Below are 70464 nucleotides of genomic sequence, written 5' to 3' on the forward strand. Positions count from 1 at the left end.
TTTAATAAAGTCACTTTTTAAAAAAAATGTTTATTTTTGAGAGGGAGAGAGAGCACCAGTGGGGACCAGGGCAGAGAAAGAGACAGAATCCAAAGCAGGCTCCAGGCTCTGAGCTGCCAGCACAGAGCCTGCTGTTGTTGCATCCACACGACTCCTGAAACAGAATGCTATGGGCACCAGTGACAGTCACAGCAAAGTTTATTGCAACGAGAGGCAAGGCCAACCGATCGGGACCAACACTCCTGATCAGAGTGCGACCTCAAACAGCCAGCGTATAGAGTTTTTATAGCCCCAACCACATTGTCTTAGCATATGGGAACAACATAAAGGAACAAGTTCCAGGATGTGGGTGTTTATTCTAGACATTCTGTCGTTAAGGCCCCTTTGTCTTGTTAATGAATCAATCCCTTGATTCATTATTAGGGACTAAGGGGACATAATTGGATCTAATCATCATAATTTTTACTTCACCAACTCGTCTGTTGACATACTGTACTACCCAATTGATAATGCACTGGCCGATAGTTAACCCAAGAAGTAACAATAGCAGCGGCCCAGCTATGGCGGTGAGCAACAATATGAGCCAGGGGGACCAAGAGAACAAGCTTTGGTACCAATTATTCTTGGCCTGTCTGTCCTGTTCTCTAGCTCTAAGGTTATCTCTGACCAGGCTGAGAGTGTCTCGGATTACTCCAGAATTATTGGCATAAAAACAGCATGTTTCCCCGAGGGCCATGCAAAGGCCTCCCTCCTTCATAAAGAGTAAATCAAGTCCTCTTCTGTTCTGCAATACAACCTCGGCTAAAGAATCTACCTGTTGTTCTAGCCGAGAGATTGAAGTTTCCAAGTAGCCTAGGTCTAGGTCTACTTGCTTGCTCAAGGTTTTGAAATTTTGGTCTCCTACGATGAGTCCAGAAGTTCTAACAGCTGTGGATCCCGCAATTCCTAGTCCCACCAGAAGTGGAATAAGGATTGGGGCTGCCCTTTTTGTCCTGGATTGTCCTTCTAATAGAAGTAAATGTTCTCTCCCTGCCTCTCCGCTCTATAGGTATATTTGCAGGAGAATATGAACTAGGATACAAATCTCTCGGGTGCCGACTCCAAAGTACGCAGCTGCAATGCAGGGGATAATTCCTGATGAGCAAGCAAACCAGGCTCCAGTAGGGGCTCAGTATGCTATATCTTGGGCGCTATCGGTATCTGAACTACTTGGAATGTACACTTCTGCACAAGAGTTTTTGTAAGGGGAGGTCTGCCAATTATATTCTTGGGACACTATGCACCAACCCTGCCTTTGGAGGTCTCCTAGCGTTAAAATTGGTCGCGAACCCCAAGGGCACAATGACATGCTTGGATTTTGCAATTTTATGACATGTTTTTCTATGTCTTGTCCACTGCTAGCATTTGTAGCCACTCCCACATAATATGAGGGTTTAGGGTTTAAACACAGCCAACAATCTTGTACAATCTCGGTGTGAGATGAATTCAGCCAGGCATACATAGAATTTACTACATCTAACCAATGTGTCTCAGGGGAGAATGGGTTTTGGAGATGACTTGTACTCGGTAATTCTGACTTTGTGGGGGCACCCGATTGCAGGGTAGGTTGGGAAGGGACAGTCAGAAGGAGCGGGGGGATAAAATCATGTCCTTGTTTGGCCTTATTGGATTGGGTGGAATTCTTCTCTTAACCATCTGTATAGTAAAGGAAGTGCCCTTATCAACTCCTGAAGTGTACATCTGGAGACCCCAAGTGTGTCCAGTGTCCCAAAAGGAGGGGAAAGTACTGGAACTAGAAACCTTTTTTACACATACTTTTTGTTGGGTTACAGGTTCCTGGGATCTCATATTGGGGTTTCGGGATTCTAAGGAGAGTAATTAGGGGGTCAAGGCCCTGTCCTGCTAGCCAGGGGGCTAGCGTCTCACAACCCCACTTGGCTCAGTGGTACTTGACCCTCTCCTTCACATTCATCTTTTTTACCTGCTGGGCAGCTGTACATCCCTGTTAAACCTGCCAATTTTTGTTCTTGATCCCTGTGTCCACATCCATAAGTAGTCATATAGGGGTTTTCTGGGACTGGAGGAACAAAACCCATTGGCTGTTTATAATTAGTAATTAAAGTTCCCTATGATTCACCCACTAGGTCACATAAGTCAAACAAAAAACAGGGCATAGTGGAGGAGGTATTAGACGCTACTACCTTTCCCGTGACTGTGTCCCTGAGTTGCCATCAGTATGGCCAAAAAGATAGGGGGTGCAATCCCATACAGTTTCCCAAGCTTATCATTAAACAAACCCAGGCAATTATTATTATGCCCGCATTAGTCTTATCTTTAAAGGATCCTCTGGGTGCCTTTGGACCTTCCATTGCTGTTCGTTCTCTGGTTCCATATCAGCCTGGGGTGTTTCTGCCCTCACGCAGTTTTCTTAACCTGAGAGTGAAGAATCCAGGTTCTGACACCGTCTATCTTCATGGCCGTGGGTGTAGTCAGGATCACGGTGTGCGGTCCTTTCCAGCGGGGCTCCAGGGTTTTAAGCTCATGCCTCTTGACCCAGACTAAGTCTCCTGGTTGAAAGGGGTGGGGAAGAACAGGAGGATGAGCGAAGGCTTCTTTTAAGTCCCCGGTTATTTCCTTTTGTACATGTTGCAGGGCCATGAATGAAGCCAGCAAGTGGTCCTGTTCCAGCTGTTCCTTTACGTCGTCTCCTAGCCTCAGTAGGATAGGTGGAGGTCTGCCAAATAAAATTTTGTAAGGGGAAAATCCCTTGACAAATGGAGTACAACACGCTCGCAAAAGGGCAAAAGGCAGAACATCAACCCAATTTTCCCGCCATCTCAAGGCACAATTTGGTTAAGTTACAATTTGTAAGGTAACTTCAGGATCCTGAACCCACTTTTGTCCCGGTATCATACGTCCCCCTTTTCTTGAAACCCACTCTAAATCTTTACGAGTGTAACTGGGCTCTGGCAGAAGCAAGGGCTCTATTAAGATCGGTAGGACCAAAGAACCTTTACTTTTTAGTTAGGGCAGCTTCTCGGGCTGCCACCTCAAGGCGGTTTCTGACTGCCTCTAGGGAGTCGCCTTTTTGATGTCCTGGGCAGTGAATGATCCTGAGTCTCGCAGGCTCCCTGATGGCTGCTAGAAGGTCTAGAATTTCAGCTTTATTTATTTTTTCAATATATGAAGTTTATTGTCAAATTGGTTTCCATACAACACCCAGTGCTCATCCCAAAAGGTGCCCTCCTCTCCCACCCTCCCCTCCCTCCCACCCTCCCATCCCCTCCTCCCCACCCTCCCCTCCCTCCCACCCCCCATCAACCCTCAGTTCTCAGTTTTTAAGAGTCTCTTATGCTTTGGCTCTCTCCCACTCTAACCTCTTTTTTTTTTCCTTCCTCTCCTCCATGGGTTTCTGTTAAGTTTCTCAGGATCCACATAAGAGTGAAAACATATGGTATCTGTCTTTCTCTGTATGGCTTATTTCACTTAGCATCACACTCTCCAGTTCCATCCACATTGCTACAAAGGGCCATATTTCATTCTTTCTCATTGCCACGTAGTACTCCATTGTGTATATAAACCACAATTTCTTTATCCATTCATCAGTTGATGGACATTTAGGCTCTTTCCATAATTTGGCTATTGTTGAGAGTGCTGCTATAAACATTGGGGTACAAGTGCCCCTACGCATCAGTACTCTTGTATCCCTTGGGTAAATTCCTAGCAGTGCTACGGCTGGGTCATAAGGTAGGTCTATTTTTAATTTTGGAGGGAACCTCTACACTGCTTTCCAGAGCGGCTGTATCAGTTTGCCTTCCCAACAGTGCAAGAGGGTTCCCGTTTCTCCACATCCCCTCCAGCATCTATAGTCTCCTGATTTGTTCATTTTGGCCACTCTGACTGGCATGAGGTGATACCTGAGTGTGGTTTTGATTTGTATTTCCCTGATGAGGAGCAACGTTGAGCATCTTTTCATATGCCTGTTGGCCATCTGGATGTCTTCTTTAGAGAAGTGTCTATTCATGTTTTCTGCCCATTTCTTCACTGGGTTATTTGGTTTTTTGGGTGTGCGGTTTGGTGAGCTCCTTATAGATTTTCGATACTAGCCCTTTGTCCAATATGTCATTTGCAAATATCTTTTCCCATTCCGTTGGTTGCCTTTTAGTTTTGTTGATTGTTTCCTTTGCTGTGCAGAAAGCTTTTTTATCTTCATAAGGTCCCAGTAGTTCATTTTTTGCTTTTAAGTCCCTTGCCTTTGGGGATGTATCAAGTAAGAAATTACTATGGCTGAGGTCAGAGAGGTCTTTTCCTGCTTTCTCCTCTAAGGTTTTGATGGTTTCCTGTCTCACATTCAGGTCCTTTATCCATTTTGAGTTTATTTTTGTGAATGGTGTGAGAAAGTGGTCTAGTTTCAATCTTCTGCATGTTGCTGTCCAGTTCTCCCAGCACCATTTGTTAAAGAGACTGTCTTTTTTCCATTGGATGTTCTTTCCTGCTTTGTCAAAGATTAGTTGGCCTTACGTTTGTGGGTCTAGTTCTGGGGTTTCTATTCTATTCCATTGGTCTATGTGTCTGTTTTTGTGCCAATACCATGCTGTCTTGATGATTATAGCTTTGTAGTAGAGGCTAAAGTCTGGGATTGTGATGCCTCCTGCTTTGGTCTTCTTTTTCAAAATTACTTTGGCTATTCGAGGCCTTTGGTTCTATATGAATTTTAGGATTGTTTGTTCTAGCTTCGAGAAGAATGCAATTTTGATTGGGATTGCATTGAATTTGTAGATAGCTTTGGATAGTATTGACATTTTGACAATATTTATTCTTCCAATCCATGAGCACGGAATGTTTTTCCATTTCTTTATATCTTCTTCAATTTCCTTCATAAGCTTTCTATACTTTTCAGCATACAGATCTTTTACATCTTTGGTTAGATTTATTCCTAGGTATTTTATGCTTCTTGGTGCAATTGTGAATGGGATCAGTTTCTTTATTTGTCTTTCTGTTGCTTCATTATTAGTGTATAAGAATGCAAGTGATTTCTATACATTGATTTTGTACCCTGCAACTTTGCTAAATTCATGTTATCAGTTCTAGCAGACTTCTGGTGGAGTCTATCGGATTTTCGATGTATAATATCATGTCATCTGAAAAAAGTGAAAGCTTAACTTCATCTTTGCCAATTTTGATGCCTTTGATTTCCTTTTGTTGTCTGATTGCTGATGCTAGAACTTCCAACACTATGTTAAACACCAGCGGTGAGAGTGGGCATCCCTGTCGTGTTCCTGATCTCAGGGAAAAAGCTCTCAGTTTTTCCCCATTGAGGATGATGTTAGCTGTGGGCTTTTCATAAATGGCTTTTATGATGTTTAAGTATGTTCCTTCTATCCCTACTTTCTCGAGGGTTTTTATTAAGAAAGTTGCTGAATTTTGTCAAAGGCCTTTTCTGCATCGATTGACAGGATCATATGGTTCTTATCTTTTCTTTTATTAATGTGATGTATCACGTTGATTGATTTGCGAATGTTGAACCAGCCCTGCATCCCGGGAATGAATCCCACTTGATCATGGTGAATAATTCTTTTTATATGCTGTTGAATTCGATTTGCTAGTATCTTATTGAGAATTTTTGCATCTATATTCATCAGGGATATTGGCCTGTAGTTCTGTTTTTTTACTGGGTCTCTGTCTGGTTTAGGAATCAAAGTAATACTGGCTTCATAGAATGAGTCTGGAAGTTTTCCTTCCCTTTCTGTTTTTTGGAATAGCTTGAGAACGATAGTATTATCTCTGCTTTAAACGTCTAGTAGAACTCCCCTGGGAAGCCATCTGGTCCTGGACTCTTATTTGTTGGGAGATTTTTGATGACTGATTCAATTTCTTCACTGGTTATGGGTCTGTTCAAGCTTTCTATTTCCTCCTGATTGAGTTTTGGAAGTGTGTGGGTATTTAGGAATTTGTCCATTTCTTCCTGGTTTTCCAGTTTGTTGGCATATAATTTTTCATAGTATTCCCTGATAATTGCTTGTATTTCTGAGGGATTGGTTGTAATAATTCCATTTTCATTCATGATTTTATCTATTTGGGTCATCTCCCTTTTCTTTTTGAGAAGCCTGGCTAGAGGTTTGTCAATTTTGTTTATTTTTTCAAATAACCAACTCTTGGTTTCATTGATCTGCTCTACAGTTTTTTTAGATTCTATATTGTTTATTTATGCTCTGATCTTTATTATTTCTCTTCTTCTGCTGGGTTTAGGCTGTCTTTGCTGTTCTGCTTCTATTTCCTTTAGGTGTGCTATTAGATTTTGTATTTGGGATTTTTCTTGTTTCTTGAGATAGGCCTGGATTGCAATGTATTTTCCTCTCAGGACTGCCTTCGCTGCATCCCAAAGTGTTTGGATTGTTGTATTTTCATTTTCGTTTGTTTCCAGGTATTTTTTAATTTCTTCTCTACTTGCCTGGTTGGCCCATTCATTCTTTAGTAGGGTGTTCTTTAACCTCCATGCTTTTGGAGGTTTTCCAGACTTTTTTCTGTGGTTGATTTCAAGCTTCATAGCATTGTGGTCTGAAAGTATGCATGGTATGATCTCAATTCTTGTATACTTATGAAGGGCTGTTTTGTGACCCAGTATGTGATCTATCTTGGAGAATGTTCCATGTGTACTCGAGAAGAAAGTATATTCTGTTTCTTTGGGATGCAGAGTTCTAAATGTATCTGTCAAGTCCATCTGATCCAATGTATCATTCAGGGCCCTTGTTTCTTTATTGACCGTGTGTATAGATGATCTATCCATTGTTGTAAGTGGGGTATTAAAGTCCCCTGCAACTACTACATTCTTATCAATAAGGCTGCTTATGTTTGTGAATAATTGTTTTATATATTTGGGGGCTCCTGTATTCGGCGCATAGACATTTATAATTATTAGCTCTTCCTGATGGATAGACCCTGTGATTATTATATAATGCCCTTCTTCATCTCTTGTTACAGCCTTTAATTTAAAGTCTAGTTTGTCGGATATAAGTATGGCTACTCCAGCTTTCTTTTGACTTCCAGTGGCATGATAAATAGTTCTCCATCTCCTCACTCTCAATCTGAAGGTGTCTTCAGGTCTAAAATGAGTCTCTTGTAGACAGCAAATAGATGGGTCTTGGTTTTTTTTATCCATTCTGATACCCTATGTCTTTTGGTTGGTGCATTTAGTCCATTTACATTCAGTGTTATTATAGAAAGATATGGGTTTAGAGTCATTGTGATGTCCATAGGTTTCATGCTTGTAGCGATGTCTCTGGTACTTTGTCTCACAGGATCCCCGTTAGGATCTCTTGTAGGGCTGGTTTAGTGGTGACGAATTCCAGTTTTTGTTTGGGAAGACCTTTATCTCTCCTTCTATTCTAAATGACAGATTTGCTGGATAAAGGATTCTCGGCTGCATATTTTTTCTCTTCATCACATTGAAGATTTCCTGCCATTCCTTTCTGGCCTGTCAAGTTTCAGTACAGAGATCCGTCACGAGTCTTATCAGTCTCCCTTTATATGTTAGAGCACATTTAATCCCTAGCTGCTTTCAGAATTTTCTCTTTATCCTGTATTTTACCAGTTTCACTATGATATGTTGTGCAGACGATTGATTCAAGTTACCTCTGAAGGGAGTTCTCTGTGCCTCTTGGATTTCAATGCCTTTTTCCTTCCCCAGATCCGGGAAGTTCTCAGCTATTATTTCTTCAAGTACCCCTTCAGCACCTTTCCCTCTCTCTTCCTCCTCTGGAATACCAACTATACGTAGATTATTTCTCTTTAGTGCATCACTTAGTTCTCTAATTTTCCCCTCATACTCCTGGATTTTTTTATCTCTCTTTTTCTCAGTTTCTTCTTTTTCCATAATTTTATCTTCTAGTTCACCTATTCTCTCCTCTGCCTCTTCAATGTGAGACGTAGTTGTCTCCATTTTATTTTGCAGCTCATTGATAGCATTTTTTAGCTCCTCCTGGCTGTTCCTTAGTCCCCTGATCTCTGTAGCAATAGATTCTCTGCTGTCCTTTATACTGTTTTCAAGCCCAGCGACTAATTTTATGACTATTATCCTAAATTCACTTTCTGTTATATTGTTTAAATCATTTTTGATCAGTTCGTTAGCTGTCGCTATTTCCTGGAGATTCTTTTGAGGGGAATTCTTCTGTTTCGTCATTTTGGATAGTCCCTGGAGTGGTGTGGGACTTCAGGGCACTTCCCCTGTGCTGTCTTGAATAACTTACGTTGGTGGGCGGGGCGGCAGTCAGACCTGATGTCTGCCCCCACCCCACCGCTGGGGCCACAGTCAGACTGGTGTATGCCTTTTCTTCCCCTCTCCTGGGGCGGGATTCACTGTGGGGTGGCATAGCCCGTCTGGGCTACTTGCACACTGCCAGGCTTGTGGTGCTGGGGATCTGGCGTATTAGCTGGGGTGGATCGGCAAGATGCACAGGCGTAGGAGGGGCAGGCTCAGCTCACTTTTCCTTCGGAGATCCGCTTTGGGAGGGGCCCTGCGGCACTGGGAGGGAGTCAGACCCACCTCTGGAGGGATGGATCCGCAGAAGCACGGCATTGGGTGTTTGTGTGGTGCAAGGAAGTTTCCTGACAGGAACTGGTTCCCTTTGGGATTTGGGCTGGGGGATGGGCGAGGGAGATGGCACTGGCGAGCGCCTTTGTTCCCCGACAAGCTGAGCTCTGTCATCAGGGGCTCAACAACTCTCCCTCCCACTGTCGTTGTCCTCCAGCCCTCCCACTCTCCGAGCAGAGCTGTTAACTTATAACCTTCCAGATGTTAAGTCCTGCTTGCTGTCAGAACACACTCCATCCAGCCCCTCCGCTTTTGCAGGCTGCCCCTCCGCCCCAGCTCCCTCCCACCAGTCCGTGTAGTGTGCACCGCCTCTCCGCCCCTCCTACCCTCTTCCGTGGGCCTCTCGTCCTCGCTTGGCTCCAGAGAATCCGTTCTGCTAGTCTTCTGGTGGTTTTCTGGGTTATTTAGGCAGGTGTTGGTGGAATCTAAGTGATCAGCAGGACACAGTGAGCCCAGCGTCCTCCTATGCTGCCATCTTCCTCTCTCAAGATTTGTGCTTTTTTGGCTGACACTCGGTACCCCAGTTTTTGTAGAAGATTTAAGAGTCCCTTGGTGGTGCTCAGGCATTCTGAACGAGAGGGGGGGCCGTCAGCAAGATATCATCAACATACTGCAACAGAGTTACCTGCAGTTTGGAGATTCGAAATGGTTCTAAATTCTGGTGCAAGGCTTCATTAAAAAGAGTAGGAGAATTTTTGAATCCCTAGGGGAGTCGCGTCCAGGTGAGCTGTCTGGCTTTTCCCTCTTCAGGATCCGTCCATTCAAATGCAAACAGTGGCTGGCTTTGTGGGGTCAGTGGGATGGCAAAGAAGGCATCTTTTAAGTCCAGAACTGTATAATACACCTGAGAAGGGGGAAGCAAACTAAGGAGAATATAAGGGTTGGGTACAGTGGGATGAATGTCCATTACCCTGGCGTTTACTGCTCTCAGGTCCTGAACTGGCCGGAAATCGGATGAGTTAGGCTTCCGGACAGGAAGAATCGGAGTGTTCCACGGCGATTTGCATGGGATCAAAATGCCCGAGTCGCACAAACTCTTGATGTGAACGGCGATTCCCCCGCCTAGCCTCCCGGGACATAGGATATTGTTTCAGTCTTACTGGAAGTACGGACGCCTTAATTTCCACTATTATCGGAGCTTGATGAATCACCAGCCCAGGTGGATTGGTCTCAGCCCATACCTGGGGGAAGTCTGCCTGGAGGCTTTTAAGGAGGGGATCGACTGTATGGACACTTTCATTGGGCACTGGAGTGAGCAGGCCCTCTTCCCCAAGTGGCACAGTCACCATGACTGTTGTTGGGCCATCCTGGCCGACTTTAACATGTATACCCCCTTTAGTGAATCTCAAAGAAGCCGTTAGTTTATGCAGTAGGTCCCTACCTAGTAATCCAGGGTAGGGGCATTCAGGCATGATTAAGAAAGAATGCTTAACAGTCTTACAGCCCATAATGGACCACTTTTTGTTCAGTGGTCCATTTACAAGTTGGAGACCCAGTCGCTCCCTGTACCAAGGTTGCTCCTCACCAGGTGGGGCCAGGATCTTGTTTTAGAACGGAAAAGGTTGCTCCAGTATCTGCCAAGAAAGTCTTAGGCTGGCCCCCTATATTAACAGTAACCAACGGCTCAGAAGGGACCACCGAGCTGCGGCCCTGTCAGTGGGAATCAACTTCCATGATAGATGCCTGGGGTGACTGAGTTTTGCACTGGGCTAAGTTGGGCAATCTTTTTTCCAATGTCCCTCTTGCTTGCAATACACACATTGGTTTTTTCCTCGTGGTGCTCTAACCTTTTGTCTTTTTTTTCTTGTCCAGACCGAAATTCTCCAGTCGCTTTGGGTCCCCTTCCCTTGCAGGCATCCAGGACAGCTGCTACCACCCTCGTCATCTTTTTTGTTTGTCTTTCTTTCTGAGAGTCCCTGTTGATAAAGACTTTTGGGGCAATTTCAACTAGTTTAGATAAATTTTTTCCTTCAACCCCATCTAATCTTTTGTAATTTCTTTCGAATGTCTGAGGCTGCCTATGAGACAAAGGCCAGGTTTAATGCCCGTCTAGTTTTAGGTGCCTCAGGGTCTACAGGGGTAAAGGTACGGTACGCCTCCATGAGCCTCTCTAAGAAGGCTGAGGGGCTCTCCTCAATTCCTTGAACTACTTTAGTTACCTTAGACATGTTTGTGGCCTGGTGGGAGGCCGCTTGGAGACCTCCCGGTAGAGTCTGGCGAAATAGGGTCAATGATCGCCTACCGTGAGGAGTGTTTGGGTCCCAATCTTCAGGGCGTGAGGAAGGAAAGACTTCCTTGAGTAAGGCGGGATCCTCAGTGGGTTGCCTGTTTGGCCCCATCACCAGTTTCCGGGCCTCGTGACGGATCTTATCCCATTCCTCAGTAGTGAAGAGAACCTGCAAGAGCTGCTGGCAGTCATCCCAAGTTGGCTGATGGGTCACAAATATAGTTTCAAGGAGAGAAGTTAATGCTTGGGGTTCTTCTGAGAACGGGGGCTTTTGAAGCTTCCAATTATAAAGGTCACTAGTGGAAAAGGGTACATAAGTCATAAAGGGTCGGACATCACCCTGCAGGGGTGGCCCTGGGCCGAAGGGGTAGGGCAGCGGGAGGGGGATGGAAGGAGGTTCCTGACCCGGTGTGAGACGGGCTCAGGGGAGTATCTCAACTTAGGCTTGCCTCCTGGTCTGAAGCATCCTGACCCGTATTCTCCGGGCGAGAACTATAGGGCAGCAGGGGGTAAGTTTCTTCTTCCTCCTCCAGTGCAGACTGTAGAGGGGACAGTCGCTTAGTCCCATCAAGACTCGGACTTTGAGCTTCAAGTGGATGGCCAGTGAGCGGCAAAGCCTGTACCTTAGGGAGGCGAGAGGGAAGGAATGGTTTTAGCCAATCTGGAGGGTTTTCGATGAGGGTTCTCCATGCCTCAATATATGGGACTTGGTCTTCGTGCCTGGAATAGACAATAGCATGAACCTTATATATCAAAGTCAGGTCAAAGGACCTCTGCGGAGGCCATTCGACCTGAAAGCTGGTCCATTCTACCTCACAGAGAATTCAAAGGACCAGCTTCTTGGCGTGGAAGCTGAAAACGGAGGCAGCTCTCCTATAGTCCTGGAAATGGGTTAGTATGAGACTCAGAGGGGTGGGGGTACTCTGATTTTGACCCATGACAAAGATAGGCAAAACTGACAAGGACGCACAGTCAACAGGAAGAAAACAAGACACAAAGAGAACACAAGTTCGAGATCTCTAGGCCAGTAGGCCATGGCAGCCACCTGAAAATATGATCGTTTTTGACAAAAAAAAAATCAACCCAAATGGGGTCCACCGGCATCCTGGTAGGAGCCCTGACTCTGCGTCTATAGCTGGTCCGGCAGACCCTCTTGAGTCATTCAAATGGCACACCCCAAGAATTCCTTACCTCTCCCAATCCCAAGCCTCCTCCCAGGGGTCAGCGGAGCAATCCGAGGAAAGGGCCCTGTTTCAGACCTTTAACTTTCCTGGCCAATGCACCAAATGTTGCATCCACACGACTCTTGGAACAGAATGCTATGGGCACCAGGGACAGTCACAGCAAAGTTTATTGCAACGAGAGGCAAGGCCAACCGATCGGGACCAACAGTCTTGATCAGAGTGCGGTCCCGAACAGCCAGCGTATAGTTTTTATAGCCCCAACCACATTGTCTTAGCATATGGGAACAACATAAAGGAACAAGTTCTAGGATGTGGGTGTTTATTCTAGACATTCTGTCATTAAGGCGTAACCGGTTGACCTTCTCGACCCTGCATCTGGCGCCACTTCTTCCCGTATCTCTTAATCCCTGGAGCAATCAAGTGTTACAGAAGCAGAAAAAAGTGGTTAAGCTACAGTCGAACCCTAAACTACAATTTAACCCTTACAACGTGGGGCTTGAACTCACACACCACAGACCACGAGATCATGCCCTGAGCCAAAGTCTGACCCTTAACTAAGCCACCCCGGTGCCTCCTAAAATCACCTCTTTGTTGGGGCGCCTGGGTGGTGCAGTCGGTTAAGCGTCCGACTTCAGCCAGGTCACGATCTTGCGGTCCGTGAGTTCGAGCCCCGCGTCAGGCTCTGGGCTGATGGCTCGGAGCCTGGAGCCTGTTTCCGATTCTGTGTCTCCCTCTCTCTCTGCCCCTCCCCCGTTCATGCTCTGTCTCTCTCTGTCCCAAAAAAAAAAAAAAAAAAAAAAAAAAAAAAGTTGGAAAAGGAAAAAAAAAAATCACCTCTTTGCACCAAAGAGGTTCTCAAGAATCCGACCACCATTCCAAAACCTCACCAGGATTTCTGTTTCTCTCTCTTGAGATTCATTAAATTTTTGTCATTCCATTATGCAGTTAAATCCATCCAGTGATTGTTTTTTGAGAACTTTTTCCAATTTCAGAGTTTACATTTGGTCCTTCATTTACTATTTCTATTTCCTGGTAATATTTTCTAACTTTTTATTTATTAAGATTATATTTTCCTTTACAATCTTGAGATAGTTATTTATAATTGTGACTTACTATTTCTTGCCTCCTGTTTTCAACATTTGGGTGATCTCTAGGTCAGTCTCCTATGATTGTCTTTTCTTGAGTATGGGTAGAGTAGTAACAGTGTCATTCATTAGAGTATTTGGGGTTGTATTGTGGATATCATGAATGGTACACTAGAGATTCTAGATTGTTACGTATTAGAAAAGCACTGAATTTATATAAAAGCAGGCCTGGTTCATATCAAACTGTAGATTCTCTCCCTTGCAATGGATGACAGATGAAATTTCAGTCGTCACTTTAGTTGAACTACTTGGAGTCTGCCTGACATACATTATGCAGGAGTCAGCCAGAAACGTGGGCAGAATTTTTTACACACAACTTAGAACTTCTCTTCAGTGGCTTCCCCCCTCCCCCCCCGCCCCCCCCCCCACCCTGGGATTCCACCCCACCTCTTGATTTTTCAAGTGCTATGCTTACCCAAACATTGTCCTCTGCTCCTTTAATCCAGTAAGACAGTTTGGTTTTGTGCTGGAATTTAGCTGATCCAAGTAGGGCAGACCAAGGTGTGCTCTTGGCCAAAACTTTGCAAAATGGAAAAGTCACCATGTACAGTTCTTTGTGTCTACCCGCTTTTGTTCAGTCTCCCCAGCACCTTCAGATAATCTTTTAGAAACATACTTTGTCCCCAGTTTACAGATACTATCTGCAAGAGTTACTCTGAAAAAAGTAAGCAGCCATTACCAGAAGCTTAACTCATTCTGTCAGAAATGGCAGCTTAGCATATTGGGTTTGAATCTCTGCATGGCTGTCTAAGCTTGGGCAAGCTGCTTAAATGACCTCTAAAGTCACTCCTGCCCCAAGTGTGCAAAGGAGATATGACAAAAACCAGGGTGTATAGAGGAAGATAAATTAGGGGGCACATGTAAGAGGAGCTGAGTGGGTACAGTCACACCTTTGGGAAGGGACCAGAGTAGACCACCACGATTTTTCTTCCTTCATCATTCAATTTCAGAGACACCAGATCCTTCTGGCATTTCAGCTTTGTGGTAAGCCACCACACACCTTTGCACCCAAAGAATGGTCTTGTGTGTGGAGGCTTTTGATGAAAACACATTCCCTGACCGGGAATCGAACCCGGACCGTGGTGGTGAAAGCGCCAAATCCTAACCACTAGACCACCAGGGAATTGGTTGCTGACCTCTTTTTCCTGCCCTCTGATGATAGCTCTATTGGAATGCTACTCTACTTGTTTTCAGTCTCCCTATCCTTCCTTCCTTCCAGGGATGGACCTTTTAGGTCCTACCCTCCAAATTTTCCTAAAAGGCAAGCCCACAGGCTACGCATGGGGTGCCCTGTCCCCCAAGTAATGGCCGCCTAGGCAGCCAGGTGACCAAGTCACAGGGAATTTGTGCCTCTAAGACTACAAGTTCAGAACTGACCTGGAGATGCGCCTTTTCCTAGAGACATTCGTGAGAGATCAGATTGCTGTGAGGGGGCTGCATGGGAGGCTCCCAAGGTGAGGAGGGGCTAAGCACTGAGACCTGGGATCAATGACAACAGGATGGTGAGGTTTTAGGGTGTTGGGGGGGTCCAGAGCTGAAGACCAAAAAAGAATTCTTGAAGACGTCTTTGGTGCAAAAAGTGATTTTATTAAAGCATGGGACAACCCGTGGGCAGAAAGAGCTGTGCTGCGTTGATTGGTTTTATACTATGAGAATGATTGGTTTTATACTATGGAGTTAGGGAAGGTAGAGTCAAAAGGGAGGCCTCCAGAGGGATTTTGCTGTGTGATAAAGAGGACTCCGGAGATACCTGATACCCGAGGCCTTGCTATTGTCCAGCTAAGGTGGTTTTTCCCTCTAGCAAAGTATTAGCATTAAGACAGTGGGGAGTTCCTGGGAAACATTTTACTCTGCTGGCCTCAAGTATCAGTCAATGGGCTGCAGGTTATAAGGAGACTTAGTTTCCTGCCATTTCCTTCTGCCTTTGTTCCCCATATCACTGTGGAGAGGCGATGTTGGGGCTCCAGGAAACCGAGTCTCTAGGTTTCTAGACATTAGGCTATTGATAAGACCGCCTTTTTCTTGTAATTTACTGAGATATTTGTAAATGGATGGAGACCCAAGTCCTGTATGACTGTGATCTCTATCAGCTGGCCATTTGTTTTCTTTCCTTTCCTTTGTCCTGGGGCAGCCAGGAGTGCCTGAGGAATGTCACACACATCCCATGGGATGTGCTAGCGTGCTAGCTTATATTTTGCCCTCAGACTGCCTGAGGCTCCCTTGTCAGAGATCTCTTTTAAGCAAGGCCCTGATCAGAACTCGGATTGTCACCCCCCTCCCCCCAAAACATTTTGAGACTTACATTGTTTCCATCTCAGTTGGAATCCTTTGTTTCCAGGCTTCCAATGCTCAGAACAAAAAACCTTAAGAGAGTTCTTTTTGACTCCAACGTAGTGCTCAACCCCCACATCTAGTTAGTCAGGAATTTGTGTTTTCCACATCTAATTAATTAGTCAGGAATTAATTCATCAAGTATGGATGTTGATCTACACGTTCCTCCTCTTTCTTGATTTCTGAATAGGTCAAACAATGCTCTTGATAAAAGTGGGGAGATCGATTTAAACAAGCGATCCTTGGCTCACTCAAGGTCTTAGGTTCCAGACAGTCTCAGGATGGTTGGGTGATGTGATCTGATGCTTGGGTCGAGAGCGAACAGTCAAGAAAGAATTCTTCAGACATTGTCAGTGCAAAAAGGTGGTTTTATTAAAACATGGGGACAGGACCTATGGGCAGAAAGAGCTGCATTGAGATTGTGAGGAGTGACTGATTATATAGAGTTTTCTATCCTATGGAGATGAAGGTGATATTAGAGCTCCAGGAAATTGAGTGTATAAGGTTCCTGGAGGTCTGGCGATTATTAACGTTGTGCTTTTCTTGTAAACCATTAAGATGATGGGAAAAAAAAAACCCTGACCTTGACAGGGAAAAATTATGTTATAAGACGGCCAACTGTAAAGGGCAAATGTAGCTAGCCTCCTGTAGCCCAAGAGTAAACTCTGACCTATGTAAGCTTAGAAGGACCCCAGCGTATGAGATGCTGAACCAGTGTTTGTTTTGGGCTTTCATAGAAGTGCTGCTCCTGTTCCCTAAATATTAGTTCTGCTTAAAACCACATTTGCTAAGTTAATGGGAGATAAAACTCCCTCTTAACTGCTTGTTTGAGCTTCTGTAAACCTGCTTGGCGTAACCACCCTTCCCCATTCTCGGGCACCGCATTCTGTTCGAACTAGATAGAAAACTAATATTATAAACAATATGATTCAGCATTCAACTAGCTAGAGTCAACAAGTTATATTGTAAGGGTTAAATTGTAGTGTAGGGCTAATGCTTAGCTTGAAAAATAACAGCTTTGTGTTGACACTGAAGGTTAAGAGATAACAGCCTTGCTTTGCTCTGGTAAACTACGCCTCATACCCTTGTAAATTAGGCTTCACCAGTTAAGGAAACAAAAGTTCAAAGAAAAGAGCATCAGAGGCAGGGTCAAGGAGATCCACTGGTTGCAACTTAGAGGCAGAAAGTCTAAAGTAAACACCTCATTAGGCAACTGTTTCTAACTCATCTGGAACCTGTTTCTTTGTTCTGTTCCCAGGTGATGATAAAACGATGTGATCGGTTATAAAAACTCTGTACCCCGGCTGTTCGGGGCAGCACTCTTATCAAGAGTGTTGGTCCTGATCGGTCGGCCTTGCCTCTCATTGTAATAAACTTTGTTGTGACTGTCACTGGTGCCCGTAGCATTCTGTTTCAGGAGTCGTGTGGATGCAATATTTTAAAATTCTTCAGGACTGTGTGATTGGTGCCCGCCTTATATTTTAAAGACCTACAACATTGTGTGATTGGTGCCCGCCCTTTCAAACTGCCACCCTTTGCAACCCGACTGGTCAATACAGCCTTTATAAGACATTCCCAAAGCTTGTTTGGGGCCAGACTTTTGGGACCTGTTGTATTTCCCTGTCTGGCCCGGCCACAATAAACTTGTTTTGATCCTGTTTTCGCTGTCCAGAGTTCATAAGCGATCGCGACCTACAACACTGACAGGACTGATAGGGAATTCCAGTCCCTGCCCCGAAGACTCTCCTTCCGGGATCTTCTTCCTGCCCCACTTGCCGCATGCCAAATTGCCACCAACGCGGAAGTAGCAGGCTATAGATTGCCCCCATGCTTATGCTCGGGGCTCAGATCTTTGGAGAGACCGTCTCCCCTGAGCCCACTGATGTAAATAAATCTCCAATCCTCCAAGATCTCCTGGCTCTGTAACAAAGACAGTGACACACTGATGGAGTTTCATATCCTGCATGACTGCGATCTTTTGATCTTTAGGGGTTGACCATTGTCTTTTCTTTGTTCCTGGGCAGATATTAGTGCTTGAGGAATGGGGGTGGGGTATGTAGGGTGTCACTTTGCCTTTCCCCTCAGCTTGCCTTTTGTTATCTCATCGGTGGAGGTGATGAGATTTTGGGTGATAGTGGGATTCGTGGGGTCCGGAGCTGATGGCCAAGAAAGAATTCTTGAAGCCGTCTTTGATGCAACAAGGTGAATTTATTGAAGCACGGGGACAACAGCCATGGGCAGAAAGAGCTGCCCAGGGACCATGAGGCCAAGAGGAGAGACTGGTTATATACTATGGGGTTGGAGGAGGTAAAGTCCAGGGGAAGTTTCCAGTGAGATTTTCATAAGCTAAAGACTCACAGGATAGTGGAGGCCTGGCTATTGTCAAGCTAGGGTTGTTTTCCCTCTAGCAAAGTATTAGCATTAAGACAGCAGGGGGTTCCTAGAGAAACTTACTCTGTTGGCCTCAAGTATTTGTCAATGGGCTGCAGGGTTTAAGGAAACAGTTCTATCTGCCATTTCCTTCTGCCTTTGTTTCCCCCCATCTCTATGCAGCGGTGATGGAGACCTAGGTCCTGCCGGACTATGATCTCTATCAGTTAACCATTGGATTTCCCCCTTTCCTTTGTTCTTGGGCAGCCAGGAGTGCCCAAGAGTATCACACATGTCCTACATGGGGGGAAGGAGGAGGAGATGTTTTCAGGCTGTCAGTTTGCCTTTTGCTCCCTCATCAGGGGTGGCTTGTCTTTGGCTCTGCCCCCAACTTCACCCTCTTACTGGCCTGTGTCCTGTGTGCACCTCCTCTCCTGTAGCAGAGTCAGGAGCCCCACACGTTCCTGTTCAACCTGCAGGGAAGCGAGAGGTTCCTTGGCGGAGTTTGGAAGGACCCGGAGAGGTGCGAGTGTGCATGGAGTGGGCTTGTGGTTTCCTCACTGACTGCAGCCATTCACACTCCTGTAGAGGAAATGGCACCCGCTCCCTCTCTTCTGTCTTGATGGGGCCCCCCAATCCCACAAAACAGAAAAATGATGAATCTTCTCTAACTGGGCGGAGAAAGAGGAAGATAGATCAAGGAGGGAAAGAAAGGGAATAATGGCATTAAATTTCCTGATCTAAAGCTACCATAAATTCTGCCTCCTCTAGGAGCTGGCCATCCAGTCACTGATGAGAATGATATGGTCCATTCCTGTTCTGGTCTCCAGTTTGGGCCAAAGTTGAAAAAGGCCAACCACCTCGGTGGGGTGTCTAATAAAGCCATTAGATCAAATTACTCAGTAGAATTTTTGTTCTTTAACAGAAGCAAACCTGAAAACGTTTCAGACATTACTTTTCTCCGAAAACTATCCCTGCCTCTGCTGAAATTCACACTGTAAGACCTGGTCAGTACGAAACTAAAGACGCAAAAAAAAAAAAAAAAAAAGGTTGGGGTGTTGCAAAAGTTGAAATAAAACTAGCCCTAAAAAAGAATCTAAGACCTATGAGGAGAAATCCTGTGATCACAAAATATGCACGGAGCGTCCCTGGGTCCTCCACCTTCTGGCAAATCCTGAAACTCTTGTGGTTTATATTTGGCCTGGTCGCCTAAGTGTATTTACTACAGGCCAGAAAACATGATTTGGTCTATATTGGATATTTGACATTTTCAAACAGACAAATGCCCTAAGATGTCAACCTATGTTACCGAACCTGCTAAAAGACGAAAGTGTGATTTAAATATTGAACTAAATGAGCCGGGTAGAATAAGCGACGGCGGCAGGAATCGGAAGGACCCCACTGCCAGGAGGGTCCCCGCGCGTCGCAGAGCCAAAGTGTTGGCGGAGGAAGAGCGCGCACCCGACTTCTGCCCTGGGGCCCCTCGTACTGCAGGAGGACACTGCGTTCGTTGCGGTTCCCAAGGCCAGGCTGCTGAGGGCGCCAGGGTCCCGTCCTGGGGGGAGGCGGGAGTGGGGAGGCACGGGGTCCTTTGCCAGGGCCGCTTGCGGGGCGCGGGCTCCTCGCTCGCAGGGTCGTGGCTGTTTCCAGGGCCTTGGCCGGTTCAAGCGAAGTCGGCGAGCCCGATAGTTGGGGCCGAAATGCCGCTTTTGGGGGTTAGAGCCGGAGACCAGGCCGCCTGCCTCGTTTCCGTAGTGTAGTGGTTATCACGTTCGCCTCACACGCAAAAGGTCCCCGGTTCGAAACCGGGCGGAAACAGCTTCCTTTTACCACTACCCCCCCCCCCAACCCCCCCATCAATTGTCCTTTAAAACGCAAAAAGAACGAGGGCCGGAGTCCCACCGCCACCTGAAAGCCTTCTCAGCACTCGACCACCAGGCCTGGCCGCTGTGTGTCTGCTCCCAGTCACCTTGGAGAGCGGGCCACACCCACTTAGTCACTCCAACAAGGGCACGCAGGACGAGGCCCACTTCAGGTTACTTCTACTTCCACGCATCCGCTGGCCTGCTCATCTGGCGCCTCCGTCTGCCCCACGGGCTCACAGCGACCGTGGCTCTGAAAAGCAGCACGTTCTTCCCTGGGCGGCACGCTTGCGCAACAGGTGTATTTATTTGCCTGACAGAACGCAAAGAACACAAACCAGCTGCACCTGGGACCCGAGCCAAAGACGCGTAGGTGAGGAGTTTCAGGCTCCACCTAATGAGCCCATGGGGACACCAAAGGAGCCCGTCCCCGTGCCCTCATCAGGACAGCTCTGGAGCTACTTCGGAAGTCGCCAAGTAGAGGGACTCCGCCCCCCCCCCCCCCCCCCCCCCCCGCTGAGAGTCCGCACCTTACCCATCAGCAAACGAGGCTCAGAAAGAGAGCACGGCCTTGGCTCTGCAACACACACGGCTCCAGCTGGACTAGAGTGTGGCACAGGCCAGTCACCTTGTGGTCAGGGCCCAAGGGGTCGCTGAGGCTGGAAGAGGTGGTGAGCAGCAGGGCAAGGGCTGGGAGCCTTGTGCGGCTGCGCCGCTGGGAATCGCCTCCGCTTGTGCTCTGTCCGCCTGGGAAATGTCACCTTGACTTTCAGGGTTTTCACCTGCAGGGGCCGAAGCAGGGATCCTGTGTGGGTGGATTCCCCCGGGATCGGATCGGTGGGATGGGATTTGGATTTTTCACCGCTACTGCTCAGGGTCGATTCCAATCCAGGAGACTTTGTGGCGCTGTCTCCATACTTAGGATTTGCCTTTTCATCCCCCAAAGTCTGGTGTGCACCCAGGGACGCTTGCAGAAGTGGCTGTGCACTGAGCCCCTAAAATACGGGAGGTCAGGAGTCCGGGTCCTTGTAATGGCCAGGCTGGGAGAGGAGAGCTGGGATGAGAAGCCAGGCCAGCGGCTCCCTTCCATTCACCTCAGAAACCCAAGGTCTCACTTCAAGCGTTTTCCTCTAAAGAGAACCTGGGACTTGACTTTGTCACTCCTTTCAAACAAACAAACTTTGAAACATACCAAAACACTTGCCAGAATGGTCACATCCTATATCCCTCACCCAGGTGCACCAGTTAACATTTCCCCACATTTGCTTTCCCATTCTCGCTCCACATTTACAGACAGGACTTGTGCAGTCATCTCCAGATGATTGTTTGGTCCGCGGTTGCTCCTTTGCCTTGGGCAGTGTCGCGCAGAACCAGCCTCTGCAGGACCTTTCCTCCAGGGCCAGGGGAGGGCTTTGTCCTCTGGAGGAGAGCCCTCCTGTTCCTTCAGGAAGCAGACACCTGTTCCCTTCAGGCTGTAGAGAAGCTTCAGGCAGGCAGGCGGTTCTTCGGCTCTCCTGGAGAGGGCAGGCCAGGCGTGCCCTGTGCTTGTAGGAACACGTCCAGGTTGTCGTGCCCCCAGCACCGGCTGCCCTCCGGACTCCTCCTGGTGGCTTTGGTGGGCAGTGGATCTAGGGTGAGCCTGAGCTCTAGAACCCGCCACCCGGGGAGAGACCCTTCAGGGAAGTGCAGCTGCTGCCCCCTGGATCCTCCTGCCCTCCAGGCTCTCCTGCCCTGCAGGGATCTTCAAGGGTCCTGGCCCAACAGAAGGTGGGAGGATGAGGGGGAGCGGGTGGGAAAATCTTCAAGGGGAAGGGGAAGTTTTCAAGAGCTTTCCAGGATTGTCTGCCTTGGCACTGTCAGGTAGGTGGCTGCCCTGTGATAATGGTGCTTGGTCTCATCTCGTCCTGTCCTTGAGCTTGTCCTGGCTCCACTCTGAGTCCAAGCAGACACAGGCAACCTGATTTGTGGTGTGTCTTCAGTTGAGCCCCTTCCCCAAGTGGGGTAGTGACTGAGCTTCTATTTCCAGGACCCAAGGGGGGCGTGCAAGGACGCTATTGATGGGGTTTTGTCCCCCTCACCCTTTTCTTTCTCTGCCTCCGCCCTTCCTTCCTTCTCTTTCTTTTCTTTCTTTTTTTTTAAACATCAAGAGTCCCGTGCTCTACGGATTGAGCCAGCCAGGCACCCCTCCTACTTCCTTTCTTGCTGAATCTGTAACCCGGGAAAACAGACAAACAAAAAGCCCTGTTTAGATGTAGATAAATTGCTCTCCGTGCACTCAGGTACAAGGGGAAAACATCAAGTGGATAGCAAGGATGAATCTCGAATACGTTTAAACACTTTAAAGGATTTTAATAATTTACATATAATGGCATAGAACATGTTTCTATCATGTCATATTTCTAAAGAGGACTTTTTGTGTGCATCCGACTGGTTTAATAGTTGTGGCCTAAAAACTGTTTTATGTTGTCTTCCAGGTTTTCTAATAATATAGAAAATATTGGTAGATATATTCTAGTTTATACAGGTCTTGGATTTATTTTCTCTTCAAATTCCTGGTGACACTTAGCCACCTAAATTTCCTATATTGGTTTTACTGGCCCAATAAGCGCACTTCAATTCCAATAGTATTTAAGGAGTTTATACAATATGAAATTATGTGTTTCAGTACATTAAAGAGATCCTATAAGATTTGTAAATGGAGAGTAAGTCTTAGAAGTCTGGAACTCATAGTGACTTAATTATTCTTACAATATTTTGGGGTAGGGGCGCCTGGGTGGCGCAGTCGGTTAAGCATCCGACTTCAGCCAGGTCACGATCTCGCAGTCCGTGAGTTCGAGCCCCACGTCAGGCTCTGGGCTGATGGCTCAGAGACTGGAGCCTGTTTCCGATTCTGTGTCTCCCTCTCTCTCTGCCCCTCCCCCGTTTATGCTCTGTCTCAAAAATAAATAAACGTTGAAAAAAAATTAAAAAACAAAACAAAACAATATTTTGGGGTAAAAGTTTTTAGGTATTTTATATTTTTATATTCCACATGCATTTCTCCATTATGTGTCGAGTCAATTTGCAATTTTAAGACCTACTGTTATCTTTACTTTCTTCCAATGATATTAAATTGAGTTAATTAATGTATCATTTTAGCCTAGAGCATTTCTAATTAAGAGCAAAAGAAAAAAACACTTTTTTAAAATAAAATTCCTTTAATATTTATTCATTTTTGAGAGAGAGACACAGTGCTTGTAGGTGAGGGGCAGAGAGAAAGGGAGACACAGATCTGGAGCAGGCTCCTGGCTCTGAGCTGTCATCACAGAGCCTGACGCTGGGCTCACTCAGAACCGCAAGATCATGACCCGAATGAAGACAGACACTTAACTGACTGAGCCACCCAGGCACCCCAAGAACAAAACACTTTTAATATAATGCTGCTGCACAGCTGCACATACTTAGACATCATATAGCGTAGCCGTGGGCAAGAGGTTAGGAGGAGGTGTGGGGATCTTGAGGGGATATTGGTAGGCACAGTCAACCATTGAATCCTTTCAACAGGCCCACTTCATATCACTGTCCTCATTTTCCATGTAAGAAAACTGAGATCCGGAAAGATTAAGCAACCTGTCCAGTCACTCAGCCAGTGAGTGGGATTGGAAAGCAGGAATTTGGACTGAAGACATCCTGGCTCCAGAAGATAGGCTGAGAACCACAATGTTTATACTCCTCCTCCTTTTAAAAACCGCTAAAAATGCTGGACAAGAAATTTAAGTCTATATAAATTCTTTTGAAAAAACACCTAGGAGGAACCATGCAACACGCATCAAACTATCCGAACATCCTTATGACCCCACTGCCTCCCGCAAACCCTTCTTATGCCCACAAGTGCTCCCTCAAACTCTCCAACTTAAACACACTTCCTGCCAGAACCAGGTTTTCCCTCCCTCCCCTTTATGTTTTCCTCTCACCTACCCCACACCTCTTTCATATCTATTCTGTTCTTTCACTTCCAGGACACTCATTTTTTAAGTTTAAAACTATGAAAAATAGGGGCGCCTGGCTGGCTTAGTCCATAGAGCATGCGACTCTTGGTCTCAGGGTCTTGAGATCAAGCCCCACCTCGGGCATCAAACAAACAAACAAACAGAAGAAGATAAGCATTTATCCTTATGCCACCACCTGGAATTAACTACTTCTAACATCTTTACATGTTTTTCTTCAAATCTATTTTTAAGTTGTTCTACATTTTTTGCAAAAGCTATACATGGTAAAATTACACAAATGGTAAAATGCAAATGATGTACAAAATACGTATATGTAAAATTTTGAAACAGCTTAAAATAAAAAATAATTTTGTATGCATTAGGTAATTACTAATGGAGTCATATTTGATAAATCTATAGGGAGGATATATTTACAAATATTCTTGTGTAAAAAACTGAGCTCTTATACAGCCTATTTTTATTTGAAAGTATTGAGTTTAATAGGGCATGAATTTCACAGAAGAAAAAGATACAAAACAAATATGGAGGGATTGTTCACTACATGAGTGATAGTTTTCTAAGAGAACTTTCCAAGGCTAATACTAATTAATTGCACTTGAGACACTAAAATTGGAATGATTTGTTTTTAAAACCAAAAGTCTTAAGGTGTAATTTGTAAATAATACAATGGATCCATTTCAAGTTTGATGAGTTTTGACAAGTTGGATGCACCCAGGCAACCACTACCCTGTTCAAGAGCAAAGAACATTTCTATTGCTCCAAAATGTCTTCTTGTGCCCGTTTGCAGCCAATCCCCCACACCACCTCCTGTCCCAGGCAACCAATGATCTAGTTTTGTCACTATGGCTTAGCTTTGCCTGTTCTAGACACTGACATGGATGGAACCACAGAGTATGTGTGGGAGGCTGGGCCCCGGTGCCAGGCTGAGACCGGGTCGAGCAACGGTTCCCTGTTGACTCAGCCAACCCGGTGGTTCCCCCTCCCATTCCCCCACTTTCAAGGGCATACGAAAGCCTTGTCAAGGCTGAGAAAGTTAATTCCTGAAGCCTGTGGTCTGCGGGTGTTGGCAGTAATGTTACCTCCCCTTTTTCTACCCCGAGTCAAATAGAAACAAACATGGGAACTGTGTTTTGCTAGCAATCTATCAACAAGGTCTTGTGACCCGTTCAGAAAGTTCACAAGGTACACAGAACTAAATGTTTTGGCTGGCAGTGATCATGTGAAACCTGTTTATTCTTAGAATGACCTGATCCATAAGAGTCTTATAAAAGATTGTGTACAGCAACAATAAAGCCGTCACTTGGGCCATCAGCCCATGGGACCCTCCTGTTCCCAAACTGTCTTCTCTTCTCTCCTTTTTTCTTACATTCCCCTACCCTCAGGACCCTGATCTCGGTGTTTGTTGCGCCGGTCGCAACAAGTATGTATTCTTTTTATCACTCAGCATGCTGTTTTTGAGGTTCATCTTCTACTTTCAGTGTCCTCAATACTCGAGACGCATTCCAGTGTACTTTTTTAGTCTTCTTTGGACCTGCCCTTGTTTGTATACAACCCCTTCCCCAACTCTACTCCCTACCTCCAACTCAACTCCTGCTCCTAGTCTCTCCAGTGGTCTCAGCAGCTTCTGAATGCTGTTCCTGAGGTAGCCACCAGGGAGGCTTGATGGTTCTTCCCGCCATGGCCCTGCCGTTTGTTTTTGGTCAAGTAGTTTCTATTTGCCAGGACAACTGTGGATCAGAAGTGAGCAAGTTAAGAAGACATCCTGGGAATTGGCAAAATGTGCACGACCGTCAACACTGGACCTGGTTGGTTTTCTTATAAACCGGAGTTGGATATACCACCACAACTGCATTTTCAGACAGGGAACATCTAAAATTACTTGAGAGCTAAAAAAAAAAAAAAAAGTTACTTACAATTCTTGCTGCCCTCTTATTAAGGAAGCTTCCTAATTTGCCACACTACTGAAGAGTGTCAGGTGCAAACTGGAGGCTGAGAGAGAGCTCGTGTTTTCGTGTCTATAAAAGGTATCAAGAAAGAGCCTGAGAGAAGAGATGGAAGGAAGGGAAAACCAAAGCCAGGAATAGAAAAAGCTGCTTTGGGGTGGGAAGGATGAGTGGGTGGTGTCTTTGGAACTGGCTAGTAACGGCTTTAAGGCGTAAAAAAGCAAGACAGACACCAAACAGGCAAACTAACGCTTAAAAAATGAAGTCTTAGGCAAGGTTAGGTATTTAAAGAGTAGGACGCAGCAAGGCCGCCTAGTTGCAGCCTCTCACAAGAGGAGAAAGTGGTCACCTTTGACTCCCAAGACTCTCTAGTGTAGGTTTCTGGTTGGATCACAATGCTTCCGGCCAAGATTCAGGTCTGACTGCGGTTCAGATTTGCAGGGAATATAACACGTGTAAACTTCAGAGCTGCTTCCTCGCGTAGCCTAAACATGTTACGAACGGAAACGAATCTGGACCACGGTACAGGCAGTTTCTCCCTAGCTTTCAGAAGTGTGTGCACCATGGCCTTGGCCTACCCAGCACGAACCACCCACAAAGAGTTCCTTTAAGCCTGTACACTAAAGAAAGCACCTACGGGGGCGCCTGGGTGGCGCAGTCGGTTAAGCGTCCGACTTCAGCCAGGTCACGATCTCGCTGTCCGTGAGTTCGAGCCCCGCGTCGGGCTCTGGGCTGATGGCTCAGAGCCTGGAGCCTGTTTCCGATTCTGTGTCTCCCTCTCTCCCTCTGCCCCTCCCCCGTTCATGCACTGTCTCTCTCTGTCCCAAAAATAAATAAACGTTGAAAAAAAAAATTAAAAAAAAAAAAAAAAGAAAGCACCTACGAAAAAACACACCCGTTCATGCAAACTGCATGCACTACGGTGCCCTCACACGTGTTATATAGTCATAACAACCACACCTTTGGCCTAAATATACACGCAGGAGCATAGAACTTCCAAGCCCCAAAACACCAATACAGAACCCACCAATACCGAAACCCACAAGATGAAACGAAGGCAAAACTCAGAAAGGTAAAAAGCTCTCAAAGGACCGGAACGATGCATAGAAACCGAATAAAACAAAACCTGGTTAGCTAAACCAAGACACCACCACGCAGAACAGCACGTTCTCTTTCTGTCTTTGCTACCACGAAAAACCAGGGGAAAGCGCGAACGCAGTCCCCCACTACCACAAATTATGCAGTCGAGTTTCCCACATTTGGGGAAATCGCAGGGGTCAGCACATCCCGAGTGCAATGGATAAGCCTCACCCTGGGAAAACCACCTGCCTGATCATGGTATCTCCCCTGCCAGGTAAGTATGACTTCCGCCCCCTCCGCCCCACTACACCCGCTCACGCCTGACACTCTCTACACACGGTCACTTCCGTCCACACAACCCCGAGCCTCCCTAAGACTTTGCCACACGCAGCACACGCACTTGCAACCAACAGTCCTGGAATGGCTCCCACAGCACGCGAGATCATACGCTATTTAAGCCGTAGTTACCCAAACAGCAGCCCCTGCGCTCCCCTATTTACATAGCACACGCCCCATCCGTGACGTCACGGGAACGCGCCTTCCCTCCAGCCCATGCCTCGCCCTTGCCCCCTCCTCAATATAGCCAGCCAACCCTCAGGAGGGTGAAATTGGCTTGTCCCTCTTTTCCTCCAAGTGCCCGCCTGCTGGGGCAGAGGGTGTGAGTTTTGAACCTCCAGCCGGCGGGGAACCTGTCTGGGAGGCTGCTGGCGCCTGTGTACCTTTCTTTAAATAAGGCCTTTTGCAGCGCCTGAGTGGCTCAGTCCCCTTAGGGTCTGACTCTTGGTTTGGGTTCTCTCGCTTCGTCTCTCTCTGCCCCTCCCCTACTCACAAGCGCACATGTGTGCGCGCGCGCGCTCTCTCGCGCGCGCTCTCTCTCTCTCTCTCTCTCTCTCTCTAAGTAAATAAACGTTAAAAAAAATTACCTTTCAATGTGTAGAGCGCAACATTTAGGACTACAAAGGAAAGGGTTCCTTTCAAGTTCGGTGAGTTACCTCTGCGATGCATTTCAAAAAATTTTTGAAGCTATCCGGTATCGAAAGAAACTGAATTTATGAAACTAGACACAACAGCCAGGTGACTGCAAACCAACCCTTCTGTTTTTACCCCTATTGGTGTTCCAGGCTGGAAACCCAGCTTCAAGGCTATGTGAACATTAAAAGTAGATTCTATTCTGTTGCTCAAATCACAGAACATTTACTGAAAAGTTCTCCTCTGGAAACGGTAAAGCAAGGGCTCTGTGGCCACTGAGGCCACTGAAGGACATGGCAACAGGGATTAGGTGACAGTGTCGCAACTGAATGTGAATCAAGTTTGACCCAGACCCCATTCCCTGAATCCTGGCAGCCAGACGCACTGTCCAGGTGCGAGTGAAGAAATACTTTCCGGAGAATCTGACCAGCCTTGTAACAGAAACACCATGTCCGACTCCATATTGCTTCTATTTCCCTTGCTGCTGCATCTCACAGCTTAGAATGATCTGCTTGCTTAGCTCTACACTGGGCATGTGACAGCTAAGATTTGCAAAATCTGCTTTGCACCTGAAATCTACCTCACCTGAGGAGACGAGGAAGTAGGTACAGAAAGGACTATGCTCTGTTTAAGATGTACAGGATCGACATGACCAGATTCCTGTACACAGAGATCAACTGACCAAGGACAAAAAACCTACACGGCCTCCCTCAGATGTCTGCAGATGTCAGCCACCTTTTGACTCCAGCCCCCTCCCACTTCCCCCTTTTGCCAACATAAAAGAAACTTGGATTTCATGCCAAGAGGAGATGGTTCTTTGGGAGAATAGTCCACCATTTCCTCGGTTTGCTGGATTTCTGAATAAAGTCGCTTTCTTTGTCCCCACGTCTTGCCTCTCCATTTGCCTGTCACACAGGGAGCAGGAGGAGCTTGGACTCGCTAACAGCCTGAGAGGAAAGACGTGGCATCAGCCTGTAAGGGATTGCCTGGAGAGATTTGGCTTTAGATACTGCAGTCGGGGAAACAAACTTCAGTATAAAACCGAGGGCAACTCCCAAAGACGGCAAGGAGAACTGTGGATTTACAGCCAAAGGAAAGAGTGAGGGAGTCAGTGACTGGAAAATTGCCACAAGGAACTTGTTTAGATATCAAGGATGGGGGGATTCTTGCTGGGACTGGGCTTGGAAGGCTGAGGACTAGGACTAACTGAGGGCCCCAGGAGCCTGACTTAAGTTAGTCAACAAGGGAGTCCTTGCCAACCCTGCAGTGACGCTCCTGTTAAAAAGCAAAAGCCAAGCAAGAAGAGCAAAGGCTTATTTATTCAGGGCTTGCGTTTTTGCAGAGACTGAACTGAAAGGAAGGCAGAGGAGCGGGAGAACTTTACAGGAGAAAAATGGGAAGGCTTCAGGTGTGCCCTGATTGGAGGCCGTTGGCATGGGTAAGCTGTAGGCAGGTATTAACCTTAAAAAGAAAAGTTATTTTCCCAGCAAAAATGGGCTTATTTGGGAACAGCAGAGAAATGCAATCCAGGACATTCATGCTATGGCAGAGCCACAGGCAAGCTGAATAAACAAAGGAGGGGAATATCACTAGATGGAGGAGAAGGAGGCAGTTGAGAGAGGCTGTTTTGAAGTAAAGTCCATCGGAGAAAAGCAAGAGTTCAGGGTGATGACTGTTTCTCATTGGCTCCCTCCACTGGGGGGGGGGGGGAAGGGGGGGGAGGGGGGTGGTCGTCAATTTCTTGTAGGAGATGCAGTATACATTCTTCTTCCTATTGGGGCCTGTCATTGATGACTCTTTCCCGTTGAGAATTCTTCTGTTGGGGTCTACAATTGGCAATTCTTCCTGTAATTCATGTTGAGTGGTATAGCTCCCCCTTCTGGCCTCCCAACTCCATTCTAGTGAGGTTTCCCTTTCTTAATTTTCACACTGGCTGACTAGAATTTAGAGGTATCCTGTGAGGTTGGTGGGGGTGCATACCTGGCTTTCTCTGGCCGGTCCTAAGTTGGAAGCAGGAACAAACACGAGGGAAATTATCAATTACCAAGTCCTGGCATTGTGGATGGGTATACTGGCATGCTCAGACTGTTCTAACAGAACACCACAGACTGCCTTAAACAACAGCAATTTATTTCTCACAGTTCTGGAGGGTGGGAAGTCCAAGATCCAGGTGCCATTAGGGTAGGTTTCGAATCCGGCCAAATATGCTACCCCCAAATAGGCCACTTGGGCTTAAGGATTATTTTCAACGAAGGGCATGCTTGAAAAACAGATGCAAGAGTGCTCTGACCTCCTTTCCTCTTCCTAAGAGCAGAAGATAAAATTGCCATGGGAAAGATGCCCTCCCTATACCAGGAGGAGAGAAAGGTTCTTGTCACCAGATTTAGGAAGTCGAGGCTGAGAGAAATCTATACAAACAGACCTGGTTAAAAAAACCCTCATCTGTGTCTTTTGCCTCCTCGTATATTTTGGTTCCTTTTCGTAATTACTACTCTTTGCCGCACCTAGTACATGACCACTTAGGTCTAAGTACTTTTTGGATCTTTCTTCTTCCTTGAAAGCTCCCATGTGCATGGGAAGGATTTCTATGTTCTTCTCCTGCTAATCTGTTTTATGTCAACTTAATGCTGAGGTCCAGCCTGAGACCTTAAGAGGGTAGGGCAAAGAGTTTAGCCTCCCCTACAGCTTCCTTCTGAGGCCTCTTGTCATGGCTTATAGGCAGCCCCCTCTTGCCATGTGCTCACAGGACCTCTGCTAAGAAGAGGGGGAGGGGAGGGTGTTGAGGAAAACATATCTTGAGTTTTCACTGTCCCAGAGGTGTTAATCCAGGTGTAGCAGGTGGTGCTGGCCACAGCACAGACACCTCTTTGCTCCGCTAAAAAATAATCAAGAGCTATTTTATTATCAAGAACGATTTTGGGGGTGGCTGGGTGGCTCAGTGCCTCAGTCGGTTGAGCCTCCCACTTCGGCTCAGGTCATGACCTTGTGGTCCGTGGGTTCGAGCCCCGCGTCTGGCTCTGTGCTGACAGCTCGGAGCCTGGAGCCTGCTTCAGATTCTGGCTCTCTCCCTCTCTCTGTCCCTCCCCCACTCACGCTCTGTCTCTCTCAAAAATAAATAAACATTAATTTTTTTTTTTTTTTTTAAAGAACAACTTTGGCCAGAGAGTCTAAGGATCTTTGCTGGGCAATTACTGCTTTAGCAGATTCTGCAATAACTTTAAGAATTAAGAAGTTCCTGATCATAGATAGCCTAATTTATTTTTATCCCTTGTCAGGGAGCAGGGATCTGCCAGTAAGAGTGAATCCTGACTCATGAAAGCCTCCTGGTAGGTCCTCTGTAACTCACAATGTAAACAGGGATTCGGCCAATGAGATGGCTCGTTTTGCTTGTGACAAGCTAGGGGCAGAATGAGATTTTGTCCTAGACTTAAATAAAAGGTTGTTCTAAGTTCCAGAGGTTCCCTCCCCCCCCACCCCCCCCCCCCCCGTTAGCAATGGTCTGGGGGATAAAGATGAAGGTGTTATCTTTCCAGGCCAATGCCAGAGTAAAGGAAAGGAAAGGAGAAAGGGTTTCACGTTTAATTCAAGTATGAAATCTTGATCTGTTGTCTTGGGTGGGAGCAGTCTACCTCAAAGGCAACTGCTTCTTTTCATCACTTTGATTTAAAAGTCTCTAGCATCTATCTACACAGGCCCAGGTATCAGGTGGAACGTTTTTTAGCTGTGTGATGTGTACCCAAGGGTCCATGCTTCCCAGTTTTGTGGCAGTATTTGTGGTCAGGAGCACTTGGTTAGATCCCTCCGAATGAGGCTCACGGGCTGTCTTCCTCTGATGACATTTCCAGAATACCCAGTCACCGGGCTACACAGACTGTGACCAACAGAATCTTTTAAATTGGGATCTGGGAAGTCTTCTTTAACCTACTGATGATAGATGTGTCTGAGCAGAAGACACTACAGACTTACAGCAGCTGGTAATCCTAGCATGAGGTGACAAGGGAACAACATAAGGTTACACACTGACAGAACTCTGAGAAGTCTGCAAGGTTTTTGTTAAGGTGTGTATTTTTCCAGTGATATGGAGATTGTGGGGGGTGCACGGCAAGTGGAAAACACACTTTCTTTCTTCCTTTCTTTTTTAAATTTTTTAAGTTTATTTATTTATTTGGAGAGAGAGAGTGAGCAAGCATGAGCGGGGGAGGGGCAGAGGGCGAGGGGGAGAGAGAATCCCAAGCAGGCTCCACACTGTCAGTGCAGAGCCCCATGCAGGGCTCGAACTCACCAACCGTGAGATCATGACCTAAGCCTAAATCAAGAGTCTAGACGCTTAATCCACTGAGCCGCCCAGGCCCCCCGGAAACACACTTTGTAACAGCCTTTTTTCTTACTGTGGGGGCATCAGCCCATCTGGAGAACGGAACATACCAGGGCGAGAATATACTGATGACCTGTACTAGGTGGCAACTGGAGGAAGTCCAGCTGCAGGTGTTCAGAGGGTCCAGAGGGAGGTGTGAGGCCTTTAGAACAAAAATAGCTTTTCCAGGATTACAGACCTGACTGGTCAGACATTGCTGGTAGACTAATTTTGCAATTTTATCCAAGTCTCCCCACACTATGGTAGGTGAAGGAATACAAAAACCAAAATACAGGATTTGTCAGAGAGCCCGGAAGAACAAATTGGCCGTCTTGGTTTTCCACTGGCCCCAAATGTTCTCGTACTTCACAGCCCTTGTTCACTCAACCTTACTTTTCCTGATTCAGGAGCAGATTGCCTGGCATGGGATGGGACGTTAGGATGACAAAATCCTGGCAACGTGGGGCCATTCTTTGCGGAAGCAGAATGGGATTTCACCACCTGTGTCATCATCTTTATAGAGTCTGTTGCTATTGTCTTGCATTTTAGAAAGGCTCCATTTCCCTTGAGCGGCTCAGGTCATGTTCTCACAGATCGTGAGTTCGAGCCCCGTGTCAGCTCTGTGCTGACATCTCAGAGCCCGGGGCCTGCTTCACATTCCGTGTCTCCCTCTCTCTCTGCCCCTCTCCCACTCACGCTCTGTCTCTTTCTCTCAAAAAGAAGTAAACGTTAAAACAATTGCTTTCAATAAAATAAGAACATAAAAAAAAATTTAGAAAGGCCTCCATCTCTGCTGTTTCTGCTTGGGCCCCACTTCCTCATGTTCCATATTTTGCCTCTGAATACCTAAAGGAGCCATGTTTCCACTTCAAGGGGGAAGCAAGAAAGTTAATCATCCTCTGAGTTTTGTCCTAGGCCCCAAATACCTGTTAATACCCGAGAAGAGCCAGAGCCCAAACATGTTCCAGGACATTAGCTTCCAACAAACCTTAGCTGATGCTGGCGTCAATAGCCCTGCCTACGGGAATTTATGGAATAACTCCTATTGTTCGCCTGGCAGTCACCTTTGTTTGGACCCTACCTTGGATTCCTGAAGAAACATGTACTCTCGACTCTTCTCCAACATAAACGCCTAGCCCCAAGCAACAACGAGACTTTTTCTCCTTTACTGAAGTCTCAGAAGTCTTTCTGAGTCTCCCAGACACTTGGTCTGCTAGTCTCCATCTGTCACTCACCCTGTTCAATAAACTTTATTTTCACTTTCTCTGGCTCCTGTTTGATCTCGATCCTTCGTGAAACCAAGGACTCTCTTGGCCAGTCCTGTGGGACCCTCCCCTAGGTCTCCAGACCCAGCCTGCCTGCATCACCAGCATTCTTTAGATTTGCAAATTTATAAATATATTTTACAATTTCCAGAAGCACTTGCCTTTTTAAATTTTCCTAATGTGGCACTAACACATTTAAGTATCTTTTAGTTTCTCTGTAATAAGAAGCCAAAAGTAGATAAACCTATTATTTAGTCATTAATGTTTTGATATTTTGTCTTATTTGGAAATGGTCTAGATATTTAATGAGTTTAACTTATCGTTTAACCCAACTTAGCAAAACTGTAAGGTTTTAGGTTACCAAAAAGAAAACTACTTAAGTAGACACAACATGAATTTATTTGGCTAAAGTTGATTTTACTCCAGTAGAGCAAAAGTTTTATATTTAATGCTGATAACTCTAAAGATGTGTCCGTTTTAATTAAACCATCAACCTTGGGGTGCCTGGGTGGCTCGGTCGGTTAAGCGTCTGACGTCAGCTCAGGTCATGAACTTGGGGTTTGGTGTTCGAGCCTTTCCAAAATCCAGAGTCACCCTCAAAGATAGCCAAAACAAAGAGCCAACGACTTGCATGTTCCAGGCAGACAGAAAGCCTAGCCCAGTAATGCAAAATCAGACAAACAGGAAGACCATAGCTATCCGTGGGACAGAAGGGATCAATATAATGGGTTTGGATTTGAAAAGAAACGGACAATGTGAAACTCTATTTTGCCTAGTTGGGCACTACAGATAGAGATCCAGAACTGATTCTGGTAAGAATTTTCACTCTGGGGGCACCTGGGTGGCTCAGTCGGTTAAGCGTGCGACTCTTGGTTTCAGCTCAGGTCATGATCTCATGGTTTTGTGAGTTTGAGCCCCCCATCCCCCATCAGGCTCTGCGCTGGGATTCTCTCTCTCTCTCTCTCTCTCTCTCTCTCTCTCTCTCTCTCTCCATCTCTGCCCCTCTCCTGCTCACACTGTCTCTGTCTCTCTCAAAATAAATAAATTTTAAAAAAAAGAAAAGAATTTTTGCTCTTCACTGGCTTCTGCCAGTTTTTTTCAGGACCCCCTCCCTCTGCAGTATCCTCAGTATCTACCAGTTTCCCCTTGCCTATTTCAAGAGTTATATAGCAGTTTACCAGAAAATCCCTCACAGTTTCATCAACTCTGGGAGGGGCCCACAGGGGCCCTCCTTTGCAGGTAGGTATAGGAGTATCTGTAAGGCCATTAACTCAGAAGGCTTTTGTTTACAGTTGTGTGGTCTCTTCCGAGTGGAAAAGCAATTGGGACAGAGGATCAGTAGAAGGAGTCCTCAAAGGAGGACAGAGGGGAGCAAAAGGAGTCACATCAGTGTTACAGTCTTTTGTTTTAGGTACCTCTTACATCCTTTTTCTCCATTAGCCTTTTGCAGTGAATCTTTCAATGAATTGGAAGGCTTCTGGAGGTTTTTCTTGCCAATTAACACAGTTATCCCATTCTGTTTAATTTGAGAACCTTTACTTTTAAGTGCACTTCTTAAATTGTCTTATCTACTTGGAATGTTCCCCGTCGTGGCCATCGTCATTCCAAGTTGTTTTTAGTAAAATCTCGCCATTTCTACAGATATGCACAGCTCCTGGCACCATAGTTTTTAGACATAAAGTAAGCGGGTGTGCGTGCCAGAAGGTGGCGTGCTTGGCTCTTTAGAATTTAAGGATCCTATTAGCTAAGCCCTGTTCACACAAAACCAGACAAACGTAGGCACTTCAACACACCAGCAGTAACCAAAAGATGTTACTGGCAAAGAGAAGGCCCTGCACACCACCAGCGATTCCCAGCATGGACTAAACCAGTAGACTCCAGTAAATGGAGACTGTGGACTGGAAAAGGAGACAGGACTCCAACGTGTACTTGTGGACTGAACGAAGGGCTAAGGACTGGCGCTCTGTCGGAACCTCCCGTCAGTCTACACTACCCCACGACCCCTAGACTGGGAAACCAGTTAGATCAGTAGCTCGAACACACACACAGAAGCGGAGCTCAAGCCAAGACAGACTTACCAGTAGCCCTCAGAAGTGGTGAAAAAGGCAGTGAGCTCACAAGGCACCATGCCTGTTTCTCATTGTCCCCGAATGCCATCAGAAGTACACTTTGGATCCCCATGCTGCACCAAATCTCTTAAAGATACCCAATTCAACCTAGTAAATTTGAAGATCTAATTGGCTTCATTAAATGATTCATGAATCAGGCAGCAGCCCATCTAGCAAGTACAGGGGAACTCCGCGGGAAGTTAAACAGGCAGAAAGGTTTTTAAAGGCGGAAAGGGCATAAAAATCAAAGAAGAAAGGAACTTATTAGCGAGAAATGCATGATTTAGGCAAGGCTGCCCTCCTAAGGGGAAGAGGGAGGAGTGTACCAGTAAAGTTCCTAGTATTGACCAGGAAATTCCATGTTGCCGGTTACAATGTTGAAGGTTACATTTCTGGGAGGTTGAAACTGCAGTTAGGTTAGGTGGTAAGTCCTGTCTTACTGACTTGGGGCCTTAACCCAAGTGATGCCATTTTGGGCCTGTTTTGTTTTTGGTTTTTGTTGTGTTTTTTTTTTTTTTTTTAATATACTATTGCCGGGTGAACTGGGGAGACCCGGGGTCCTGGGGCCTCCTCAATCCAGCCAGAACCTGAAGGAGTTGCCAAAGGTCCTTGGTCTTGCCAGGAGAAGGAATTCAAGAACAGACATGTAGCACAACAGATGAGTAACAGAAGCAAAAAGTACACTCCTGGAGATATGAGAGCAGCCGAACTTGAGCTCAAGAGAAAGAGCGCCAGTGAGAGTGCTAGTGACAGAGGGAGAGTGACAGCGGGAGGGGAGTGAGAGCCAGGGCCAGGTGAACTGCCACACCCTGGGGGTTGGGTTTCTCTCTTTCATTGACAGTTATTGACTAGGGGGGCGGAACATTTACTGTTTGGTCCAGAAGCAGGGTTTCCTTTTTTTTTTTATTTTTCCCCTCAATTTTCCCATCCTGGCTCCCACCATCTTGGGCCTATCTGGTTTGATCCGACTTCTTGTGGACTGCCGCTGCCAGGACAGGCCTCTGACCTCCCTGAGAGCTGGCCAGCACTTCCTCTTTGCTGACCTCCAGGTGTCCTCTTAGAACTTAACTACCTGCCTACTCTAACGATACCGAAACCAGACAAATGATCCAGGATGTTGAACTGGTCCGGGCTTGCTGACCAGCTCCTCAAAAATCAACCCTGGTGGAATTATAGAAGGAAGGAAGAAACATGCCTTACAGGAATTATAAAAGACTTCTAACCCTCCATAGAGACTGAAGGCGTTTTTGAACTGGTGTGTGTGGAAGGCTGACGTTCAGAGGTAGCAGTGAGACATGATGGAGAAAAGCATTTAAGTTCTGTTCTTGCATCTCACTCCCATAGCACCGGCTCTACCATTTCTTATCCCTTCAAGAAAGAAATGATCAGTGGCACATATTCAATTTGCCAATGTGGCAGGGGCAGCTTGAGATCTGGGACCCTACATAAGGTTTGTTGAGGAAACTAGTAGATGAAAACAGGGGTAGGCAAACCTGATGACCCCTGGGTTTTCTTTTTCCAGAGTCTCCTCCTCCAAACCTCCAGAGCTGATGATTGTCATGGCTTCCCGCCCGCCCCCCTCCCCCACCGTGCTGCTTACCAATAAGCATAAAAACGATGCACTAAATAGATTTTTCCCGGACAGACTATAAAACAATAGTAGTGAAAATGACTTTATTGTACATGCTGCTCTACACTCGGGGACTCATCCTTCATTCTACCAAGACCATCAAAGACTGAAGCCTACCTCTACCCAGTTCCCCTCATCACCCTGTGGACTCTTCCCCACAAGTCTCCTCCTTCCTGGGGCCCCTCATTTCTTCCTCTCCACTGGGGTGTCTGCCTAGCCCTCCCTGCGGCTTGTCTCAATTTGGGAATTTCATTTCTTGATCCCCACTCCATAGTGAGACGTGGCCCAATGGTCTGCCCAAGTCCAGCATGTGTGTCAGTGACCAGATGACTCTATGGATTCCAGGGACCACCAGAAGGAAGAATAAAAGGAACACTGGCTCTAGACCCAAAGATGCAAAAACGTCAGAGACAGACCCGTCAGACACACCCGCACGTGAAGGACATACCTTCTCCAAAGTCCCTGTTCACACAAATTCCTCAATGTCTTCTGCCCCGGAAATAACCCACTTTCCTCCCCTAATGGGGCAGCTGTTCCCTGAAGGTCAGAACCCCAGAGGGACCTAACTTGCCTGAGCAACAGACAGACAGTTCAAAGTAAAACTGCTGAACACACTGCACTGGCTGGGAATTGAACCCAGGCCTCCACCACTGAACCACCAATGCTCCCCCAAGATGTGCTGTACTAGGTCAAATCAGAAGGAGTCACCGGAAGGACTTGGAAAAAGCAACGGTAAACTAGATTTTCGCAGTACTCACTGTGGACAACATTGTCAAAAAACAAAAAAGACACCCAGAGCAAAGGCTTGCATAGGAGATTTAATGTCCGGCAATGCTGTGAAGTTTTGGCTTCATGGCCAAATCCAAATATAGGATTTGGAAAAGTCTAATTCTGAAGTCGGCTCTTTACAAGTTGATAACAGAACTCTGTAGAAAAACATCAGAGATTCGTGTTGTTTCTGGTCTCTGGTCCATATCTGCCGTGGACCCATGGAGAGTTGATTTTCACTTGCTGACACATTCTCTTTGCCCACCCATTGCTGGGTGCCTCCCAGACCCTTTCTTCCAAACTTTGAGATGAATACCAATTCTCTCCCCCAAATAGGTGGTCAGGACCCAGTGACGGTTCAGGAGGCTGGACTGGTGTGTCTAACTTACTCCAGAAGATCTGGGCGATAACTGAGGTTCTCTCCCTCTATGTCTCTTTTGAGTCCCTGGAAAAGGCCAAGGATTGAATCTTGCTTTTACATTTTTCTGCCTGACCCAGACCTCTATTGAAGCAAAAAAAAAAAAAAAAAAAAAAGAAAAATCCTCCTAGATTTGCTCCCTTCATCACATGTTCTGATCTGGACACCCGGAAAGGTTGGTTCAAGGGGAAAAAAGAAAAAAAGAGAGAGAGTAAATTACGGGTACTTACAGATGCCAGGATATTACCCCTCTATCTAATTTAAAACTTTCTTTGCTTTTTACCCTTGTCTGATATTCATGTTTCACTCTTTTATCCTTTTGTTTACAATTAGCCTGGCATAGATTTTTCATACTTTTAATATTTAACCCTTTTCTAATATACTGCTATATCTGGAAGTTATTTTTTTTATCCAATCTGAGAAAATTGGATCCATTATAATCCGCAGTAATTGGTGTTGTATTGGGGATTCCTGTCATAGTATTACTTCCACCATCTCAGTGTGGTTTCTGTTTTGCTTTTTAATTTAATTTGTTAATTTAAGATATTTATTTATTTATCCATCTATCTATCTTTTTTCTTTTCTTTTTTTTTTCTTTTTTTTTTTTTTTTTTTTTGAGAGACAGCGTGAACAAGGAAGGGTCAAGACAGAGAGACAGTGTATCCCAAGCAGGCTTCACACTTAGTGTGGAGGGTGTGGGTGGGATTTAAAATAATTTTAAATGTAGATTGGTTCACTTAAAATCTATCCCATCCTCCTAGCTGAAGGGGTTGAAAAACTGAAAAAATTGTATTTCTCAGATTCCCTTGCAGGTTGGGTTCAGGATAGAAATTAGATGCACTCGAGAGAGTTGGCAGAAGTGAGGAGAGGCAACCTTCTCACCGCTGTTGCTGATGGTAAGTATGTCAATAGGGTTATGGAACCATGAGTGTTTAGAGACACTTTTGGTTGACAGTCAGTCACATTCTGGATTCTAGTCACTAGTTGAGTAGGTGTGAAAGGTGGTAGTATTGGCAGAGTTGAAGCTTCCTGATTCCAGTTAAGAAGAAAAGCCACAGTTTTCTATATACCAATGCTTCTGCTACTTCTTGCGCCCAGGGGTTGCAGGGAGGAGATAAGGACAAGGGAGGAAAGCACCTGAGCAGAGCAGAAAAATATTCTCAATGTTTATAAATAAAAAATGTGGAGGGGCGCCTGCGTGGCTCAGTAGGTTAAGCGTCTGACTTCAGCTCACGTCATGATCTCATGGTTTGTGGGTTCGAGCCCATGGTTTGTGGGCTCTGTGCTGGCAGCTCAGAGCCTGGAGCCTGCTTCAGATTCCGTGTCACTCTCTCTCTCTGCTCTTCCCACGCTTGCGCTGTGTGTCTCTCTCTCAAAAATAAAAAACAGGTCTCTGGGAGCAGGTTTCTGGGAGGTCATATTGTTGATTGGGTACACCATGATTCCCTAGTGTTTAGTATTCCCTAGCCTACTATGTTCAGGAGATGAATCTGAGAAGACTCCTAAGTTTAAAAGTCAAATTTCAATAACTAAAGCTCCTAGGATTATAGTATAGTACAGTATATTAAATATAGCATAGTAGAGGAAGTATAATATAATATAGTTGATATGATATGATATGAATGATATAATATAATATAATATAATATAATATAATATAATATAATATAACATAACATAATATATTAACAATCCTGGGATAGGAGAGATTTCTCAGAGAACAAAATTGGCTTAACCATAAAAGAAAAACTATAGACAAATTAGATTTCATTAAAAAAACTTATGCTCATAAAAAAACTATAAAAAGTGAAAAGGAAAGCCATACTGGGAGAAGCTTTTTGAAATACATGTATCTAACAAGTGACTCAAATTCTGAATATAAAAAATGCTTAGAAGCCAATAGTAAAAAGTCAAGTCATCAATCAAAGGAATCAAGGCTCAGGGTGCCAGGTTGGCTTAGTTGAAAGACCATATGACTCTTGATCTGAGGGTCATGGGTTTGAGCCCCACAGGGAGCACAGAGATCACTTTAAAAAAATAAAAATTTAAATTTTTTTAAAAAAAGGAATCAGGGCTCTTTGGAGAAATGGCTGATTTTGGCACTGGGGCAGGAAACACACAGGGAGACCCTACAGCGTTTTGCAATACCATAAAATAAGAAAGTACCAGAGAAAAAAACAAACTCCACAATCATGGGGGTATGCCAAAGGAAAACAGAAATCAACTGAAAATGCTCACAGTGGCTGAAACTGAAACAATCTGGGCAACAAAATGAATAAAATAGTATTGGATTATAACCCCAAAATATAACATAAATATCGACATGTCCATACTGATATAAGTAAATAAATAAATGAATAGGGAAAACAGACAAATGTCCCATGCAGAAGTATCCCAAATTAATGGAGATACTCCACCCTCCTTAAAAGTGTGGGCTACTCGCAGTGACTTCCTTCATCTCATGGGCAAAAACAGTGATTTTACAGTGGAGAAGCCTAATAAACACTTCCTCAGCCAACGAATCAAGATTAACATCAACAGTGGTAAGTCATGGTAACAGTACATACTATTAAGAAACAAACCTCAACCGAGTAAATTTGAAGGTTGAATTAGTCTTTTTAAGTGATTCATGAATCACGAAGCATCCCAACCAGCAATCAGAGGGGAGCTCTGCTGGGCTAAACGAAAGGAGATTTTTAAAGGCAAAGAGAAGGCAGAGAGAATGAAAGAATGGAAGGAAGGAAGGAAGGAAGGAAGGAAGGAAGGAAGGAAGGAAGGAAGGGAGGAAGGGAGGAAGAGGGAAGAAAGGGGGGAGGAAGGAAAGAAGGAACTTATTAGTAAGGAATGTATTATTTAGGCAAGGTTGCCCTCCTAAGGTGAGAGGAAGGGGTCTATCAGTAAAGTTCCCAGTATTGACCAAGAAATTCCATGCTGACTGGTTAACGGTTATGTTTCTGGGGAGTTAAAACGGTAGGTAGGTTAGGTATTCAGTTTTGGTTTACTGACTTGGGGCCTTAACCTCAACGATGCCATTTTGGGCCTGTGGTTTTCTTTTTAACAATACCCATTATACAAAGTGATAAGAATGGTACTTTACCTCCCCAAACCCCTAACCCCAGTTTGATCATGAGAAAAACATCAGACAAATCCCAGTTGAGAGACATTCTACAAAGTATGTGACCTGTACTCCTAAGGATTTTCAAGGTCATCAGTAACAAGAGAAGTCTGAGAAATTGCTAGTCAAGAGGAGCATGAGGAGACATAAACTGAAGGCACTGGGATATTCTGGGTGGAATCCTGGAACAGGAATACGTCATTATGGGGGCCCCTGAATCAAGATATATTCTTAAAAATATGTCATGACAAAATTGGTCTTACACTGGGAAAACAGTTGATTCTCATTGGAAAATAAATTAAGGGGCACCTGGGTGGCTCAGTCGGTTAAGGGTCTGACTCTTGATTTCGGCTCAGGTCATGATCTCACAGTTCGTGGGATGGAGCCCCACGCTGCCAGGGAGCCTGTTTGGGATTCTCTCTCTCCCTCTCTCTGCCCCTCCCCTGCTCCTGTGCATGCATTCTCTCACTCTCTCACCAAATGAATAAATATTTTTAAAATGTTTTGTAAAAAAACAAAACAAACAAACAAACAAAACAAAACAAAGGGAAAAGGTCATTATGTAAAAACCAAGGAAATCTGAATAAAACATGAACTTTAGTTAACACTAATATTGGGGCGCCTGGCCTAGGTGGCTCAGTCGGTTGAGCGTCTGACTTCAGGTCATGATCTCACAGCTCGTGAATTCGAGCCCCGCGTCACGCTCTGGTGCTGACAGCTCAGAGCCTGGAGCCTGCTTCAGATTCTGTGTCTCCCTCTCTCTCTGCCCCTAACCCACTTGCATTCTGTCTCTGTCTTTCTCAAAAATAAATAAACATTAAAAACCCCCAATAATGTATTCACTCAATTATGACAAATGAACCATTCTAATGTAAGATGATAATTATAGGGGAAACTGAATGCAAGGTATATGGGAACTTTCTATACTATAATCTCAACTTTTTATAAATCTAAATCTAGTCTAACATAAAAAGTTTATGTAAAAAGTAAAGAAAAAAAAAAGTCAAGCCAATTAAAAGTAGATAAAACACTTGAAATCTCTTCACAAAAGATTTCTCTATGACCAAAAGGCATAAGAAAGAATTCTCAACACCATTACTCATTAGAGACGCAAATTTAAAATACTGTGATATACCATTACATACCTCTCAGAATGGCTAAAATTTAAGAGACAAAGAACACTCATGCTGACAAAAATGCGTAGCAACTTTATCTCTTGTTGCTGGTGAAAGAGTAAAGTAGTACAACCATTCTGGAAAACTGATAGCTGCTGCTTCTTAGTTTTTTTTTTTTTTTTTTTTTTAACGGTTATTTATTTTTGAGAAACAGAGAGACAGAGCACGAGAGGGGGAGGGACAGAGAGGGAGACCCAGAGCTGCAAGCAGGCTCCAGCTGTCAGCACAGAGCCCGACACGGGGCTCGAGCCTAGGAACCCGTGAGATCATGACCTGAGTCGAAGTCAGAGGCCCAACCGACTGAGTCACCCAGGCGCCCCGAAAACGGATAGCTTCTAATAAAGTTAAATATACAAATACCTTCTGGCCTAGCAATTCTATTCCTAGGTTTATACCCACACAAAATGAACGTACAAGTGCACAAAAAGATTCCTGCAAGAATATTCATGGCAGCCTTATTCACATTATGCAAAACTGAAAATAGCCCAATTGTCCATCAACTATAGTGATCAACACATTGGAATAACACTCACCGATAATACCAAAATGATCTACTGATACACACAACAAAGTGGATACATCTCAAAAATATTATGTTGCGTGGGAAAAAAAGCCAAACACGAAAAGTATATTCATTTACGGGAATTTCAAAAGGAGGCAAAATTAATCTATGGAGATAGAAATCAGAATGGTGATTGCTTCAGTGAAGGTAGGGTGAGGATTAACTGTGTTAAAAAACAAAATTCAACCAAGTAGATTTGAAGATTTAATGGGCTTTATTAAGCCATTCATGAATCAGGCAGCGTCCCATGTGGCCAGAAGAGAGATGTCCCAAGGAGTTGTACCAAATGGAAGGTTTTCAGAGGGGGGGGGGCAGTCGGGGGCAAGGAAGTTAATTAGCCAAAGAAAAGAAAGTTATTGAGTATTTTCAAGGATTCCAACAGAGAATACTACATCTTTGTCAGCAATATTTTTCCATCCCTCTAGGGATAGAGGCCAAGCTATTAATTCAGGTACCTCAGGAGTATGGTTTGTTCTGGCACAAATCAATAGTCAGGTTTGTAGAATCAGATGTTTTTTTCCAAGCAAAGGGCAAAGAGATATGGTAAGACTTGACCATCAGCAATGAGGGTCACGAAAAAAAATATGTTAACCCAGGGGCTAAAATTTATTCGTAACAGCAGAGGCCCCTGTAAAAAGAACTTAGATAAAGACAATTAGATATTTTGACCTAGTATATGAGTTTCAGGCAAGAAGTAAGACATTCAGTCCATATGGCAAATAACCTACGAAATCAGCGAGTTCTTCCATAGTATAGGGTTTTACCAGCAACGAAGGAGTCTTACTGTGTGTAATATAGCGAAAGCATCAGGATACTTATTAGGACAAACACCAGCCCAAATACCTCAATCCAACACTCCTTCATGATTAATTCCCCGAAGAATCTGAAAGATGTTAAGTTAAAATGCCAAATATAAGCCCATTTGTGGAATTCTTTATTTCATGCAAAGAGGTCCACGAGAAGGAGTATAAGGACACAGGTTACAAATGCTGTCATATTACTTCATAGAAAAATACATAAGGGAGGTTCCCTAACCAGATGATTACAAAAAGTGTTATACAGAAAATAACAAGTTATTGGTTTAAAAAAACAACAACACAGTACCAGTCAATTGTGCCTCTTGGGGGCCCTAAAAATATTTCCCCTCCCATATTGCTTCATGAGATTTGTAAGTTTATCAACTGCCCGGTGGGTCAGCTGATGAGTCACTTTTTCCCCACCCCCTCCCCCCGCCCCCTCATGTTTATTTATTTATTTTGAGAGAGAGAGAATCCCTCAAGCAGGATCCGAATTGTCAGCAGGGAACTCGATTCAGGGTTCAAACTCAGGAACTGTGAGGTCATGACCTGAGCCTAAATCAAGAGTCAGCTGAGCCCGACTAAGCCACCCAGGTGCCCCTGAGGAGTCATTTCCATCAGGGATCTTTCCGTGGACTGTGACCAGACAGGATTCCTATTTGGGCCATACCATAAATCAGTCAGTGGGCTGAAACTACAACCACTGGCAGCTCTAAGGTTTTTTCTTTGTGGGATACCCTGGATTGAACATCCTTAAAAAGGAGTTTTAGATTTCCTTTCGGGAGATCATTTATGTTACCTATGAGGGCCTTGGTTTTGATAGATTTTAAGGCAATGGTCCTTGGTGCTCTACCAGCCAAAAATTTGTCTTTAGCTCCTCCTGAATCTAATTTGTACGTATGTATGTACGTATGTATGTATGTTATGTCTGTAAGGGAGAGTGAGCGTGAGTTGGGGAGAGGCAGAGAGAGAAGGAGAGAGAGAATCCCAAGCAGGCTCTGCGGAACCAGACACCAGGGGATGGGGCTCAATCTCACTGGACCCTGAGATCCTGACTTGAGCTGAAATCAAGAGTCCGATGCTTAACCAACTGAGCCACCTAGGCACCCCCTCCTGAGTCTAATTTTGAATGTCCAGGAACCTTAATAATGGCCAAGGTGGATGCAAGTTTGTCAAAAATATCAAAAAGTCTTAGACACCGGACTGTATAGGATCACAGAACATGAATCAATAGTTAATTATGTATTGGACCACAACGACAATAAACGATTTTAAAGCCAAATACCAGGACATTACATAGCTGAGCAAACCCCATAAGAGACCTGATAAAGCACTGAAAATTATTTTGATAAAACACAAAATCTTTGCTTTCCTTTTTTAACCTCCTCTCAGGTGCAGAACGATAGTACAGGAAAACTTTGTCGTTTTAACAGAGGAAAAAATATTAATATTGGGTTTGATATAAGTAAATTACAATATGAGATCCATTAATTAAAAAAAATTTTTTTAACATGTATTTATTTTTGAGAGACAGAGCATGAGCAGGGGAGAGGCAGAGACAGAGGGAGACACAGAATCTGAAGCAGGCTCCAGGCTCCAAGCTGTCAGCACAGAGCCCGACACGGGGCTCAAACTCACAACCATAAGATCATGACCTGAGCCGAGGTCAACCACTTAACTGACTGAGCCACCCAGGCACTCCTAGATCCGTTAATTTTATATGTTCTTCCTGACATTGTTCTGCTAGACTGGGAATGACAGAACAGGCAGGGCCAATAGGATTCCATATTGCTGAAGAGGGTTGCTCTAGGTTGAGTAGGCAGAATAAAGATTTAAAAGATGGGACAAGTTCTAAACTGAGGGCAGATGGTATAAATATCAAAGAAGCCATCACCAGAATCCCAGCCTTGCAAGTAGTTATAAAACATGGGGAAGTTTTTGGGGCACCTGGGTGGCTCAGTCGGTTGGGCATCTGACCTCGGCTCAGGTCATGATCTCACAGTTCGTGGGTTCGAGCCCCACATGGGGCTCTTGTGCTGACAGCTCAGAGCCTGGAGCCTGTTTCGGATTCTCTGTCTCCCTCTCTCTCTGCCCCTCCCCTGTTCACCCTCCGTCTCTGTCTCAAGAATAAATAAACATTAAAAAAACAAAAAAACCATGGGGACGTTTTTTCAACAAAGCTTGCCACCTGGCTATGAATCTTAAAAGACAAGGCAACAAAGGATGAGCCCATCAAAGAGTGATTGCAGCCTGGCCTTGAGGAGTCACCGCTGTGTGTGCAGAGGACAGAAAGGATGATTGTTCTTGTACTGGCATTTCAGCTGGCCACACAGACCCTTTGTTGCTCAATTTACTGTGGTATATAAGCAGTGGCTCTCAAATATGTTGGATCATTTCACAGCAAGAAATATACTGTGTAGTGTGTCTCAGCACATACTTACACACATAAAACCATATAACTAACTCAAGTATAAGTTTAATAAATGGACAAGTATTGCCTATTTTCAGTATATGCCATGTAGGTACTCTAAGTTTTACTTTTTTAATGAAAATTTTATTTTTAATTTATATATAGATAATAAATACATCTATCATAAAATATGTATCGTCCACTCATCTGTATAAACAGATATGGATAACATTTGTATTTTCTACTTAAATAAGTGTTCGTCATAATTCATTGATGGTCTGTGACCACAGGTTGAAAAACCTGAAGTTACAATAAATCCTTCCACAGTAGGAGAAAGATCTTATGGAAGTTCACTGATTCTTCTCTTCCGAAGGCACACCTGCTGGCTTGTCTGCATTCTCTCAGCATCCACGCATGCAGTTTATGCAGAGTTAACATATGCTTAGTATTCTAAGTTTTCTTATTGGTTCATTTGTATTTTAACTCCTTTTCCAATCTAATTTTTAATCATTTGTTTTTTTAATTTTTTAATATTTATTTATTTTTGAGAGAGAGAGAGAGAGAGAGGGAGGGAGGGAGAGGGAGCTGGGGAGGGTCAGAGACAGAGGGAGGCACAGAATTCGAAGCAGATTCCAGGCTCTGAGCTGTCAGCACAGAGCCCAAGGCGGGGCTCAAACTCACCAACTGTGAGATCATGACCTGAGTCAAAGTGGGATGCTCAACCAACTGAGCCACCCAGGCGCCCCCTCTTTAACCATTTGTAATTTTTGCTTTTCAGTGACTATTAGGAAGCAGGCAATTGTGAACTGTCTATCATAAATTAGCATCCTGTTGTATATTAGCAAGCTTATAAATACATTTCAAAATTTTTAGAGACATACTCTTTCTCATAATAATTTTTTGGTAAAAATGGAAATGCCAAAAGTAGATAAACTAAGCTTAGCATTTAATATTTATCTATTTTGGAAATAATTTAGATATTCAATGAGTGTCCATTATTTGGTTTATCTTAGTATAAACTTTGATCTTCTATTTATTTAAACTAAAACGTTTATTTAAAAATTTTTAAGTTTTTATTTATTTCTTTTGCGGGGCGGCGGGGGGGGGGGGGGCGGCGAGAGCAGGAGAAGTTCAGAGAGAGAGGGAAAGAATCCAAAGCAGTCTCCATGCTATCAGGCTGTCAGTACAGACCCTGACTGAACTGGAACCAAGAGTCCAAACGTTAACCGACTGAGCCACCTAGGCACCCCTAAATTACTTGTTCTTAACAATTATACTTGGATAAGACATTAAACAGCTAATCATCATTTTAAGTTATTTCTTTTGTTGATGAATTTTGTAACATAGAGATAACATGAGCTTATTTGATTAGTAAACTCAGGTAGAAAAGGCAGTTTATCTGCATTCTATTTAATGTTGATAACTCTAAAGATATTCTTGTTTTTATTAAACCAACAAACTTGAATTCGTTTTTATTTATCAAAGATTATCCTAGACTATATGAACTTGGGTTACTTTTTAGTCTATTTCTGAGAACTTTAGGAATACTTAATAGATATAAGTACTTGATATTCCTCAAGCCAATTAAGTAGAATTCTTTTACAATTTAATTTTGGCAATATCATCCCAAGACAGTAAAATACCATATCTATAACATGCATACACACACACACACAGCTCTTACAGCTTTCTTTCCTTCTTTCTTTCTTTCTTTTTTTTTTTTTTTAAACTCTAGCCATGTCTCAGGTAGGAAACCCAAAAGAATAGCTGGACCCAGGGGTGCCTGGGTGGCTCAGTCAGCTAAGCCTCTGATTTTGGCTCTGGTCATGATCTCATGGTTTGTGAGTTCAAGCCCCATGTTGGGCTCTAAGGGGACAGCTCAGAGCCTGGAGCCTGCTTCAGATGCTGTGTCTCCCTCTCTCTCTGCCCCTCCGCCCCCCTTGTTCATGCTCTGTCTCTCGCTCTCAAAAATACATAAACATTAAGAAAAAAAGAATGGCTGGATCCAAATTATGTTTCCAGCAGATGGACTAACTTAAGGTTACTTGCTCAGATGACCAATCTTTTATTAAAAATGTATTATTATTTGCATGAATCCAAATTAGGTTTCCATAATTTTAAGGTTACCTGCTCAGATGGCCAGTCTTTTATTAAAAATGTATTATTATCATTATTATTTGCATGGATGAGCAATCTTTTATTAAAAAATTGTTGTTGTTATTATTATTATTATTATTATTATTATTATTATTATTTGCATGCTATCAGGATCCTTTTAGAGCTGTTTTGGACTTATTTTGTCCTTTGCATACTAATCAAAGAACGCATTCCACTGTCTCAAAGAGGTTTGGAATCCTCTTTTTTAAGGGTGCCCCTTAAGGTGGACTTAACTAAAACAGAGGTTCCCCAGAATGGCTATTGCAATTTTAATTTAAACAACACTTGTCCTAAAACAACCAGCAATCACAATCCCCGCCCCCCGCCCCCCCCCCCCCACATCCTATGAAACAAAAGAGTACTCATCAATAGTGAAACCCCTCCCTCCAGTGGCATGATGGGCATCTCCTCTCTCTCTGGGCACTCACCCGCCTGATCCCAGAGAAAGGCAACGACCTCAACCAAAAGGAAGGAGGGAGGTCGGTACCTAAGAGGACTCACGGTGCAAGTAGAAGGCTGTCCGTATGTATACAAGCTAGGAGCGGTGAGCACTAGTCTCCTGTAGAGACCGCACCCAATTCCAGGAGACACCGGTCCTGCCTTGCTGAAATCACCTCAGGTCCTGCTTCTGACAACAGGCTGTCGGCCTAAAATTGTCACAAGGCAATAATTAAGCAAGACCATTTATTTGGGATCAAAGAATCGCAGTTCAGCATACACAGATGTGAAGAGCAACCCAAATAGTTGTTTAACGAGAACTTTCGATTGGTGTTAATGGCAGAAAGCGAATCTGGACGGAGTGTAATTGATTGCTAAGGCTATCACTAAGCAAAGTCTCTGACTGTAGCAAGTTAGAGGTTTTGCGGCTCAGTCCTTGTAATATTTGGTGTTTGGCGCAATTCAAAAGTTCCCAGTTCTACCCGGTGGAGACGTGCCTGCACAAAGCCCATGTCCTTAATGGCTTCCTGGCTCCATTTTAAAACCCTTTCATGCAAGTGACCCCATTTCATTCCACCTTTCAGATTCCTTTTTTTAACAACAGGAAAAGAGGTCTAACTTTCGGGACTGATGTAAGTTTTTCGTAATTTCGGCTAGATACCAGTTACATTTAGCAAAACTCACTGGGCGGTGCACTTAACATTTGTGAACTCTATGTTCAGTCATTCACTGTTCGAAAAAAATGTTATCAAGTGAAGATGTTATTTTATTTGTTAGGTTTTATTTAAAGTATCCGTTGGAGTTCGAACTCTCATTTCATCTCGTTTCTTAGCTCGTCTAAAAAGGCCCCAGTGGCGCTTGAAACTTCTCAACCAGAAAAGCCTCATCGTTTCATTTTTGCAAAGACACCAAATACAAGGCGGCACCTCCCTCACCTCCTTCCAGACGTAGGGCAGTCAAGCATCTCAAGACGACCGAGACTTCAGCATGCACGGCGGAGGTTCCCTTTTTCTCAGCGCAGAGCTCTGGAATCGCGGGAAACCGTGCTCTCGTGCCGCAGGCAAATGGGGCAGCTCGCGCAGGTTTAAATCTAGCGCTCGCCACCACCTCAGGAGACCCTGCTTTGAGCGGGATTGGAACCGAGGCTGCTACAGGTACAACGCAGAGCACTAAAGAGCTATGAGCCGGCTTGCAAATGCCGTGCTTTAAGCGGTCCTAAAGGCCTTCATGATATCTTGCTGCCTTGCCCCCCCCCCCGCCCCCGAGCTACAAGTCTAACACCCTTTTCGTTCTTTCCCGTTCTTTTCCCTTCCTTCTCCTTCAACTACGATACAAGACCCATTCTCATCTCTCCGGGATCTGGCCCCTTACGGCTGCCAGGCCGCCAAGGAGGTCTTGTTGACCCAGTACGCGCCTCCGCAGCTTCCCTGCCTCCTCTTTGCGGCTCCCTTTTCCCTCCACCTGCTGTGGGCCCCCGGCCCACGCCGACCCCCCACCCACCGCACTGAGCACGTACGCAGCGGAGCCGAGCTGAGCGCCGGAAGCTCGACCGGCGGGTGGCGCGCGGTTCGTCTTTCCCGTTGCCGCCGCTGCGGATGCTGCTCAATTAACTGGATGGGTAAGTTTGAAAAACAAGTTTCCGCTTTGAAAAGCTTTTCACTATTTCCATTCTCGGGGTTCTTCAGTTCCTCAAGGGCCTAAAAGCTAAAGACGACCAAGTAATTTACAAGTCCCAGGGGAGCGTCCCGGTGAATGTCTGACCTTGTTCTTGGTGTGGGGACATTAGAACGACCATCCACCCGACCCCTGCCGTCGTGGAACCTCCCTGCCGGGCAGAGGAACCCGAAGGAAGTGGAAGCACCCCACCAGCCTCGAAGGTATCTCCGAATGGTGGGCTCTCCTTCTGACCAATTATGCCCTTGCTACTTCCTCCAGGCCTCACATTCGTCCTGGGTTAGGGGACGAGTGCCGATGAAGGGTGGTCTGATGAAGGCAAAGAAGGGGGAAGCGTCACCAGGCGAGCCCACCGGGACGTGCAGCTTCCCTCGGGCCCGACTCGCCTCGGCCCCGGGGACGCTAGCTAGCATTTCAGGCGGGTGGGGAGCAAGGCAGAGTGGGGCCGCTGGACTGCCCTTTTGTCTTCGGAATCTCTCACTCACGGTTTTCACGCGATGAACACGCTTTGTCAACTCCTCTCCGGTTTTCCGAGGCTTTGGAACTTGTTTCCTTGTCTAGAGTGCGGCACGTCCCCGAGGTTAGCAGGTACTTACTACCTAAGGAGGCAGGGGAAGGGTGGAGCGCTGTGTCTCTGTGGCGCAATCGGTTAGCGCGTTCGGCTGTTAACCGAAAGGTTGGTGGTTCGAGCCCACCCAGGGACGGGCTGGTTCACTTTTGGCTCAGTTCCGCGTGTTTCCTGCTGTTTAGTTAGCACCTGCACATTTCCTCACATAAAGTACACATTACTGGATTCTGGGCCCTAGCCACCTCACAGCACCTAACCGTTCAGAGCCACCCCCCACGTCCCAACCTCATTCTCTGACGGTATCTGCTGGCCTATGAGCTTCATACCTCTACAACGCCAACTTCTCAAACAGATAGAAGAACCCGGGTTCTACCTAGTGTGGTAAAACTCTGTAGTCCGCCCTGGAAGATTGGATGAGTAAGTGAAACTTTTTGTGACTCCCATCTTTTTTTTTTTTTTTTTTTTTTAATTTCTAAACATGATTGCCTTCATTGTTCAAACTGCTTGCCTTGGGGAAATTGGTCCGGGGGCTGACATTTTTTTTGAAAAAAAAATGCTAATTCATTTTTTAGAGCATTTTAGGTTCACAGCAAAGCTGAGGGGAAGGGACAGAGATTGCCCAGACCCTTCCTGCCCTCCCCCCCCCCCCTTCACACACACACAAATAGCCTGCCTGGTTGTCAACACCCCCCACTGCAGTGCCTTTGTGCCTTTGTGACAACTCAGGAATCTATCCAAAGTCCATAGTTTACATTAGGGTTCACTCTTGCAGGGTGGGTTTGGACAAACGTATCCGGAAATGTGTCCACCGTTATAAGTATCACACAAAGTAGTTTCACTAGCCCAAACATCCTCTGCGCCCCCTTTCTGGCAACCACGAATCCTTTTCCCGTTTCCATAGTTTTGCCTTTTCCAGAAGGTCGTGTAGTTGGAATCACACAGTATGTAGCCTTTTCAGATCGGCTTGTTTCACTTACTAATACGCACTTAAGATTCCTCGATGTCCTTTGGTGGATTGGCAGCTCATTTCCTGTTAGTGCTGAAATACTACTTCATAGTGTGTGTGTGTGTGTGTCACAGTTCCTTTATCCCTCCACCTGTAAGGGACATCTTGGTTGCTTCTAAGTTTTGGCAATTGTGAGTACAGCTGCCTTGGCATCCGTGTGCGGGTTTCTGTGCGGGTTTCTGTGTGGGCATAACTTTTCAACTTGTCTGGCTAACAGGGAGCCCGGACGCTGGCTGCTATATTAAGAACATTTTTAGTTTTGTGAGAAATTGCCAGACCGCCTTCCACGGTGGCTGTACCATTTTGCGTTCTCACCAAGCAGCAAGTGAGAGCTCCTGTTGTCCCCCCATCTTCGCCAGCCTTTGGTGTTGATGTGCCTCGGTTCTTTTTCATGGGGAGTAGGAGGCCAACCATGGTGTCCCGTCCCCAGGGAGTGCCTGGATTTGGGCATTGCTCTATCAATAATGTTGTGATCAGTGGATCCTCATCATCATTGTCCTCTGCATTTGTTTGACAGAGGCATTTCTTCCACAGTATGTGTGATACTTATTTAACCTCTTCCATATTGCTTTTGAAATTGAGTTGGTTTTATGGTTTTATGATTACGAATTCCTGTACACATATTTTTGGCCACTTGTGCAGGTATTTCTACAGTGTACAGAACTGGAAGTGCAATGACTGTAGTATAGTGTTCATTTGCTGCTAATTTGGGGAAGTCCTGCAAACTTGCCTTCCACGGGAGCAGTACCAAATCACAGTCCCAGTTTATTTCCCAACCTATCAATGTGGTGTTCTTCATTACCTTTCCCACACTGCAATCTTCCTGAACCCCTTACACATAAGACTTTTTTCTTTCAAGGCCCTGAAATCTCGCTCAGCATTAGATTCATTTTAGTCCACCTCGTCCGTCCCTAGCACCAACAGCTCCTGTGTGTGTACTGATGTCTCCGCTTCCCCTGAGCTGCGATCATCGAGAGGAGGACTGTCAGGTTTTCCCTTGGCTGGTAACGAAGAACCATTCCACGTCCTGGTTGGCCAGGGTTTTCATGCACTGATCACCCAGCCCCAGCGTGGCTCTGGGCTCCTCTGAAGGCTGCCTGTGCCCATGCCTCAAGGGAAGGCTTGTGGAGGGAGGCTCCTGGGCTCCGCTCATTACCTCCCTCATTGACTGCCACAACACTACTATCTCCTTTTACGTTCTAGTTACATCCTGCCTGTGGCTATTCCTAGTGGTGTTTCCGTTATGACGCTGATATACAATTGAGTCTAAAAAGAAATTTACTAAGTAGAAGCTGTAAATCAAAGTATGGAAACTCTTCGGTAATCGGTGATAAAGGTACATGGCTGTGGCCAACTATGAAAGTGCTGTGTTCCTTAATGAGCTTTGAGAAGCATGATTTTTGTCTCATTTTTATGCGATCTCCTCTGTCCCCCTTGTCACTGCAGGTGCACTCCCTCCTGCCCTGAGGCATTAAGTAGGAGGGAGGGCCACAGCTGTCTGCTCCACACTTTGAACATAAAAGGCACACTTGATGGGATTTGTTTTCTTTTGTTTTTGTTTTTGTTTGTTTTGGGGAGCCTCTCTAGGAAACTTCCTTGTTCAGACCATTAAAAAGAATCAAGATTTAGTAAATACTTCGGTTGGGAGATGTGATTGCATCATCCCGGGAGCCATGGAGTCTGTTTCTGGGGAGGACTAAATCGTTTTGTTCTTTCTCTTCTTCATTCCGTCCATTAGTTGCCAGTGTTAAGTAGGCCTTACTTTTAACCTTCTCTTTCTTTTCAACATCAGGGAGGCTGAGCCAGGAGGGGACGGCAAATCTTGGTGAAGGCTTCTCAGTGCGCCCTGGCAGGCTGGCCAAACACGAGGGCTCTGGAGGCAAACTGCCTGGCCCTGAGTGCTGGCCCTCCCCGTCACAGGGCTGGGCCCCTTGGAGAGTCAGACCAGCCTTTCAGTGCCTGAGTGTCCTCACCTGCAAGCAGGGGTGCTGATAACCTACACCGTCTCGGGGTTGTTATGGGGACTAGATAGGTTATGCTCGGTACAACACCGAGGAACTGCGTGCTGCTCACACGGTGATGCTCGCTCGGAGAAAACTGCCAGTATCATTGTAACTAAGACTTCCGTTTTCACTTCTAACTGCACCACTGATGACTTTCAGCATTCCCCAGAATGAATGAGGAGTGTTAAATGGTTCCCATGGGCTCTCCGCCTCTGTATCAGTGACCAGCACCTGGAAAACTGGTCGCTTGATAATTTCCATGGTGAGTTAACTGACAGGACAGTGCAGCAGGGAACTGGATCCAACTTGATCAAATTCTCGGACCTTGGACAGGCGTGATGAGTGTTCAGCTCCAGGTAGACAATCTTTTGCTCATGCTTCTAGCAAGAGCTTTTGATATCCAGTCAGACTTACCCGGGGGGTATTAAAAGAAAACTTCAGCTATGCACCAGTGACCCCCCCCCACACCTTATTTTAAGAAAAAAAGGAGGAAGAAAATGTGATTTATCTGGAAATTGTAGATTTCACCTTTCAGTGATGATGGAGTATTTGTAGCAGAACAGCATTCGCCCTGAAAAGAAATGAATGAAGTTTGAATGGAAGGAATTCTGCTTGAAGATTTGGAGAACTATCAATGCAGATAGGACCCACCAGTCCTTCAGCTCAAGGGGAGAGATGAGAGAGAAGAGAAACTCAATGGAATGAGACTAATTTTCTGCGTTATCCCTTCAGGGCATTTGCCAGTTCTTGGCAGGAACAGGAGACTGAGAAACTGGAGAGAGGGAAGCTACTAAGAGTCAGAGAAAACAACATGTTAAGTGATCTCATAGGTCTGGACAGAGAAGTTGGGGGGCCAGGGGGTGGGGGGGGGGAAGAGGAAGGACATATGGAACTGTCCAAGGATTCAGATTTGAGCAGCCAAGATCCTGGAATGGGTTAAGTGAGCTGGGTGCTTGGTACAGAAGAGCCCCACAATACATTTGCAAATTAAGCTATGTGCATCGAAGGGGCTTGGAAGGCCAGCAGAGTGTGGCTGAAAGAGAGTGGAACTTGCAGCACTACCGTGGTGCTTAGGGGATAAAAACTGAAGCTCAGGATTCATGGAAGAGGAAGGGCCCAAGGAAACATACCAAGGTCGCAGGTAGGAGCCCCGGACGTCTGCAGCACAGCAGTGTGAGCAAACTAGCTGTAGATTGAGGCTTTCCCTGAGGGCGAACCAGCTGCAAATCAGCTTCGTCAAGGATTAGAGGTGATGCGCCCCTCTGCTGCCTGCTGGGGGAGAAGGTGAAAGATCTTCAGAGAAACAACATCTCCAACCTGGCTGTCCTTCACACCACGGGTTCATCATTCAATCACAATATTCTAGGATTGTAAAGGAAGAGAAGCAAGAGAAAGAAGGCAAACCGTAGAAATTGCCTCTTGAGATCTTGAGTTCTCAGATAAGAACTCAAAGCGGTAGGTTTTAGGGGAGCCTGGCTGGCTCGGTGGGTAGAGCACGTGACTCTTGGTCTCTCTGGGTTGTGAGTTTGAGCCCCACGTTGGGTGTACAGGTCACTTGAATAAAATTTCTTTAAATTACTTAAAAATCAGGGGCACTTGCGTAGCTCGATCGGTTAAGCATCTGCCTTGATTTTGGCTCAGGCTCAGGTCATGATCTTAAGGTTGGTGAGATCTATGGGGCAGAACCTGCTTGGGATTCTCTCCCTCTTCCTCTTCCTCTGCCCCGAGCTTGTTCTGTCTCGCTCTCTCTCTCTCAAAACAAATAAATTGAAACTTGAAAAAATATATTACTTAAAAGTTAGGGGGAAAAAAAAGGTAAAGTGGTATGATTCAGCTGTTCAGAAAATAGATGACAAGATAAAATATTTCATCAGAGAAATAGAATCTAGTTTTAAAATCACATGAAAATTAAATATATGTAATAGTTGGCATTTTAAAAAAGTCAGCAGGTCAGTTTAACTGCAGCTTGGACTCAATGGTAGAGAGAGTATTAACCTCGAAATGTGTAAGTAGAAAGAAACTCTGCAGACTGAAGCATACAGAGCCAAAAGGAAGAAATATTAAGAGCGTAACAAAGATAATGAGCCATGTCATGAAGTCCTAACACGTGTGTAATTAAAGTCTCAGGGGTTGGAGGACCAGAAAGTGGGGCAGAAGCTATATCATGGAGAATCAAAGAAAAATCATGATGGTCTCTCCAACCACATGTGCAAGAAGTTCGGTGCACTGCAAGCCAGGTAAGGACAAGAAGGTCACACCCCTAAACTGCTGAACAACCAAGGGCAGCTGAAAACAATCACAGCAGCACCCAGATTGGGGTGTGGGGAGGAGGGGACACTCCTATGACATCGTCCAAAGATTGGGAGCTGAAATCTCAGCAAAAACATGAAAAAGAAGACCTCAATGAAGGGCCAGAGCAGTATGATTTCCAGCCACCACGTGCTGTCCCCGACCCAGTATCTTTCAAGGGTGAGTGAAGTGAAGACCTTTCCACATAAGCTAACGAAAAAGAAATGCAAAGTCCAAAAGGTAACTCTTCAGGCAGAAGTAACTGCACAGGTCACAGGGGAACTGTGCAAAAGGAAGGAAGGAAGGAAGGAAGGGCAATGAATAGGTAAAATGTGTGGCTAAGTCAATTAAATATGACTCTCTGAGCAATGGTAATAATGCCTATGTTTTTAAAATATATGTTGGGGGCGCCTGGGTGGCTCAGTTGGTCAAGCGTCCCACTTTGGCTCTGGTCATGATGTCATAGTTCCCGAGTTTGAGCCCCACGTTGGGCTCTGTGCTGACACCTCAGAGCCTGGAGCCTGCCTCGGATTCTGTGTTTCCATCTCTCTGCCCCTCCCCTGCTCACGCACTGTCACTGTCTCTGTCAAAAATAAATAAAATAGATAAAATGTATTTTGAAATAAAATTAATGCCAATAACTCAAAAATGAGGGTAAGTGGAGTTAAGATATTCCAAGTATACAGTGCAATAATGTGATAAACGTGTAAATGCTTGTACTAACAGCCAGACTAATATATGCAACATATCCATTCAACCCGGGAAGTTTCCCGGCAAATTATTTCAAAGAGGGAACCACTCTTCTCTGCTGATACTTCCTGGAAATGGAATCACCCAGGAGTATCAGATAGGTACATATAACTATGGGAGGGGCTTATCCGTGTTACCGCCTAAACCATAGTTTGGATGTTTTTACTACAGAGTACTTAATCCATTCTAAACATATACAAGGCTTTGTGTATCACCTCTGTTGACGGGCATCTGGGTTGTATCCGGTTTTGCCTAGTATGAATGATGTTGCACGAACGTTGGTGTAGAAGCCTCTTTGGATGTTGGCATTCATTTTTCTGGGGGAGTGAATAGCAATATTCCTAGGTAACGGGGCAGGTCAGGTTTTTCACTGTATGAGAAACTGCCAAATATTAGGAAAGGCGTTGTGCTAAATTACAGTGCAATCAAGATCACGCAGTAATACCGTACACACTCCGATGCGGGAGGGAGAGAGGAAACCGCTTTAAAAATACCTATTTTTCTAGGCTTTTCGTCTTCACTTTGTTCCCAATGCTGAAGGCCCCCCTGAAGGTGGCTGTGGTCACACCGAGTCTCACCACCAGCCTATTCGGGAGACTCCAAGGCAGCCCACCCAAGAATCACTCAAAACGCCAGGTAGGAAGAGACCTTCCCTCCCCAGTCGTGGCTCTGCCACTCTTGCGCTCGGTGCCACTCAAGTCGGTTTCTGGCTCTTCCTTTTCATCCCTCTGGTCCGTGACCGAGATTTCACTGGAGCGTGTTGGCCGCGGACCTCCTGTCAGTGGCTTTAAAGCAGCGCAGGCAGGAGCCCGAGGGACCCCCTTCGCCCAGAGCACACCAAAGAGACTCCGCTCTGCCGGGAGGGCCGCGGGGCAGCGCAGAGCCAACGGGCTGGCGGAGGAAGAGCGCGCACCCGACGTCTGCCCCGGGGCCCCTCGTCCTAGAGGCGGACACCCTGCGTTCGGTGCGATTCCCGAGGCCAGGCTGCTGAGGGCGCTAGGGTCCCGTCCTCGGGGGCGGGGGGCGGGGCGGCGCGGGGTCCTTTGCCGGGGCCGCTTGCGGGGCGCGGGCTCCTCGCTCGCAGGGGCGCGGCTGTTTCCAGGGCCTTGGGCGGTTCGAGCGAAGTCGGCGAGCCCGATAGTTGTGGCCGAAATGCCGCTTTTGGGGGTTAGAGCCGGAGACCAGGCCGCCTGCCTCGTTTCCGTAGTGTAGTGGTTATCACGTTCGCCTCACACGCGAAAGGTCCCCGGTTCGAAACCGGGCGGAAACAGCTTCCTTTTACCACTACCCCCCCCCCCAACCCCCCCATCAATTGTCCTTTAAAACGCAAAAAGAACGAGGGCCGGAATCCCACCGCCACCTGAAAGCCTTCTCAGCACTCGACCACCAGGCCTGGCCGCTGTGTGTCTGCTCCCAGTCACCTTGGAGAGCGGGCCACACCCACTCAGTCACTCCAACAAGGGCACGCAGGACGAGGCCCACTTCAGGTTACCTCTACTTCCACGCATCCGCTGGCCTGCTCATCTGGCGCCTCCGTCTGCCCCACGGGCTCACAGCGACCGTGGCTCTGAAAAGCAGCACGTTCTTCCCTGGGCGGCACGCTTGCGCAACAGGTGTATTTATTTGCCTGACAGAACGCAAAGAACACAAACCAGCTGCACCTGGGACCCGAGCCAAAGACGCGTAGGTGAGGAGTTTCAGGCTCCACCTAATGAGCCCATGGGGACACCAAAGGAGCCCGTCCCCGTGCCCTCATCAGGACAGCTCTGGAGCTACTTCGGAAGTCGCCAAGTAGAGGGACTCCGCCCCCCCCCCCCCCCCCCCCCCCCCGCTGAGAGCCGAGTCCGCACCTTACCCATCAGCAAACGAGGCTCAGAAAGAGAGCACGGCCTTGGCTCTGCAACACACACGGCTCCAGCTGGACTAGAGTGTGGCACAGGCCAGTCACCTTGTGGTCAGGGCCCAAGGGGTCGCTGAGGCTGGAAGAGGTGGTGAGCAGCAGGGCAAGGGCTGGGAGCCTTGTGCGGCTGCGCCGCTGGGAATCGCCTCCGCTTGTGCTCTGTCCGCCTGGGAAATGTCACCTTGACTTTCAAGGTTTTCACCTGCAGGGGCCGAAGCAGGGATCCTGTGTGGGTGGATTCCCCCGGGATCGGATCGGTGGGATGGGATTTGGATTTTTCACCGCTACTGCTCAGGGTCGATTCCAATCCAGGAGACTTTGTGGCGCTGTCTCCATACTTAGGATTTGCCTTTTCATCCCCCAAAGTCTGGTGTGCACCCAGGGACGCTTGCAGAAGTGGCTGTGCACTGAGCCCCTAAAATACGGGAGGTCAGGAGTCCGGGTCCTTGTAATGGCCAGGCTGGGAGAGGAGAGCTGGGATGAGAAGCCAGGCCAGCGGCTCCCTTCCATTCACCTCAGAAACCCAAGGTCTCACTTCAAGCGTTTTCCTCTAAAGAGAACCTGGGACTTGACTTTGTCACTCCTTTCAAACAAACAAACTTTGAAACATACCAAAACACTTGCCAGAATGGTCACATCCTATATCCCTCACCCAGGTGCACCAGTTAACATTTCCCCACATTTGCTTTCCCATTCTCGCTCCACATTTACAGACAGGACTTGTGCAGTCATCTCCAGATGATTGTTTGGTCCGCGGTTGCTCCTTTGCCTTGGGCAGTGTCGCGCAGAACCAGCCTCTGCAGGACCTTTCCTCCAGGGCCAGGGGAGGGCTTTGTCCTCTGGAGGAGAGCCCTCCTGTTCCTTCAGGAAGCAGACACCTGTTCCCTTCAGGCTGTAGAGAAGCTTCAGGCAGGCAGGCGGTTCTTCGGCTCTCCTGGAGAGGGCAGGCCAGGCGTGCCCTGTGCTTGTAGGAACACGTCCAGGTTGTCGTGCCCCCAGCACCGGCTGCCCTCCGGACTCCTCCTGGTGGCTTTGGTGGGCAGTGGATCTAGGGTGAGCCTGAGCTCTAGAACCCGCCACCCGGGGAGAGACCCTTCAGGGAAGTGCAGCTGCTGCCCCCTGGATCCTCCTGCCCTCCAGGCTCTCCTGCCCTGCAGGGATCTTCAAGGGTCCTGGCCCAACAGAAGGTGGGAGGATGAGGGGGAGCGGGTGGGAAAATCTTCAAGGGGAAGGGGAAGTTTTCAAGAGCTTTCCAGGATTGTCTGCCTTGGCACTGTCAGGTAGGTGGCTGCCCTGTGATAATGGTGCTTGGTCTCATCTCGTCCTGTCCTTGAGCTTGTCCTGGCTCCACTCTGAGTCCAAGCAGACACAGGCAACCTGATTTGTGGTGTGTCTTCAGTTGAGCCCCTTCCCCAAGTGGGGTAGTGACTGAGCTTCTATTTCCAGGACCCAAGGGGGGCGTGCAAGGACGCTATTGATGGGGTTTTGTCCCCCTCACCCTTTTCTTTCTCTGCCTCCGCCCTTCCTTCCTTCTCTTTCTTTTCTTTCTTTTTTTTTAAACATCAAGAGTCCCGTGCTCTACGGATTGAGCCAGCCAGGCACCCCTCCTACTTCCTTTCTTGCTGAATCTGTAACCCGGGAAAACAGACAAACAAAAAGCCCTGTTTAGATGTAGATAAATTGCTCTCCGTGCACTCAGGTACAAGGGGAAAACATCAAGTGGATAGCAAGGATGAATCTCGAATACGTTTAAACACTTTAAAGGATTTTAATAATTTACATATAATGGCATAGAACATGTTTCTATCATGTCATATTTCTAAAGAGGACTTTTTGTGTGCATCCGACTGGTTTAATAGTTGTGGCCTAAAAACTGTTTTATGTTGTCTTCCAGGTTTTCTAATAATATAGAAAATATTGGTAGATATATTCTAGTTTATACAGGTCTTGGATTTATTTTCTCTTCAAATTCCTGGTGACACTTAGCCACCTAAATTTCCTATATTGGTTTTACTGGCCCAATAAGCGCACTTCAATTCCAATAGTATTTAAGGAGTTTATACAATATGAAATTATGTGTTTCAGTACATTAAAGAGATCCTATAAGATTTGTAAATGGAGAGTAAGTCTTAGAAGTCTGGAACTCATAGTGACTTAATTATTCTTACAATATTTTGGAGTAAAGGTTTTTAGGTATTTTATATTTTTATAGTCCACGTGCATTTCTCCATTATGTGTCGAGTCAATTTGCAATTTTAAGACCTACTGTTATCTTTACGTTCTTCCAATGATATTCAACTGAGTTAATTAATGTATCATCTTAGCCTAGAACTTTTCTAAATAAGAGAGAAAAAACAAAACACTTTTAATATAATGCTGCTGCACATATTGAGACATCATATAGAGTAGCTGTGGGCAACAGGTTCAGAGGAGGTGTGGGGACCTTGAGGAGATATTGGTGAGGGTGAGAAACACATGCAACGTCTGCTCCAGGAAGTAAAGCGCTGTCAGGGAATGGTAGGGCAACTTTAAAAGATATGAGTGATCAGAGTTCCTGAAAAGACTGGGACTGGGGGTAGAGAAGCAATTTTTGAGGGGACAACAACAGAAGGACTTCCAATCATGATAATGATTGTAAACCCACCGATCCAAGGAGCCGAATGAACGTGACGAATGAGCACAAGAGACAGGAAGAAAACCGTATCTAGTCACATCATAATTGTATTGCTCAAATCCATGGAAAAAGAAAGCAAAAACAAAAACAACTGTGCAGAAGCACCCAGAGGAAAAAGACATGGTAGGTACAGAACACAAAAGTAAACGTGATGTCAGTTTTCTCCCCGGAAGCGGTGCAAGTGAGAAGGCAATGGAGCAGCATCAAAGTCAAGGTGGAATTCTATGCCTCCCCTCCAAAAAAGGCTTTCAGAAATGAAGGTGAATGACATTGGAAGACATACAAATGCTGAAAGACTACATCACCAGCAGACCCACACCACAAGAAATGTTAAATCCTCCAGGAAGGACACTGATACCAGATGGGAATCTGCATGTAGCCAAACGGATAAAGGACAACAGAATGGTAACCGCATGGGGAAAAATTTATATATATATATATATATATATATATATATATATACACATGAATATATTACATATACACACACATACATATATATACACACATACGCACACATGTATACGTATATATACATATATGTGCACCCACACACATATGCTTTTTAAATTATTATTTAAATCTCTGAAAAAAACATGGAGCAGATGAAACGAAAGTGATAACGATGGATTTTGGGCTTTCTAACATGCAAAGTGAAACGCGTGATAGCTGCAGCCTAAAGGTGGGCAGGGGAGTAATGGGAAGAGGCATGGGATCACTTGGAGGGAAGCTGGCAAGTTACAGATGTATATGTTATGAAGCCCAAAGCAGTAGCTGAAATAACAAAAGAAAGAGTGATAGCCGATAAGCCCACGGGGCGGGGAAGTCGGATCATACAAAAACCATGTAAACGCTATGTTATTAGAGCAATGGCTCTTCTAGGACTCTACCCTGTAGAAATGTTGGTACAAGTGACCAAAGATGTGTACAAGAATGAGGACTAAAGCAGTGTTTGTAACCATAAAATTCTAGAACCAACTTAATGTAAAGAATCTAAGGAAGGGGCTAAATAAATACTAGCACAAACAAAGGGTGGAAGAAACTGCATTGTTGGAAGGCATTCAGAGGGTTCTACTCTTTCGAGGACTTCTGGATTCCCGGCGACCGGTTCTCCTCCAGAGCTCTCCCGCTCTCATCCGTGAGGACCTTAGGTCCTCTGACTGTGCGCGAGTGCCAAACGCTTTCTACGTTCTAGAAAAGGGCTACCGCGTCCCTGGGTGGGCTCGAACCACCAACCTTTCGGTTAACAGCCGAACGCGCTAACCGATTGCGCCACAGAGACCTCCGGGAGAGGAGGCCCCGCCCACAGCCCGATAGAGAGCACACAAGGCCCTCAAACGCTAGGAGGAGCCACCCGCCCTCTGTCTGAGGCCAGCGGCGCCTGAGGGAAGCTGAACGCCGCTGGGCTCCCCGGACGGCTCTTCCCGTTTGTTCCGCCTTCACCCGGCCTTCGGCGGGGCCGCTGCGGCTCCCCTCGCCTGCGGTCGCTGTGGGGGAAGCTGGAGAGCCGGCGGGGTGGGGCGAGGTCCAAAGGGGCAAACGCCAAGAGAGAAGCGGGGGAGGCGTGGACGCGGACCAGGAGACTCCCTAGGGCGCCTGTGCAGAGCCACCAGCCCAATCCGGGGACGAGGAAAATGGGTTTTGATGGTTTTTCTTCCTCGCGTGTCAGAATGGAGAAGAAGGGAAGGAGAATCCAAGGGCGGCCCGCAGTTGTCCGGGAACAAAGCAGCGCGGAAACTGGAATGACTTTGCGGCAAAAGTGCTCGAGCGCCGGCCGGGCTTGTCATCGGGCTGGTGGCGCGCCGTGATCGTATAGTGGTTAGTACTCTGCGTTGTGGCCGCAGCAACCTCGGTTCGAATCCGAGTCACGGCAGTATCTGGAGCACTCGCCGTTCCTCTCTTTTTACTTTGGGTTTCAACCTGCCCCGGCTGCGCCCCTTACCTGGGGGACAGAGAGGGCCCCGTGCTTTCCGCTGGCCACCCCGCGCCACCACGTCTTCACCCGAAGGGAAGGGAAGGAAAGGAAAACTCGCCACAGCACTAACCTGGCGACCTTCTCCGTTCCGTTGGACTCTGACCTCAAGTCAAATCAACTAAAGGGCTCATCTCCAGCGCCGCTCCAAAATGGCACAGTCCTCGATGCCCTCTACCTGTCCAGCAAGGAGCCTCATATGGTGGGCTCTAGTTGCTGCCAAACGGCGTCTCTGTGGCCCTCAAAATCTAAAGGGTCTGAAAGACCACACAAAAGGTTCCATCACCTAGGTGACACCTCCTCCATAGGCCTGTTTGTCGGCTTGAACCTTGGCCCCTGCGAATCAATCTCTGCCTCCGCGGACTTTTCCATTCTTGGCTCTCTATGATCCTCCTTAACCGTCCTCACGGTGAGCTCCCTCGTTACTTGCGGTGGCCTTCGGGCAGCCGCTTTCCACGCCAAAAGGTATTCATCGGGATACCACCTGGAGTTGTGGTCGTGCCACATCTTTGTCAAGAGTGGGGGTGTCCCTCTCTTTATCATGTTGCCGTGCTGCTGGGAGTAGTGCTATCTCAATGTGACTTTAGTATCCATTTCTCTGAGGGCTGAAAATATTGAGCACTCTTTTACGGGCTACTTCGGCCTCGTGTATCTTCTTTTCCCGAGGACCTGTTTCATGTCTTTTACCCATCTAAAACACTTGAGTTGTTTGATTTTTTCTTTTAATTAGCAGTTTGGGGGAGCTCCTCACACATTATAATGACAGGTTAGGGGGTTTGTATGCTTTCTCCCTTGCTTGCTTGCTTGCTTGCTTGCTTGCTTGTTTTGTCAGATGGGTTTTGTGAACACGTTCTCCCTGTCTGTCGCTTGCTGTTTTCATCGTCTTCCTGGGGTCTTTGGATGAGAAGATATGGTTAATGTTGATGAAGTCTAGATGATCATGTCTTTTCTTTTAGACGTATTTTCCCCCTGGGTCTTGTTTACTAAATCTTTGCCTACCACCTAGTCACAAAGTGTCCTCAAAAAGTGCTTTATACCTTTACCTTTTATGTTTTATGAGGCACCTCCAATTAACATTTGTGTGTACTGTGAGGTGGAAATAAAGCTGTTTCCCTCTCCCTCCCCCCATATTGAACCTATTTCCTTTCTCCGTTGAACTGCTCTTCTTGAAAACGAATTTACCAGGTCAGCTGTGGGTCCATTTGTCTGTGTGTGTCTCCCGATGCCACTGGCACATTGCACGGTACTATAGGGGCTCAGAGTAAGTCTTCAAGTCCGGTAGCGTAAGCCACACCACCCACACAACCACCCGTTTTGTTCTTTTTCACACAGTGCGATACACTTGAGACGTGTAACAACTCATGTAACCAACACGCAGGTCCAGACATGCCATCACTTCATCCCGCTCACTTCCGTGTGGGACACAGGATCCTCCCCCCCCCCCCCCCCCCGACGTAGCGGTTACCCCGCGGTGGTCAAAGATCCTCTGATGTACCCCACCCTCCGGGGAGAAGGAATCTCCAGTTGTCTGCGGGGCCGCTGAACAGGCCAAATGTCCGGTGGGCACGCTGCAGGGGCAGCAGGCTGCAGGGCGGGGCGGGACCCGGAATCCAGTCGTTCAGGGCCGCCGGGTCTTCTTTGAAAGCCGTCTTGGTCGGCGCGCCGCCTCCCTCGGAGTCCTTTGGGGGATGTTGAGGACCGCGGGGTCTCACGCCGGGCGGGGTCCGCCCCTCGCGCCTCCTCACGGCGACCTCGCATCCGCACGCGGCCGCCTCGCGAAGGCGAGACTCCCGGGCAGCTCTGGGGTGCAGCCCGGACCCGGCCACTTGTGGACCTGCCAGCCCTCGGCGTCTCCTGAGGGCTCTTGCTTTGGAGAGAGCGGGGAGGGAAGGTCCTTAGGGAAGGACTCCTGGGAGGACGGATGAACTCCCAGAAAGCCCGAGGCCTTCCAGAGCGCAGGGGGAAACTGTCACTCTGGTGAGAAGCAAGGGGAAGGAAGGGTTCCGTCGGTTCCCTGGTGGTCTAGTGGCTAGGATTCGGCGCTTTCACCGCCGCGGCCCGGGTTCGATTCCCGGTCAGGGAAGCGGGGCATTTTTTTTTTTTTTTTTTTTTTGGCTTTTGGTTTTGTAGGCTGGTTGTTGGGCTTTGGTTTTTTGGTTTTTTTGGTGCCCCAATCTTCTTTTCATCCCCGGAGCTGTGCTGGCCGTCATCTGCGCTGCGCTCCGCACCGACTCTTCCTTCACCTTCAGCGCTCCGGGGAAAGGACGCCAGGCCGCTCTACACGGCGCACTGTGCTTGCTGGGCTCCAAGTCAGCCGCCCCCAGGAGTGGCCTCAGAGAGCGACTAAGCATCTGGCTTGGGTTCACACTGTCGTGCGGAGGTTCAGATTCCTGTGGGACCGCCCCAGGGACGCAGATCCGACCGAGTTCTGGAGGCCAAGCACGTCGCGGTGTTGCTGTGGACCCCTGGACACCGGCTGGTGGGCCGAGCCTCTCAGCTCCGTCCGCGCATAAAAGGCTTACTTGGCGTTTGGGAGAGGTGCCTGGACGCGATACCCTCCCGGCCTGAGAGGCAGGGGAGGGGAGCGGTGGGAGGGGAACGGGTCCTCCTGGAAGGCTGTCCCATTCGCAGACTAAGCGGTCTAGCCAGGTGATGTTAAGTGACCCAACAAAGGCAGCATGTCAAGTGCGCACAAAATGGAAAACTGTTGTCGCTGCCGTAAGCCGGGGTAGGAGTGAGCATCAACACCAGGATGTCAAAACGATGACATCACAGTCAAATCCGTTTCTACAAGGGCTGTTGCATTTAACGCCCCCGTAGACTCTATACACCAGGCCCTGGGCACGTTTTCCTTTTTCCCTTCCATACCGGCTCCGAAGACCTGTTGGGGTACATGCGATGTCCACTGTGAGGCACGAGGAGAGCGAGCGAGGGCAGGGGGAGTTGCTGCGGACCTGGACTGCAGAGGCGGCAGCGCAGGGGCTGCGGGTCGGTGGGTGTGGAGCCGCTGCTGAGAGACCGACCGCTTAAGGGGTGGGGTGGGGGGCGGTTAGCGGGCAAGGGGTGGGAGCGGGGAGGTGGAGGGAGTCGCCTGAACTCTTTGGGGAGAGTGGTTTGGAAGAAGGGCGAGGGTTGGGGGGAGGGGGAGGCCGGTGACCCTGAGCGAACCAAGCGGGGACAGAAGTGTGCAGTGTGCTTGGCGAGCCCACGCTCACACCATAGGGGAGAATCGTGGCCCCAAAGGTGGTCTTCCCGGAGCCGAGGCTCGGCTGTGGCCCTCCCGTTGTCCTGGCGCCTGCGGTGCCCTCAACTCAGCTGCGCCCCGCCTGTTGGTGGGGGACCGCTTTCGGTGGCCTCTCCATGTTCTCCCCCTGCTCTCTTAGGTGGTAGGACTACTTCCCTTGCTCCCGTGCCGGCCCGCCGGAGACGCTGTCCTCGAAGCCGGAGAAAATTGTCCCGTGCCTCTTTCTGCCCCTCTTTCTTTAGCACCGACATTGCGCGGGGTCCAGAGAGCCCTTCGGGAAACCTTGGGGCTCACGTCCTCCCTCCCTCCCCTCCCCCACAGGCCTATACGAGGGGCAGGGGGGGGTCCCAGAATCCCTTAACCCGGTAGGTGGGGTTTTTTTGTCTTTTGTTTTTGTTTTGTTTTGGTTTGGTTGTTTGACCCTGTGTACTTTGTGGCTCTTTCTCCGTAGCGTTGTCAAACCGAGGGCCAGAATTACCTTCTCTCCCTTTTGTTTGTACTCACACCCCGGGCTCATGTGCAGGGTGGCATCAAGTGACCGCTTTTTAAGAGGCTGCCTGGACGAAACATGGATGGTGTGTTGGAGGTGCAGGATATAACCTGGTGGTCAAGAGGCACCGCATGGTTCTCACAGGCTTCCCTTCTCTAGCGTGTCACTCCAAGAGGTGCGGGATTTTTAAATACATCCCTGCCATCTGGGTGATGCTGAAGGCATAGTTTTCAAAGTCAGAAAATACAATCTATTTCATGTTGGTTTAAGAGGTGCTTTTGGTGTGTGTGTGTGTGTGTGTGTGTGTGTGTGTGTGTGTGTGTGTTTCCTTAAGCTCAGTTGGTACCTTTCAAAACATAGAGCCTAAAGGCAGATGGCAAGCTTGCAGGTGCCAGCACAAAAATTGAAAATAGAGGCATCAAAGCTCCTTACGTTCCTAGGTGGATTGCCAAGATACCTTCTTTTGTCTTCGTGTTTGGGGACCTTGAGAGCGAGGAACACGGAAGACACAGATGCTTTCAGTCCCAGGCTCACTTGAGAAGTATTAGAGGAGGTCCCCACTACATTAAGGTGGGACCCTAAAGTCCTAAGCCCTTGGGGGTAGGAGTGATGATGCCATCTAGTCCTGCTGCATCACTCCTACCCCTGCAAGTCCCAGGGCTCTTTGGACAAGGAAGGCAGCCTTGGCTCTACAAGCAGTATAAGGAAAAGGAAAGTTTAAAAAGCCCATGAGAATGAATGAATGAATGAATGAATGAGCGAGCAAGCAAGCAAGCAAGCAAGTGGCGGCTGGCTGGCTCACTGGGTAGGGCAGGTGACTCCTGATCCTCGGGGTTGTAAGTTACGGCCCCACAGAGGTTACTTAAAAATAAAATCTTTAAAAGTACAATAAAATAGGGGCATCTGGGTGGCTCAGTCAGTTGAGCGTCCGACTTTGGCTCAGGTCATGATCTCACAGTTTGTTGGTTCAAGCCTCATGTCGTTCTTTGCACCGACAGTGTGAGAGGCCTGGTTAGTATTCTCTCTGTCTCTGTCTCTGTCTCTGTCTCTGTCTCTGTCTCTCTCTCAAAAATGAATACACATTTAAAAACAAAATAAAATAGAATAAAATAAAAGGCCCATGAGGAAACTGTGGCCATGGGCCTGACCTCTAGTGGATTTAGCCTTGAGTACACATAGCCTGGGTAGTCTGGGAAGCCTTAGGACGCCAAGTTGGTGTGGTCTGTTCCCTAGTCAGTAACAAACCCCAAGGGCCTGCCACAGGGGAATATATTCAAAGGAGAACGTACTCATCCGAGGGCTGTAGAGGGCTATAGAGGTACCCACCTTCCAATAACACTTCCAGAGAATCAGCTAGCATCTAGAACTCAGTTATAAGACGTAAGAACAAAATCTCATGGATCTAGAATTTTAGAGATGCTTCTATCAATCCTCGTATCAAATCAGACATGAGGATGGAAATTAGGAAATATTCTGAGTCAAACAAAACTGGAAATACTGCATCTCCTGCACAAGGTGTGGTGAAACCAGTCTTCAGGGGACAATACACAGCCTTAAGTGTAAATCGAGACAGTTAGGGCTGATTGCTAATGAGCTAAATCTCCATCTCAAAGAGTTACAGAAAGAATAACAACAACAAGGGCAGGTAGGAGCAGAAATTATATACAAAAGTAGGACTTTGAAAATAAGAAACAAAGTTAAAAAATAAATACAAAGAAAAAAGAAAATTAGAAATAAATATACAAAAGAGAAAAGTCAATGGTTGGATCTTTGAAAAACACTACTCTGCTAAAACTGGGAGGAGGGAAGAAAGAAGTCACTACTACTGAACTGGTAGACTTAAGGAAACAGTAAATGGATATTATAAACACACATATACCAACCAATTAAAAGACTTAAGGGAAATGTATGTCTTGTAGTAATGATTTGCGTGGAGGGTGGGGGGAGGACTAGTCCTACAACCTTTAAAAAAAATTTTTTTTTAGAATTCAAAAATCTTCCTGCAAAGAAAGCTGAAGGACCAAAAAAGTTCATTCGAAAAAATGACTCCAAAGCCCAGAAATTTTAAAAGCGTCAAAAGATGGCAGAATTCCCCAACTTATTTTTATGAGTTTGGATTGAAACCAAAAACTTCCCAAAAGGCAACATGAAAAACAGAATTACAGGCCTGACTTATTGCTGAGTATACATAGCTACAAACATTCTTCAAAATATTGAATCTAGCTAGCTAGCTAGCTAATGTTTATTTTTGAGAGAGAGAGAGAGAGAGAAAACAAGGGTGGGGGGAGGGGCAGAGAGAGAGGGAGACACAGAAGGCACAGAGCCCGCCAAGCAGGGCTGGAACCCACCAACCCTGAGATATGAGCTGAGCTGAAGTCGGACGCTTAACCAGCTGAGCCACCCTCGACTCCCTGATTCCAGATGTATATTTAAAAATATGTTATGACAAAAATTGGTCTTAATCTAGGAAAACAGTTGATAATCATTAGAAAATAAATTAAGGGGCACTTGGGTGGCTCAGTCGGTTAAGTGCCCCACTCTTGATTTCAGCTCAGGTCATGATCTCAGGGTTTGTAACATAGAACCCGAGTTGGGCTCTGTGCTCACAACTCACAGTGCTGAGCCTGGTTGGGATTCTCTCTCTCTGCCCTTCCCCTGCTCCCATGTGCTCCTGTTCAACCGCTCTCTCTCTGTCTCTCTCTCTCTCTCTCTCTCACTCTCTCAAAATAAATAAACTTAAAAAGAAAATAAATTAATTCATCATATTAACAACTTAAAGGAGGAAAATCATCATCACTAAAACACAGAAAAGGTGTTTGAAGAAATTCATTATCAGTTTATGATTTTTAAAAACCTCTTAGCCTAACAGGAATAGAAGAGAACAGCCCTAATCTGCCTAAGGGTAGCTTCCAAACCAAAAACAAACAAAACACCTTCAGCACACATTACAGTTGATGATAAAATACTGATCTGTCCTCCCCGCCCCGCCCCCCCCCTTACCCGGTCA

General features: G+C 46.4%; 1 protein-coding gene, 1 long non-coding RNA gene and 8 other non-coding genes across 10 annotated transcripts; 7 read left to right on the forward strand and 3 right to left on the reverse strand.

Annotated features, from left to right (window-relative positions):
- The first annotated feature begins 8912 nt into the window (after positions 1–8912).
- LOC122478568 lies at positions 8913–27524 on the forward strand. The gene is made up of 3 exons (XR_006296096.1): positions 8913–8924; positions 10839–10840; positions 26861–27524. It is a non-coding gene; the product is annotated as an uncharacterized LOC122478568 (long non-coding RNA).
- Positions 14198–14269, reverse strand: TRNAE-UUC. The gene has a single exon. It is a non-coding gene; the product is annotated as a tRNA-Glu (tRNA).
- TRNAV-CAC lies at positions 19593–19665 on the forward strand. The gene has a single exon. It is a non-coding gene; the product is annotated as a tRNA-Val (tRNA).
- Positions 26840–27003, reverse strand: LOC122478571. Its single transcript, XR_006296097.1, has one exon. It is a non-coding gene; the product is annotated as a U1 spliceosomal RNA (small nuclear RNA).
- Positions 27525–51191: 23667 nt separating the features above from the next.
- On the forward strand, positions 51192–51265 carry TRNAN-GUU. The gene has a single exon. It is a non-coding gene; the product is annotated as a tRNA-Asn (tRNA).
- A 4899-nt stretch (positions 51266–56164) lies between these two features.
- LOC122478570 lies at positions 56165–58389 on the forward strand. The gene is made up of 3 exons (XM_043572113.1): positions 56165–56375; positions 57684–57813; positions 57922–58389. The coding sequence occupies exons 1-3, from the start codon at positions 56344–56346 to the stop codon at positions 58387–58389; spliced, it is 630 nt and encodes a 209-aa protein (XP_043428048.1). The 5' UTR covers positions 56165–56343.
- TRNAV-CAC lies at positions 58375–58447 on the forward strand. Its single transcript has one exon. It is a non-coding gene; the product is annotated as a tRNA-Val (tRNA).
- Positions 58448–62959: 4512 nt separating this feature from the next.
- TRNAN-GUU lies at positions 62960–63033 on the reverse strand. Its single transcript has one exon. It is a non-coding gene; the product is annotated as a tRNA-Asn (tRNA).
- A 519-nt stretch (positions 63034–63552) lies between these two features.
- TRNAH-GUG lies at positions 63553–63624 on the forward strand. Its single transcript has one exon. It is a non-coding gene; the product is annotated as a tRNA-His (tRNA).
- A 2110-nt stretch (positions 63625–65734) lies between these two features.
- TRNAE-UUC lies at positions 65735–65806 on the forward strand. Its single transcript has one exon. It is a non-coding gene; the product is annotated as a tRNA-Glu (tRNA).
- The last annotated feature ends 4658 nt before the right edge of the window (positions 65807–70464 follow it).

This window comes from Prionailurus bengalensis, unplaced genomic scaffold, assembly GCF_016509475.1.
Source record: "Prionailurus bengalensis isolate Pbe53 unplaced genomic scaffold, Fcat_Pben_1.1_paternal_pri Un_scaffold_98, whole genome shotgun sequence".
NCBI lineage: Eukaryota > Metazoa > Chordata > Mammalia > Carnivora > Felidae > Prionailurus > Prionailurus bengalensis.

Excerpts from the sequence above, each read along its gene's own strand:
- LOC122478570 (XM_043572113.1), top strand. The coding sequence starts at position 56,344 with ATGTGCAAGAAGTTCGGTGCACTGCAAGCCAG. Across the intron at positions 56,376-57,683 it reads TTCGGTGCACTGCAAGCCAG|GCTTTTCGTCTTCACTTTGT; the intron begins GTAAGGACAAGA and ends CTATTTTTCTAG. Across the intron at positions 57,814-57,921 it reads AGAATCACTCAAAACGCCAG|ATTTCACTGGAGCGTGTTGG; the intron begins GTAGGAAGAGAC and ends TCCGTGACCGAG.